Genomic DNA, 70,222 nt, shown 5'->3' with positions numbered 1-70,222 from the left:
TGCGTGAGCCGATCAATAAATAACAAGATTATTATTTGAAAGAGATCACTCTTAATCATTCAGCAAGGCATAATATTTGTACTTTGTAGAGATAAAAAAGAAGGAAACGACCGTGTATTACTGCACTAGCCGCCCCTCATGTTCGAGAAGATATATACATAGAATCTCCAATATAGTCCACGCTGCATCGACTCTTTTTTTTTTTTTTTTAATGGGTGGGGGGTGGCTCAGGTCAGGAGGTCAGAAATCCGCTATTAGTAATAAAAACAAAAATATCTCGGTGGCAGTACAATTAGGAGGATATAATGATATAACAAATTTGGGTATGGGAGATTCACCGAAAGAAAGAAAGAGTGGGCATGGGATAACAAATGGAGGCTGACGAGTAGAGGATTATGAATATAAGAGGTAAGTATTACCTCTGATTTTAATTATAAAATCTCGTTTATAATTTATGAATAGAATTTTATGATTAGGGCCAGAGATAATATATGAATATGAGGACGTATGAGGGGTGGTTTGGTGATGAAACCATTAAAAACATAGATAGTGATCGATGAAACAAAAAAGGTTGGCTAGAATCATTAGAAACCGTTAAACTACCGCATGTACTATGGTTTTGTGATTAGTTACATCATTGGAAACAGCCCTGCCCACTCCAGCATGTTTGTTCAACCACACAATGTGCCATTCTGACGTTTTTGGTCACGGTTGCCCACTTAGCTTCAATCCCTCTCGCCTACATATAGCTCGGCTTCGTCTCAGTCAATGGGACTATTTAATTCATATCTAAAGAGAAGAATTATAATGAGATTTAAAAAAAAACTAATTATTAAAAAGTCACAGTAACAATGCAAACAGTCTACAATGATAAGTTGTACAAATAATAATTTTTAGAATTTATTTTGAAATAATTTTTCTTTTTTAGACCTGATTGTAATTCTCTCTGTCTAAGGTCACGTTAATATGCATCGAAATGTCCATTATATCCTTTCCTTCCATCTCATTCACATCCCCTCGGCCTTCAACGCCTCCATTAAGTAATCTCTTGTTTTTAACTAATGAAAAAGCTAAAGAAAAAACAAAAAGGTCGTCGCTTGTTGAAGGTCCCACACATTATAAAGACATCGAGCCCGGGTCGCTAAACAACCGGTCTCCTCTTATTAAACAGTCGTAATAGGGGTAACGAGAAAAAACCAACCAGTCCCAGGTCAATGATATGAATATCCGCAACGCCAATCCATTTCCCCATTACCGTGCTCTCAGTTTGCGTGTTCGGTACTAATCATTTATTGAATTGAATTGAATTGAGTAGAAAGGGTCGTGTATTTCCAAAAGATTCACGCCTATACTTTTCCCTCCAATGAAATGGATCGCCTCCCCCTCAACTTTTTATTCACGACCCCCATAAGTTATCTCCACAATCATTCTTCACCTCCACGCCCAAATGTTCTGCCAACTTAGCCTCGGCACATGGTCAGGCAACTCGTTCAGCTCTCTAGTCTCCGCCTTAATTTTCTTTTAGAGAGAGAGAGAGAGAGAGATAGGGCTTGACTGGGTATAATTATATAATAATAACGCATTTAAAATTCTTTAATGGAAACAAGCAGCCTTGATTGTTTTGTTCCTAATTTAATGTTGGAAGCGTCTTCATGGAAGTATGTCAGAAAGCGAACAATTATTTACCAAAGAAAACGGTAGATTCAACCAACATCAACAAGACTATTTTATATAATTAAGCGCATTAATCCATTTGACTTACTCCGCTTTTGTTCAAACTTACAAATACTTTTCTAATGCTGAAAGGACGTAAAAGAATTTTCAATTCACTATTTCCAGCGGTCAAAATGACGGAACTGACCTTTCTCCGAACCTAAACCGCCACCTGGAAATTGTCAGACCGTTTCAAAAACCATCCCCATAAAACCAGACGGGGAGTTGCTTGCGTCCAAAAATAAAGAGAAGCGTCCGCGCCAAGAAATCCCTCCTCTTCTTTCTGATTTTTCTTTAAACAATTTTAAAAAGTAAAGAAAGAATCATCCTCTGTTTCTGTCCTAGTATAATTGCACCTCTCTTTATATATATATATATATATATATCGAACTTTTCGTTGCTTCGGATCACATGCTTCTTGCTTAAATATTGTTTCATCTTGCTTCGAAGATTGATCTTCTCAGCGAATCATCCTCATCCATTTTTATATTTCTTTTCTTTCAATCTTTTGTTCCGTAGGCTCTGACTATTTCTACCTTGGAATCCCATACCCAGTCATTTGATTGCTGAATTGCCATAGTCGAACTGTTATTGTTGAGGAAGCCCCTCTCTCCCTCTTGCTCTTCTGCAGAAAGTTGCCATTAGCGATCTTGCAGTTTCGGAAATTTTTAACGCTTGGCCCTTCACAATTTTGACGCGTTGCTTTACTTTCAGAGTTCAAACGGTTGGCTTTGAAAATGTTGGGAGAATTCATTACTAAAAGTCTTATGTACGTATGCTCTCCCCGAGCACGATTCCTTACAGTTATTTTGATATTTGATCTTGCATTCTTAGATTCGTCGATTATCTGGATTTCAGATTGCTTCTTGGATATGCTTACCCCGGCTTTAAATGCTACCAGACCATAGAGAGAAACAGGGTCCAGAATGAGGAGCTTCGGTTCTGGTGTCAATACTGGTAAGAGATAGGGGTCCTTCTTCTTCAGCCCGTCCTCGATTGATTGCTGTCAAATATATGACTTTCAGTTTTGCATTCAAATGTCTTATGTTGTGGGATCACAATTGGACTAGTTAGAATAAAGAAGGAATTCCCAGCCCTTTCTGTTTAGCTGGGAATAAATTGCGCAAAGAAAGATGAATAATGAATTAGAGATTTCATTTATTAATCGTTTCACCAGAAGGGTTATCTATTTCGCGATGACCAATCCGGAATCAATACCCTGCGATGCAGAGCAAATATTTATTTAACATTGGATTCTTTGGTCCAAAAGGGGCAGGGGGAATAACATTAAACCCCGTAAAAAATAACCTCACATCGGATTCACAGAATCACAAAGAAAGACGAGAAAGATGCAATAGTGCTGTTAATTTTGATCAGCGAATTCGATATGAATGAAGTTCTAACGCATGAATGGCTTCGCAGGGTTCTTGTGGCATTTCTCACAGTTGTGGAAGCCGTTGCCGACATATTTATTTCCTGGTATGTGTACGATGCAATTTTTCCCCTTTTTGTTAACTGTCGGATGCAATTACTGGCATAATATTGGAAGCCAGTAATCTAGTTTGGGTAGTAAATTAACGCTGAACTCTTTTCTTAAAGGGTGCCCATGTACGGAGAGTTGAAGTTGGCTCTTTTCATTTACTTGTGGTATCCAAAAACCAAGGTAAGAAAATAGCGGAAACAGGGTGAGAGATTTGTCGCTTTCTCTTTCACGCGCTTTTGACATCCACATTGATTTTCATAAACAAGGAAAGCTGAGATGAGAAGTCACACACTTAACAACAGTACGATTGTTACTTTATTACAGGGAACGGGAGTTATTTATGATGCAGTGTTGCGACCTTATGTAACAAGCCATGAGAGTGATATTGAGAATAAGTTGCTTGAGTGGAGAGCTAGGATTTGGGATTTGGCGGTATTTTACTTACAAAACTGCTCAGAATTCGGCCAGTCAGCATTTTTGCAAGTTCTCGAGTACTTTGTTGATCAGTCTAAAAAATTTAGGGGCAACAGCACAACTAAGGTGAAATCCTTTCTTCAGTTCTCAATCGTGCCTCAAATTGATTAGTCTGTCATCCTTAAAAAAAGTTCGAATTAGGTTTCTCAGGAGCTATTTTGTAATTGCAGAAAAATGATAAGCATGGTGAAAGCGCGGCGCAGTACCCTCGTCCAAAAGGATCGCCCTTTTTTGCCAACAGGAAGCACAAGTAGCCACCATCTTGGTCGGAGTGACTCAAAAAACCGAGCACTAGGGAGTTCGGAGACACCTAATTGTGAAACTGTTCAAGGTTCGTTTGGATTCTGTAACTCGAAGTCTCGAACCTCTACGTGAGGATGACCCTCAGCCAAATTCGCGCTCGAATCCGGCGCTCGAATCCACAAATCCAAAAATTACACATATTTGAGAACTGTTTAGGAAAAAAATTGTATTTTGTACATAGTCACATTAATTCCCCCACCATCTTATTCGTTCTTTGGTCGAAGTTATTAACTTCCATTGCCATGCTTTGCCCCTTCTTTTTCCTTCATTTTGAAACAACGATAGCAAAGTGACCAGTCTGAGTTTCGATTAATGGGATCATTCGTTCGTTCAGCACAGAAAATAGGAGACAACTAATGAATTTCGAAATTACAGCAGCAATGAAAGTTCTATTTGTTTAGACCAGACAAAACGAAATTAAACGAATACCCCCCATGATTCTGTGACTTTATTGCGATTGGGGCCAGATTGCCCGAGATATCCGAAGAAAAATCCAGGAAATACCAGAAATTAGGCGGCGATAAAAGAAGTTGAGATAAGGCAGGAAGTGACGGAGGAAGCATGAGGAGGACGAGCCGGTAGGGGAAGAAGACATTGGCTGGAGGTAAGCCCAAGCGGCTTGCTTGACAAGGCGATTGCGAATGGAGATGTCGTAGCCGAACACAGAGACGGAAGGAGGTGGAGTGGCGGATGGGAGTAAATCTCTGAGAGAAGTGTAGGACACGAAAGAAGATGATCCGCGCGAGAGCTGGTCCAAGTCTGACGAGGATGGCGGCGCCCGCACGATGTCGTTTGGGAGAGCGTCGAAGCTCGAACGCTGAAGTCGCGTGGCGGCAGGGACGGTGAGTTTCTTAGGCAGGACGACGGATGTGGCTATGGAGTTCCGGCGGCGGAGGGTCGTTGTCGATGATTCCAGAGTGAGAGTGGTGGTGATAGCGTCCTCCATGATTGGATCTCTCCCGAGCCAGAATTTGGAACTACCAAGCCTCCAGTATTAAAATATGGATGAAAACTGGGGAGCTACGCACGCTCCCTGTATATATATTTTTTCCAACGGAAATTCTCATCTTTTTTTGGACATGTTTTGTCTTTATCTTTAATAATATGAGGTGGCTCTGTGTCATGTGGCCTCGACCAATGGCTTTTCGATGGAAATAAAATGATTTTAAGCTGACAAGTTAAATTTTTGAACAATTTTATAATTAAAATTTTTTGTATATATAGTTTTAATTTTCTTGATCAGAAAATAGTTTTACTTTTGACTTTTCAGGTGGAATTGTTTCTTAATTCTCGTCCTTTTTAACCTTACTCTTGCTGCCATGGACAATGACTACAGTTATTTTCATGCTCTGTTATTTATAGTTTATATGGTTATGATTACTCGCGGCAAAAAAAAAAAAAAGGTTATGATTACTCGGTGGCCAGTCGTATTCAATAATTCAGGCAAAAAAAAGGTCGTGTTCAGTAATATTGGCGGTGAATGAATTACAGAATAATATCAATATCAAATTAATATTAGTAAAATACTCTCTAGTTATAAATATAAAACTTATTTTATAATATAAATCACACTGTAGAATAAATTTTATCTTTAGAATTAGAAGGGGTATCAATTTAATATTGGCAAATCCCAGGGTCTTTATTATCTAAGTCTGTATGGTAGACAAAGCAAAACAAAATATTCTTAAAAATCATGTACCTTTAGAAGAATTGCAATGTATGTTCTTGGAACATCCTGAATTAAGGTCTGCCAATAGATATAAAACTCATAAAAGGCATACCATTTTATCTTTTGCAATAAATCCATCTTCCCATCTCACCGTATCTAACATTACACAGAGTATGTTAAAAGGTGACTCAATTTTTATAGATTCATTTTATTGTTGTTATTTTGGAGATTATTGCATAACAAGAATATTTGAAACGATTGATTGTTAGTGTCAACAAAATTCAACATTCATTGTATGTAAAAATATCTGCTTAATGAAAAACAAAAAATGTTGGATGAATCTCTTACACCAACACGGCAATACACTGCATATCTACATATGCATGACTTTTTTTATTATTGTGTCTGTACTCTTTTCATCAATTTATTAAAAGTTTATGAATTATCTTTTAAATTATGGCTTGGATAGATATGCATGTATGATTAATATACACACACGTCAACCAATTTTATTGTTAAAGTTTTAAATTATATGGCATTTAAATTCAGTATTAGTCTGTTTTAAGCTAAAATTTTACTAGCTACATTTAGTTGAAAGTTCTTTTCTTTAAATATGTTTTGTTTTTTTCCCCAAATGAACACACATGGTTTTCTTAATAACTGTGACTTCAATAAAATTTAAGTATCATTTAACAATAAAAAAGAAGAGATATTATTATATCTCTTACATATACTACTTCCGATTCTAATTATAAGACTTTGTTTGTAATTTACAAACGAGGTTTTATAATTAAAATCAGAGGTATTATTATTTGATTAATGTCGTATAAGTAAAACATTGAAATCTTGCTAATCTAATGTTAATAACAACTTTTCTTTTAATTTAAATGACTAGAATTGTTTTCATATGCTAAGCCTTATAAGAGGTTTCTTTATATACTTAAATCTGATAAGCTTGTTGTGCTTATTTCCAATGAAACGAGAACAAGTAGATTTTAAATTTGGGAATAAAATAAAAATTAAAAATTATTGAAATTAAAAAGCCTATTAACGAGTAAATAATAGATAAGAGTACACTTGTTGATTTTTTCTTTCATGCGTAACTCGTTCTTGTTTTTTTTTTTTCTATACCAAAAAGCAGATGCTTTTCAAACGATGCCATTGTTTTGTTTTATTTTGAAAATTCTATGGCTGACAGTTAATTTTTTTTAATCGATCTTTCTATACCAGTTTAACACTGTAATTCAGAAGGAATCTAAACTCATAACCTCTTAGTTAGTTCGCAGACAAAAAACTTAATTGAAAAAAAATGCTATTCGTCACTAAGCTATGCATTAAATTATACAATACAGAATTTTATAGTGGGAACACCGGCGGTGATCCAGCTGCCATAGGCAGTGTCCTGCTCGTCGTTGATGGGGTTCCAGCTAAAAATTTTTCCCAAGTATGTTTTTTTTTTGCCAACAAATTTTCCCTACCAGATAGAGGTATACAGCTATTATTTCAGATGAATTAAGTCGAGTAAATTTTCGTTATAAAGAAAGCCACAATTATTTTGAAATGAAGTTATTAAAAGAATATGTAATGTATAAATTCACTTCATAAAAAAAAAAGAAATTAAATTAAACAATTTATGAAATGCGATAGGATAGTCCATACCCCGACTCACCAACCAACCCTTGAACCGTCCTTTCTATCTTCTTACCCAACATTTCAGCCTCAGGCTTTGGGTAGCCATAGCGAGGGTGAGGCAGAGAAGGATCGAGAGAGAATTGTGAACTCAGCTCTACCAAATGGCCTCCTCAGCTGCCTCCGCTGCTATCCTCTCTTCGAACCCTACTCTATTCTCTCCCAAATTATCCTCTCCCTCCCTCTCTTTCTCCCCTTCCGTCCCCAAGTCCTTTGTTGGCCTTCGCAAACCCTCAATCTCTGCTCGCCCTCATTCCTTTTCCTCGAATCGCGCCTCCCATTCTAGGCGCAGCTTCGTTGTCAAGGCTTCTTCTGTAAGTGCTCTCTCTTTCCCCGTACTTAGCCGTTTCTCTTATTCTTGTCTGATTAATTGTGAAATTTGCACTGTTGACTTGGAACACCGCACACTTGATTATTGCGTTTCTCGTCTTACACATCGTTCGTCTTAAATAGTACTACATTGCGTGATAAATAACTCTTCAACGTGAAATTTCCCTACCTCTATGGATTTGTTTCTTAGGGTATATTCTGCTCTGTGCTTTCTGCTCTTGTATATTTCCCGTGTTTTCATTAAACTATTGTCTAATGCCCCGCTGCGGGAGAACTGCAAAGCTAAGCATTCGTTTTTCTGTTGGCAGCATCTTAAAACTCATGGATAAATTTTCGGTCTTGTTCCGTTGAAATACTAATTAGTCATAAGTCATAACAATAAGGAATTAAGGAATTTCGATGGTCTGGATTTCCAACGTCTTTGTAGTGAGAAACATAAGGGGACTAGAGTAAAAGTGTAAATAGTGTCATTTTCCTTTCTTTCTACCCACTTGGTCGTATTCTGTTTTCTCTCAATCTCTCTTGTATTTAAAAACATTTAAAAAGTTTTTAACTAAAAATATCTGAATCCTAATCCGGGTGAGAGTGCTGTAAAGGAATCAAGTATTTCAAGCACTTGGCGAAACACTACGATGTGTCAGATGCTTGGGATATTTGAGCATCTAATATCGCAAAATCTAGGATGTTTCTTTGATGCGCTGGGAGAATCAACTTTAACCATTGACTGCAATAACTTCCGCGATAAAACTGAATCTCAAGTTTCCTGCATACTTTTTTCCTTGGCTTAACTCTTAAAGTGTGTGTTTTTTTCTTTTCATTTTACAGAGTGAAGTTCCACTTGTTGGAAACAAAGCACCAGATTTTGAAGCGGAGGCTGTTTTTGACCAAGAGTTTATCAATGTAGATGACACAGTTCTTCTTATGTCCTTTAATTATCAGTAGATTCTCTGCTTGTGAAGTCCTTTTTTTAATTCAATTGTTTATTGTACAATACCTTTTGAAAAGCGTCATGCTTAAATGTTTTTTATTCCAGGTCAAACTTTCTGATTACATTGGAAAGAAATATGTCATTCTCTTCTTCTACCCCTTGGACTTCACATTCGTTTGTCCAACAGGTTGTCACTATGCTAGAATGAGATTATTGAGATTGTAGTCAATGCTACAGCTTCTTTAATTCCCCTCTAATCTCTACTTCTCATTCACAGAAATCACTGCTTTCAGTGATCGGCATGCAGAGTTTGAGGCACTAAATACTGAGATATTGGGTGTTTCAGTTGACAGTGTGGTAGGTTAAATTGTCTTGTATAGTTCTTTATTATCTTCTTCAGCTAGTGGCTGTTATATTAGCTATTACAGAAAGTGAAAATGTTATTGTCCATATTAAATTAGCTGTCAAAGGAAGTGAGGGAAGTGGGAAAGACTATGCCCACTTACTGCCTCCAGAAACAAAGGAAAAGAAAAATAGCTACCAATAAGTTTCATAAAATATGTTGCACCCTTGACCTTATGTCCATAAATAGTAGGGTACATGCTTTAAGTTCATATTTATAATTTTATAGCGCATTTAGTTCTAGTTCCTGAATTTCTTTCTGCTTGATTAGTGGTTTTACTTTTATTATTGCAGTTCTCGCATCTTGCATGGGTTCAAACAGATAGAAAGTCGGGTGGTCTTGGGGATTTGAAGTATCCCCTGATATCTGATGTCACCAAATCAATTTCAAAATCATATGGCGTGCTGATTCCTGATCAGGTTTGTTTAGTCATTTTAAAATTGTTAGTACTGAGACTTGCTGAAATTTCAGAGCGCTCTCTCTCTCTCTGATTGCATGTCTTCTCTCCTAACAAACGTAGGAAGGGCCAATTATCTTTATAGCTTCTTGCAAGTGTTTAAAGAGGCATGAGTTTAGTTTCGTATAATTGCTATTTAAAGACCTCTTTATTCAAATCAAGTTCCTCTGTTTTTCTTGGGGGGAAAAAAATTGTACCGCGGGAAATCCTTTCCTCAAGGTGACTTTCGGAGCTTTACCTTTGATGCCCTATGGAATAACATATAAGATACTGCTTAGGTAAATCCATAGATGTATATATAGAAAGCATCTAGTTCTTATATGCTGTGAAATAGCTTTCATGCCACTTCTCTTGGCCTTGTGTTTCCAATGATCAGGGGATTGCGTTGAGAGGATTGTTCATTATTGACAAGGAAGGAATTATCCAGCATTCTACCATTAACAACCTGGCAATTGGTAGAAGTGTTGATGAGACTAAGAGAACACTGCAGGTAACTGCGCACTCAATTAAGACATCACCAAGATCGAACGATATTTATTTTATATAACCTACTTTCGGTTCATTTCTTATTCCCATCTCTCCATTCTCTAATTTCCTCTCTTCCCGTGCTGTGTATTTTTCTTGCAGGCCCTGCAGTATGTGCAGGAGAACCCAGATGAAGTTTGCCCTGCTGGGTGGAAGCCCGGTGAGAAGTCCATGAAACCAGACCCTAAACTTAGCAAGGAGTACTTCGCAGCTGTTTAGGCTGGGTGATAGTCAAGAGAAGACTTGAGAGTAGCAGTTATGAATCTGTAATGCGATGTAGAAGGGTTTTGTTTTTTCTGTAACACTTTGTCAAGTCCCGAAATTTGAGCTGCGGGTTGTGAATTAAGATAATAAATGCATGTTGGTGTGTCTGGATTTTTGAGCGAATTATGTGGCAACTTCACATTTTATTTCGAACGGAATCCGTGTACTATTATTTGCGTTTGAATGATTCAGTTTCCCACGTTGGAGCTCCAAGTAAGTTTTGGTTCCGTTATCGAGTTTAATTACTATCAATTCTTAACGTGAAAACCAATTGTTTAATTTGAGTAGATTAAGAAAGTTTATAAAGTTAATTATCTATAATAAAATAAATAAATATTAGAGATAAAGTGTATTGAGATTTTATATTCTTCCTATTCTAAATTGAGTTAGTATAAGGGTCTTATATTTAGAATCAGAAAAGTATTTAAAATTAAATTAAATATTAAATTAATTTTTATATTAAAGACTGGGTGCTACAGCCACGTCTTGACATTTTTTTTTTTGGTAATTGTGCTCGTTGCAAACATAAAACGCGGATGCTTGCCAATGGAGAAGCTAGACTGTTCCAGAAACGAGTAAAAAGCGAATCCATTTATTTATCTCCCCATTTCGGGCTGAGGTAAAGTGTTTACTTCGGGTGGGATCAACTTCTGGGCGGGGGCGCGTGGCAAGAAACATGTGGGTTACTAGTTGGCGAGGGAGAGGTTATCTCTATCCGTTCGTCATAGTTTTCTGTTGGTGCCCTGTGAGCAGCAAAAGGGGAGCATGTCACTGCACCAGTGGAGCGCGTGTCTTGGGGCAATTGATATCCTTAATGCAAGATGGACGAGAGAGTCATCAGTTCCGATAGCTCAACCCAGCAAATGCAATCATTATAATGTACTCAAATCCGGTCGGCGAAAGCGGGCAATAGGGAATGCCCAAATCCGCCTTTCTTCACTTCAATCAGCGGGCCTGAATATGACGAACCCTCCGCGACGGCCGAAACTGAAACCTTTATCCGCCTCACTTCCTGTTCCGCCACCGCTTGACCTCACCGAAGACAACGTGCGACAGGCCTTGATCGACGCCCGGGCGGAGCTTGGTCAGATCTTTGATGCTTCTGTCGGCATCACTGGTAATTTATTAGAGTGGGTGTGTGCTTACGTAATTCCATGGGCGTGTGTATTTATGGATTGAACGCAGAATTAAGAGTCGGGTGAATGAATTCATTCAGGTAAGGTTGAGCTGGCTGAACTGGACGGACCTTTCGTGAAGATTAGCCTCAAGGGTCGGTTTTGGCACAAGCGCTCCACTGTCCTCGCCAGAGTTGGTAATTATCTCAAGCAGAGGATTCCGGTGAGTCCCTTGTTCATCTTATGGTGTCTATATTAACCCTACCTCACAAAGCCAATTCATCTATTTCATCGGCACAGCACAATTAACTAGAGTGAGAGGCTTCACAATTTCATAATTTGTTTCCTTTGTGCTTTCTTTCAGGAGATATTGGAGGTTGATATTGAAGATGAGAAACAACTGGATGATAGTCCTGAGAATTTTTGAGTTAGTGCCCCACTCTCTTGTGTTTCTGCTTATCCTGCTCTTTCGCGCCCATTTGCTAACTAAAAGTGATTGGTGCATTTTGTGCGTTGCAAGAAAATTCCAACCGGGACATTTCCTGTGCTCAGGTTAGCTCGTCCTCGTCCATTCGTGGACTGAAGGCTGTTAGCTGGCGTTTGTTGGGAAATATTGAAAATTAGGGATATAGATTAGGATTGAGATTTAAAAGAATGTTTAGCATAAAAAATTATTTTTTATATAAGATTAGTCAAACCCATATAGACGGAATTGTGAAATATCATGAGCTGAAGTGGTATTCCTCAATACCACCTCTGTGGGTTTACCTAATTCAATATAATAAGCAATTACTTATTCTAAATATTATTTTAATGATTTTTTTAGTTACAATTCCAACACCTATTATTTATTTTCAATATTTCACACCAAACGGATATTAGAGTTTTCTGTTTTTTTGAAGTGGTGTCTCGTGAGAAATGATCGGATGTACTTCATTCATAAAATAACTCCTCATCCCTCCAAAGACAAATTCCACCGTAGCCTTACTTTTTCTTTACTTCGTAATTATTGGGATGAGGGGTTGAATCAGTCGTATTTCAATTTGATTGATTTCCTACAGAACCAAACATGCATCTGCTGGCTGCCAGTTGTTGGATGAGGGCGGAAGACTTCAAAGCAATAAAACTAATGAACCTTGAGAGTTAAATTGTGTGTTTCATTGCTGAGATTAGAGACCAAATTTTTGGTCGAGGAGTAAAGCTTTACTACACTAGCAGGAACAATATCACATGCGCCGACTGCCTAGCCAAGAATGGACATGAAGTTGGAGTCAAATAAAACTCTTTCAAGACGTACCAGAGGGTTGCACTGACTTTTTCCTCCGAGATAAGCCAAATGGCTATGCGTACTTGTTTTAAATGATTCGGGTTGTCCTTGTTTAACCCGCTTGATATTTTCCTGTCCTTTTTATTTTATCTTTGACTCAAGCTTAGGCTTGTCCTTATTTGTTCAAAAAATTGTGTGTTTCATGGCTTTCTGGTTGATGCCTCCTACAGGCCCTGGATTAACTTTTAAGAGACTAGAAATGGGCGTATTTTAAGAATCCCCGCCTCCAACACCTCCCCCCCAAAAAAAAAAATCATCGGCATGAAATATGAACTCGGAGAGCTGTATCATGGGCTTCGCGCGTCTCACAAGGAATTTGCAGAGGCAATGGAAACTATATGAAGATGTCACATTTTTCTGTATGCTCTTCAAAATGACATGAAAAAAGGATTGGTCAAAAGAGAGGCCCAATTAAAGGTCCAGGGGTGAAGGATCTTCTCATGGGCCTTGGGACCAACCCAAACACCACCTTATTCCTGAATCCTGATCATGTGATGTGAGGGGGTGGGATCACATTCACATGGGCGGTTGTGATAGCTGAAGGTGACGTTGGCACAGGAAGCGCGGTGCTGGATTGTCCCCTTCCGTACTTACGGCGTCCCTATCTTCCACCTCCGCCATCACCGGACACCCCCCCCCCCCATTTAAGTTGTCCTTCCATCTGTTTTGTCCCGCTCTTCCTAATTTGCTGCCTCAAAGCTACCTCTTCTCCCATTATTTACTATACCTACATTTTCATAATATTATTCTTCTTTAGCATAAAAACTAACAGTAATTATTTTCCCTAAACTAGTAATTTCTATATATTCCTGATAGACATTTTAAGGAAAAAGACAAAAAAATACCACTTGAATTTCATAATCCCCAAATAATCTGCTAAATTTGAGAAATCACAATTTGGTCTCAAGAGACCAAATTGAGATTATCATATTAAAAGAAAAGATCAAATTTCCCTTCATTTTAAATATTGTTTTTAAAATATCACAGCCCTTATTGGTCCGTCGGTCGGAAAAAAATTTTTAAAAATTTTTACAACTTCAGTATAACAGTTAACAACTTTTGTAATGCTATTAACAACTTCAATATAGCAGATAACAACAGGTTTTCTGGGAAATTCAATAAGCTCCAGCGATCGGAAATAATTTTTTCGAAAATTTTTACAACTTCAATATAACTATTAACAACTTTTATAACACTATTAACAACTTCAGTGTAGCGGCTAACAACAGGTTTTTGAGTTTGTCAACGATATTACTGAAATTATAAAAATGCCACTTTTTAAATTTTTCAAAAAACCTGTTGTTAACTGCTATATCGAAGTTGTTAATAACATCACAAAAGTTGTTAACCGTTATACTGAAATTGTAAAAATTTTAAAAAAAAAGTAATTGTTAACGTTATACTGAAGTTGAAAATTTTTACAACTTCAGTATAACAGTTAACAACTTTTATGATGCTATTAACAACTTCGATATAGCAGTTAACAACAGGCTTTTTGGAAAATTCAACAATTGATCGCTGGAGCTCCGATGGCCGAAAACATTTTTTTGAAAATTTTTACAATGTCAATATAACGGTTAACAACTTTTATAATGCTATTAACAACAGGTTTTTCGAGAAATTCAAAAAGTAGCAATTTTACAACTTCAATAATGCCGTTAACAAGTTCTGTAACTCTATTAACAATTTCGGTATAGCATTTAACAATATGTTTTCTTAAAAATTCAAAAAAATGGCATTGTCACCACTTTAGCAACTATTTTTTTTTTAATAGAATTTTTACAACTTCAGTATAACAGTTAACAACTTTTGTAATGTTATTAACAACTTTAGCATAGCAGTCAACAACAAATTTTCTGAAAAATTTAAAAAGTAGCATTTTTACAATTTCAGTAATGTCGTTAACAAGTTTTCTAACTCTATTAACAGCTTCGGTATAGCATTTAATAACAGGTTTTCTTAAAAATTAAAAAAATGGCATTTTTATAACTTTAACAATTATGTTTTTTTTGAAAATTTTTTACAACTTCAGTATAACGGTTGACAACTTTTGTAAGTCTATTAACAACTTTAATATAGTAGTTAACAATAGGTTTTCAGAAAATTCAAAAAATGGCATTTTTATAACTTCAGTAATACTGTTAACAAACTTAAAAACCTATTGTTAACCGTTATACTAAAATTGTTAATAGGGTTACAAAAGTTATTAACTGTTATACTGAAGTTGTAAAAATTTTCAAAAAAATTGTTTTTCTCCGCTGGAACTCCGGCGACCAATTGTTGAGTTTTCCAAAAAATCCGTTGTTAATTGATATACTGAAATTGTTAATAGCGTTACAAAAGTTGCTAATGGTTATATTGAAGTTGTAAAAATTTTCAAAATAATTGTTTTCGGTCGCTGGAGCTTGTTGAATTTCCCAGAAAATTTATTGTTAACTGCTATACTGAAGTTGTTAATAGTATTACAAAAGTTGTTAACCATTATACTGAATTGTAAAAATTTTCAAAAAAATTTTTTTTTCCGACCAACGGAGTTCCCGTAACCAATTGTCAGCCTATCACTGGAGCTCCGGTGACTGCCGCCGCCGGAACTCAGGCGACCGGTTGACTAGTGGGGGCTGTGATGTTTTAAAAACAATATTTAAAATGAAGGGTAATTTAGTCTTTTCTTTTAACATAATAATCCCAATTTGGTCTCTTAAGACCAAATTAAAACCAAATTGGGATTTTTTAAATTCAACAAACCATTTGGGGATTATGAAGTTCAAGTGATATTTTTCTGTCTTTTTGCTGACATTTTAAGGTCACAATATCGCTTTGCATATAAAATTTTTTAAAATAGTTTGCATAACATAACTTTATATGCATATGCATGAAGAGAGAGAAATTTTTGATCCTATGAATATACTATTTTGTCTTTTACTTATTATAGTGTAAATAGTTATTTTTTAAAAAAAACAAATAAATTAAATAGGAGTAAACTTAAAAAATTGTCATACTTTAATGAGAAGTTAATATAATTTAAGATTTTTCTTGGTTTATACTACCTCCGGTTTTTAATATAAGACCCTGTTTGACTTTTATTTTAGTCCTCAATATAAGACCTCAATTCACTTTGTCTCTCATATTTATACATATTTTTTTCAAAGTAGCCCTTCTAACAATAATAGTTCTAGTCAATACACTTGATCAGCAAAGATATTTTAGGAAAGACAACACCTATTTAAAAAAAATAACTAATTCAATTTACTTCTTTAATCTCCTCAAATTAGTTAACTGTTTCTATAATTAGGACCGAAAATAGTATAAAATATGTTAAAAATGCCTCGTAAATAAAACTGGGAAGACATACATGAAACAGATTAACAGAGAGTAGAAATAGATTATGCGGATCATGCGCTCTTTTCCCATAGCGGACTTTCAACCATTTGGAAATCTATAAACCTCCCGCCCGGGCACAACCGTTTCTTTTTGTCTCCCACTGGCCACTGGATAAAATAAAACACGTTCACATTTTATTCTCTTGGCCTTAGCAGAAAATGAAGAGTTTTGATATTAACCTGACTCCTACAGTCCTACGAAGGATAATGAAACAGCAGATTGGATTGTTGTGAGTTGTAGGACAGAGATGCGGCCTGTTGGGTGGATTTTTGAGACCTGTATGGAACTGTGGTATTTCTGATTGTCAGGGTTTTGAGAAGAAGTGGCATTGGCTAAGTTTGCTGTCGGACTAGTTTGTTTAGGTTGTTGTTGTTGTTTTTTTTTTTTTTGGTGTTGTTTAGCTTGTTATGTTCGGTGTCTTGTTTTGTAGTTCGTTTTTGGTGAATTGTTGTGTGCAGGTTTGTATCTTTAGTTTTTTTGAGAGCTTCTATTTAGTTTTTGTTAGTGGTGCTTGTGCTCTTTTTTTTTAAAAAAAGAGAGAATAAAATTGACTTTTTTTTTGGCGAACTTATGTTTTATTTAATCCCAAAATAAAGAAGAAGATTTAAACTAAATAAAATAACGAAGGATCCGTTAGTTGGATGCCACAAGAGTCAACAAAGTGTGGCTGGTGAATTCTCTCTCTCAGATCCGTTGGGTGCTTGAGTCGATGCGTCACAAATTAATTTAGCAAGTCAAAATCTTAAAACCTGATTACCCAACTCCACTAATGTAAAAGGAAGTTGGAAATACCAGCAACATCCCAATTCCCATATCCGGTTACAATTAGGGCCTCTTATTTCAACTCACTGAAAACGTTTATTTTTTCAAAAGCACTTTTGGAAACAAAAGAATAGTTTGTGTGTTTGCGTTTTAAAATACAATTTTAAAAAAAGCAATTATTATTTTGGAAGTTACTTAATAAGTTATTCTTTATGGTTACCCCGAAAACCAAGATAACTTTTGCCTTTTCACGACATCTTTTTGTTTTTTGTTTTTTGAGCAAACATGAAATCTTTAAAAACTAAATTGCTTCTTACAAACTTGCTTGTTTTCCAAAATTTGAGGAAACAAGCCTTCAAACACAAACTACTATTTTAAGTTTCACCATCATTATCCAAACTTAATACTAGCAGATCAAAATGCCAATTAAAAGGAGTATAATTACTATTGATTATGCGGAATAGATAAAATTGCAACTCCTTGTACTGAAACACGGGCCGAGTAAAATTGCCTCATTTTCTTCACCGATAAAATTGGCACAATGGACAGATAACTAGATTCCTTAAAAATGATGTCTAGTGTTGGGTTATGTGTATGGAAAATATTTTGTTAAGAAAAGCAAAGCTCACTCTGATGACTTCTAGTCTTCAAGAGGATTGATTAGTTTCTAATGGTGACTGATTTCTAACACAAAAATTCGTCTCATTTTTTTCAAAAGTTGCCATTATAAAATTTGTGTTCGAAGAAGAATAAATAATCTTTTTTCCGTACACCACTCACTTTTTCATTTTTTTTAAAAATACAAAAGCATGGGGAATTAGAAAGGGGGTATCCCACTCCCTCCGTGTCTCAGCTTTCTTCCCGGGTCAAGGTCCCGGTGGCTTTTTTATATCCAAATCCCAACGCATTATGGTTCACTCCCCCGTCCTTCAATCTCTCTGCTTTTCACTTCCCGTTCTCATTTCTCGCTAAACTTCTTCAATGGCTTCTCCACCCATTCTTCATCTACTGTGTCTCTTCTCTCTCATTTCCTTCACTTCATCATTCGCATCCATTACTCTTCCTATCTCGCCCTTGCACGCCAAACACCCGTCTTCTGATCCCTTTCAGACCCTCAAAGTAGTTGCCTCTGCTTCCCTGACCAGAGCTCACCACCTCAAGCACTACAAATCCAATTCCAGCTCTTCCATCATCAAGACCCCCGATTACCCCAAAACCTACGGTGGATACTCCGTCGATCTTAGATTCGGCACACCCCCTCAAACCTTCCCTTTCGTCCTGGACACCGGAAGTAGCCTCGTCTGGTTCCCTTGCTCCTCTCGTTATCTCTGTTCCAGATGTTCCTTCCCCAACATCGATGCCTCTAAACTCCCCAAGTTTATCCCCAAGAATTCTTCTTCCGCCAAGTTTGTCGGTTGCAGAAATCCAAAATGTGGTTGGATTTTCGGCCCCGATCTTCAGTCCCGATGCCAACAATGCGAACCCGGTGCCCGAAACTGCTCGCAGATTTGCCCCACTTATATAATTCAGTATGGTTCGGGTTCAACCGCTGGCTTGTTACTTTTAGAGAGCCTCGACCTTCCAGGGAAAATCGTACCCGATTTTGTCGTTGGGTGCTCCATCATGTCGATCCGTCAACCGGCCGGCATCGCCGGGTTTGGTCGAGGCCCTGAATCGCTGCCTTCGCAGTTGGGTCTAAAGAGATTCTCTTACTGCTTGATCTCTCACCGGTTCGACGACTCCACAGAAAGCAGTGACCTCATTTTGCAGAGTGAGTCCTCCGGCGGCACTAAAACCGATGGCCTTAGCTACACTCCATTTCAAAAAAACGCAGCCGCAAGCAACCCAGCATTCCACGAGTATTATTACTTAACTATTCGAAAAATCATCATCGGTGGCAAGGTGGTCAAGATTCCGTCCAAGCGTTATGAGCCAGATTCAGACGGTAATGGGGGCACCATAGTGGACTCAGGCTCCACCTTCACATTCATGGAAAGGCCCATTTTCGATATGGTGTCACAAGAATTCGAGAAACAGATGGCTAATTATACAAGAGCCAAGGAAGTAGAAACCCGATCCGGTTTGAGCCCCTGTTTCGATTTTTCAGGCCTGAACTCGATTTCTTTCCCGCAATTCACCATCAAATTCAGAGGGGGTGCCAACATGACATTGCCCGTAGAGAACTATTTCTCGTTGGTGGGCGAATCGCAGGTTGCCTGCTTGACGATTCTCTCGGACAACGGGACCATCCCGGCGGTGGCCGGGGGGCCGGGGGTGATTTTAGGGAACTATCAGCAGCAGAATTTCTACGTGGAATATGACTTGGAAAATGAGAGGTTTGGATTTGGACCTCGAAGTTGCAAGAAGTAAACCTAGGCACATTCGTCGCAAGAACGCCTTGACTGGGACGGGGCGATTAGGTAACCGAGTGGACGACTCATTGACTCGCCGCGGCGGTGGGTGCGGCAGAGATGATGACCGTTGGATACCGCCGTTAGTATGACGGTATACGAAGGGCCTGGGGTGTGGGGTGTTGCGGTGGCCGCCTGATCTGATTTGTTTTATTTTTGTTGATTAATAATGATTGAAATAACACGGAACAGTGGGCGGAAGTACAGCTTATTGATATTAGTTTATTATTATCTTTCAATAATTGTATCATCAAATGTCGAGGTTGGAATAATGATTCGGTAATTAAAGAATTCAGACATTTCTGTATCGTGGTATTATTAATTGAATTTACGAAATTACAGTGGTGCGGTTCAAATGCAGAAGAATTGACTCCAGAAAAATACATATTAATAATGATAGAAAGATATCGTATTTGTGTAACGTGCATAATGGGTGGCGGCCGATATGAGCAATATGCTTGAAGCGGGTGAAAAGGCACAGTTTGCTTTTGGGCATGGGTCTTGGGTAAGGATTCATGGAGTGTTTAATTTATTTTCCTTCCATACAAGGGAGGATGTATTCCTAAATCTTTACGGCGTCCTTCTTTTTTCTGATCCGAGCGAAAAGGGGCTTCTTTCCAAATAGGATGGATTCCTTTTTCATGTTCTTTCGGAAAGTTCTCTTTCAGTGGTGCGTAAGGCAAGGCAAGAGGTGTTCCGATAAAGCTTTTTATCCTTGTCTGTTATCTTCTGGCTTCTCCGGGGCGTTATCTGCCTTGTCGGTTTATCTTGTTTAGTCAGGGACCCTTCTTTAAATTTCTTTACTGTTGTTTTGTCATATGCCAACAGTCGGACGAGACAAAAAGCACCAACCTGGTAAAAAAGAAGTATAAGGTTAATTTAACCATCTATAATGTTGTTGACTTTTGCATACATTATTTGGAATGGAATTTGGCCCAGGCAGTGAAATGAAAAATCAAACAGATATACATGGAGACGGTAACAAGAGTTAAAAGAAGATGCAGGGCCACCTGATTTTAGTGATCTCCCCGATCGTCCTCACGCGGGGGCGGGTCGTAGTGGTTTTTAGTTGTAGTGATAAGATGCAATAATTGGGAGAGAGTGAGAGGGTACAAAAGAAAGCAACTCCACAGACGTCAATTGTCGCTGGGGTTATTTTATTACAGCGAGGTCGGATGGGAACGGCACCACTAAATTTATGGCAAAAACAAGAAACCATATCCTATAATTAACTTATGGCCCACATCACAGTGACATGCTTTCTTATCTTAATTGCATTTGCACTAAGAATTCCGAAATCTGCGAGAAGGCGCTGCGAAGAAAGGGAAGAGATGACTTGAGAGAATGGGTTTGAATTTGTGGGGGAGAGCAGGAAGAGTGATGATGAAGGCTGGAAGCTCGTAATACATAAAAATTAAAGCGAGGCAAATGGACACGTGGAAGGGTTGTTAATTGGAATCTCCACTCATCAGTTGCCACTTTAAAAAAGTGAGGGGGTGGCACACCGCACCCTACCCTCATCACACTTTCAAAAACAGGACGTTTCTTAACGCCAACCTTGCTCAGCAGCGCTTTCTTCGTCCCCTGTTGTTGCCTATAGATCAATCAGCATTGGAGTATTCGAAGGATTTGATTCACTGGATCGGATGTACGCGTTTCTCCTACATAAATTACTCACTTCTATGGGGAGAGGAAAAAGCTTTCCCAGTTTCTTTTCTTTGCATTTCCATTCACTTTCTATCTCGATTATTAAAATTGTAATTAAGCTGAATAGACGACGAGCAGTAAAAGCAAAATTATATTTTTAATTCAAAACCTCAAAATTCATCTTTATTGACAACTTACATTATATACATAATTAAATTCAACTTTATATTGTATAACACAGAACTCTGTGTGCTAACTCAGATTCATAATAATGGCATCTAACACGCATGTGTGAATGAGATTAAGAGAGTGTTTGGACAGAAATTAAATCATAATTTTAAAAATAATTTTACGGTATACAAAATAAATATGTGAGAAGAGTTTTATTTCTACTTGTATGAAAGATACTTTTAAAAAGCACTTTTGAAAATATCCAAACACGTTCTAAAGATAGAGGAAAAGATTTTTAAGGGGAAAAAAATGAGAAGAGAAGAATTTGATGTGTTTCGCTTGAAAGTACTGCTAATACACAACAAAACCAGTACATATTCCATTCCTAATTGGAGATTAATTAGGGCTCGTTTACAATAGATTATAAGTAACTTCTTAATAGATTTACAAAATATGAGGTAAGTATGTGAAAGAGTTTTGTTTTTATTTATTTAAAACATATTTATAAATACTCATATAAATAATTTCAAATGAGCACTTAGTCACGAGGGTATAAGATTCAGCTTAATTAGAATTGACAAGTAGATAAAAGAAGCCATGTGGAGCACATGCCATGCATGGACTGTCTCTCAATCAAGGTGAATGACTAATGATCAAGAAAACTGATGAAGGGCCCCCCGGTAACCGCTCGGTGATCTCAATCAAAGTGAATTACAAAAATTGCACAAACACGTGATAATTGAATAATTAGTTGACCGTTGAAACATGCTTGCTTAACTATTACGTCTCCTGCGGTGCTTTTGCCTTTAATTTTGCGTATGTTCCTGGCCTTTTTTTTTTTTTCATTCTTTCGTTGGCACTTTTTGGTGCTGTTCCACAGATCTGTCTAATTGCCTAGCAGTAACTTGTAAAAGGAAACATGCATCTTGAACGTTGTTAGTGCAGCACTTTCATTTCTTTCCTATTTCACTGATCTTTCATTTATTCTAGAAATTAAGATATAAGAACTTCTTTTAAAGATAAATGCCTGAACTCAAAACTTTACAAGCTAATTAGCAGTTGACTCATCAAATTTATCTTTTTAATTAAAAAAAAAATCCTTTGGACGTAAACATTCCTGATTAATAATCTTTTCTTTGGTGCTAACCCCCCCCCCGAATTTACGTACCTTTATTTTCCGAAATCCACAAGTGAGTATATTTTGTTGTGTGTGTGATGATCTCTCTAATTATATGAAGATTGCAGAGTGGGGCAATGGACTTGTACGCTTGATGGAAGGAGGAGGGCATGGGCAGACATAGAAGTTTCAGCCTGATCAGTATAATGGGACCTGGGGCGCACAATGGAAAATCGGGGAGCAGTCTGCGCTGGGGAAACAATGAGTAAACGCAACCTTTCTTTGTTATGAAAAGAAAAGTGAGAGATCCATCGAGGCCTTGATTTTATGAAGCTTCACATTATTAATGTCCTTTTCACACGTCGCATAATCCCCACCCAATTGACCCTTCACCCACCTAATCATAGTAAATTTATTTTTTTAAAATTTAATAATTAGACAACAGTATTTCGAAATCTGTGACTGATCTGTGAATCTAAACCATCCCGGTGCCCTTTGCGCATCAGTTTGTCTTGAGAAGAATACAGAGCATGGGTGGCTGGCTTATGATGATTTGGGATTCACGATAAGGAGAAGAAGCAGGTAGAAGAGGGAACACATATAGCAACAGCACTTTGTATATGTGATAAGGTTTGGTCTCATTTATTATTTTGCCTTTGTTTTTTACCCCAGAGATGTGGAAGAGTCCACAAGAGCAGTGGGTTGCTTGCGCGACCTGTGTCTCTCTTTCCAAGGGGCCATCCGCTGTCTAACATGGAAGACTGAATTCAATCATGTTAAGCTAGAAATTAAACCCAATGGGGACCAACCAATTCGTTTGTCATCATCCCCTTGAACCTGACCGCTTAACCGCCTCTAGCATGTTTAACCACCCACACTTGTCGGATTCATTCAGTCCAATCCATGGATCCACTTGTGCTCATTTTTCTCATCCTCACAAATGCCTCTGCCAATTCCCAAATGCTCAAAATAAACCATTTTCCTTCCTTTACTCCCTATTGGGCCAGCCCATTTAGCTTTGCACTTTTACCGCTCCATTTTTTAGCATTTGATTCATTTCAGCGAGGACGTGGTATCAGTTACCGAATAAGATAATAATGGGTTTGATCTAACCCTGAGGTATCGGTGCTACCTTTTAATTTTGCCTGCAAGGGTTGGGCTGACTGGTGTAAGCGACCGAGTCAATCTGGCGAGGCAAGATTAGTCTGGCCGATATATGAATTAGCGATAATATCCTACTCAAAAAAAAGAAGAGGAAAATTAAAAATAATGTTTAACATAAAATATTAATATTAATTTCATAACACATTATTCAAGTTATCAGCCATGAATAGATAGATAGTAGAATTCACTCCTCACCCTCCACGCTGTTTGCCACTGTCATTGTCTCTTGTTTAACAATTACGCACATGATCATTTTGTTGAGTAATTTAATTTTAATATGGAAATTAAAATTACTGGAATGCTTCGGCGCGGTATAGAACCCCGCGTCGGTTGCATTTGGGAAAACCTCAGTTGCTGCCGAGACCACGAAAAAAGAAAGAGATCGCTTCACTCTCCTTCGCCCCCATTCACCAGTGAATCAGCACTTCAAGTAATGCTTTCTTACCTCATACATTGCCCGTTTTATTTTTCCTACAAATTCGGTTCATTAGGGTGTAGTGGCTTGCACAATTTTTATATTCGCAGTCACCATCCTCCGAAAACTCATTATTTGGTACTTTTATCCACATGGTATATTGTCAGTTCAACATTTAGTTCCAGTTTGATTTCTTGTGATAATTTAAATCTGTAAATTTGTTGTCTCTGTTGCTCTGACTTGTTTTCTTGAACAAAACAAATAATCTGCTGTGATCGTGATCTTTATGATCTTGAATTCATGCCGAGGCTACAGATATGTGAGTTCTGTACGAGCATAACGGGGCAATTAGTCCACTGATACATAACGGGGTGTCTGAAAAATATGTCAATTACTGCGCCCCATATAACCAGGGGGAGATGTGCTTATACCTTCCACCTTTGTGAGGAGACAGTGACAAGTGGACATAGTCAATAGTCGCGATAGACAATATCCATCTATTTTTTTTCGTTTGATATTGGCTCGACAAATTTCATGCGTAATTGTAATTATTCGGATATTTCATAGAACACTGAGTACCAGAAAGGTTCGGTCGTCTCTAAAAATCAATATAATCTATGAAATTGAGGCGCCACTACTTCAGGATGATTCTTAGGAATTGATATCTCAGGCAAATGCCTGGTTTCTAATTTTCATCTGTTTACTGTATTTCCTTCTTTTGATTCTTAAACCGTTTCTGCATGAAGTGTTCCAACCACCAACAACATAAGGTTACTTATAGGGTTTTAATGCAAAATTGGTGTTATTTCTTGGGCTTTGGCCCTGATGATTATTGTCTCGGCAGTGGTAATATGAACTGCATCATTTATTTAAATCATGCTTCAGTATCTTTTTTAAGGTTGTAATCTGTTCATTGTTTAAGCATTTGTCTCTCCATCTGTGTCCCTAGAATTTTGTTTTGTGTTTCCCCGTCGTTATTGGTTTTGCCCATATTTTGCCTTTGCTGAAGGATTCAACCAAAGCGCTAAGGGATTTCTTCATATCTTTAACTGCAGGATTCTGCGGTAGTCTCCTTTCCCTTACACTCTACTGAGGCTGTTAGGTTTGTTCATCATGAGGAAAGGATGATTTGGCCAGCAATATGTGCATTAATTCTTGATGCCTACAGTGATGTAGTTGTGTTACGTTTACTTGCTGATGAGTATGCTTCCGTTTAGTATAGTATTAAATATTGTACTAAATCATCTTTGGTTCTACAATTAGCAATGGCAAAGTCCATGAATTTATTATGAGTCCTCTGGTTTTCTGGTACTTGTCTGACATGGTTCAAATATTAAGAGATCTATGCTATCGATTAGATTCCTCTCTCTGTGCCAGAGGGTACGTTTACTTGAATCCAGTAGCTAATCTTGTCAGAATATCAGTAGACAAGGAAAGGAAATTGAAAAATAAATTTTGTTGGGAACTTATGCATGCCGGTTGCAACTGCAGAACTGCTATTCATGGTTTTATTGTTAAAAGAATTCTTTTCCCTAGAAGTAGTTGTCACTTAAATGAAATACTTTTTGTCCCGGCGTGGGATCTATATATCCAAAATCACTTGACTGTTGGTTTTATCCACTATCTTGAATCTTAGACAAATATCTCAGTGAAGGGAATGTATCTGATGGTTATTGAAGATGTTAGAACTCTTTCTTGACGCTCAGTTGATGTGTAAATCAAGATGGCCATATGTTGTGCTCAAGTCCAAAGGGGCTTAAGTTTTTATAGGATCTGCTTTTGTTTGTGTTTGGCTGATTACAGGTGCAGTTCTAGTATTAGTTGCTTTACTGCCGCTGTGAAATTTGTTTTGAAAGGATGGTATTACCCATATTTTCTCATTGTTTTTAGTCTACTTGGTTTCAATATGAGAACAAGGCATTTCGTCTATGGTGGGAAAGCTTTTATGTGCAGGTGCTGTCCGTCAAAGTGTTTAAGCAATCTGTCAAAAATTCAAAATTGGAGCATCCCTTTGCAAATTCTACGAGTTGTATAATGGGATATTGAAGAAAAAAGAATATACTGATGTGTTTTCCTTATTCTTACATGATCTAATATTTAAATCTGTTTTTCATTTATCTATGATGTTCTGAATATACCATTGAATGGTCTTTTTATTCTTGTTTGTTCTTGATTCCTGTGACTTCCCTTAGGCCTTCTCTTTCTTTCTTTCTTTCTTTCTTTTTTTTTAATGGTAAAGAAGGAGCAAGCCACTGCAATCTGTTGGATGAAGTGGGCATATGGACCTTTGGTTTCTGTAATTCAAAATCTTGTGAGGCTTGTTAATAAACAATTTTGTTTCTCTAACGGGGATCAGTTGTAGGATTTATTCTTAACCCGCTGCTTCAGAATAATAATTCTGGACGAGGAGACAGCTGAGGTGTCTAAAACTGTGATTGTGAGTGATTTTTGGTTTGTAAAATCTTGGCACATTTCTTTTTGTGTGTTTCCCCCTTCTATTTTGGCTGACTTTGCATGTCATTAAGTTTTGATCACATGTAAAAATTTTATTTTATTTTTTTTGGGTCTGGCATATTTGATATGTTGGTTTCTTGTAGGACCAATTTCTACTCCTAATTTTCATTCCCCATGAATTCTAAACCCAGCAATTTTTGCGGTCGCACTTACTTTGCGCGTATCAATGTGGTTTTCTATTTTCATCCTTCTCTGTAGATCGTCTCGTTTTCATGCTGTATCTTCAAGTAGAAACGCAATGTGGAAATAATTTCGCCGGAGTTGTGTGGGCAGAAAAGAAAAGGCGGCTTTCTTTGAAAAGGAAAGGGAGCAAAAGGAAAAAAAAATATTTAAATTTTCTGAAATCATTTCCAAAAGGAATACCGAAGCTAAATTTTCTCATCGGCCTTTTCACTCTCTCTTTCCCTTTTTCTTTTTCAGAGCGCAAAAAATAATTATTTCATAATTTTAAAATTCCACGAGGGAGGAGATGGTGGGCGGTTTAGTGGGCCTTGAACCCGTTTAATCATAAAACATAAGACTGGGACTGCGGCACTGTATTGGTCACTTTGACAAATATGCTGGGCCATTTATTCAGACAGTTTTTAGTTGTCCATGCTTTTCGTTATAACCGTCTATCTTTACATACATAGAAAAGATCGAATGTCATGCTGAGTAAATATGGCTTGGATAGCCTGTTTGAAGTGAAGCTACCGTGTCAGATTTCATGTATTCGTTTATTTATAAAAGTTTTCGAAATTCATGCTTATATAACTCGGATGAATTGTGTCAGATGGATTATTGTAAGCTTACATACCTTCTCCTAGGATCTGCGTTTTAAATATGTCGGACGCTTATGCTGTCATTATTGTCTGAGGTTTTAATAATTAATAATATTTTAGATTTAGTGCGGATTTATCGATGTTTCATGCTTTGTCATATTCATCAATAATTTCGAAAGCAAAATACTTCTAATCCTATTCACATAAAATAGAAATAAGGCATCTAATACCATCGCTTTCAAAGAATATTGCTTGACGCTTTTATTGGTATTTGGGTTTTGATTAGCACAGATTAGGCGGCCTCGAGACAACACTAGGCATATGGCTTACGGAAATGACCTGGAAATTAAAACCCCATAACTCACACTTAATTACGCAGCCATGAAATGCTAAAATTTCTACATTTGTGCAGTTTTCAACAGAGGGCGTGAGGCAGTGTAATCATTTTTTATTCTAATGATGTTCGCTTTTCAAGTTATAAGTGAAGCACAATTTTGCTCAGTGCACCGAAGATATGAAGTATTATATAATCAGGAACTTTTGGGAAAAGAGGACGTAATTCCATCGCTTTTACACGAACAAGGCTGCCATATCAAAATTAGGGTAACTTTTACATGCCATTTTAGCCTTTAAAGTTTAAAGCTGCCCATCCTTCCCAATACTATTAACTAATCCTTTTGCTTTCTCACTCTTTGCCCTCAGTTTCATTTGCCTCTGCTGGATATTGCTTTCAGCCACATGGCCACGTAGAGGCTGAAGATGCTTATTTGAAGGCTCAAAAGCATAAAAATGAGCGTCCCTTTTGAGTAGATAATGCCATTTTTTACTTTTAATATTGCTTTATGATACAGCGCTTTACTTTAGCCAGAAGATGATGATATGTTTTAAAATATTTGAGCTCTAATGGAATGCGTTTCCCGGAAAATCAAGAGACCTTGATAGCGAAAGGAGATAAAAGACTGTCCTCGCTTTCACTTTGCTATATATAAATCTCATGGGTGTCTAAGCAAAGATATAGTTCTTAACAGTTAGGATGGCTTTTCCATTTCATTTCTTTGGTTTTAAAACACTTATCCTTTAATTTTCTTTTACGGAAAGAAAATAAAAGAAAAGTTAACCGTTATTGGTGGGGGAGAGAGAGAAGTATTGAGTTAGGGTGTGTTGTAAGTAAGTGTACATATTCCTCTCTTTCATTCAAACACTGCTTTTCTCGCATAGCAGAGTGCTTTGTGTGTTCAAATAATTTGGTGCTCTTTGTAAGTCTTTTTATGCCAAACAAAGATGCAAAAGACTTTTTGACTGGAAGCTCTTTGGCTACCTCCACTATACCATCCTCGCCCACCCACAAGGAATAAACGGTCGCTAGATTTGTATTACCTGTGGTTTTTTTCTAAGGACGTCAGGATCCTACGAGAAAAAAGACTCATTGTATAGTCTCGGGCCTGTCACGTGTACACAAATTACTTGCACAGTGACGACGTTGGATTTATGTGAGCTTTGCGTAAACCGAAGTACCAAAATGGAGTTAAAGATTCCAAACATGAGGTATTATATTGGTGGACATATGAAGTAAAATATTTTTCATGGAGGGCTCATCCACTGGTTTACCTATATATGATTGTTCGATCATACACTCTTTTTCTTTCTGGTTATGCTGCTCAGCATATACTGGATGTTATTACGCAGCTTTTTCTTCCAAAATGACACGAAGGTGCAGTGAGTGAGAGTAGAATTGACTGAAGCACGCATTCATGATAGGTCATGGATCACAGTATAAAACAAGCAAAAGTGGAACATCATTGGGGAATAAAAAGAGTGATATGCCCTGTGTAGGAAAATATGGTCTCATTTCTTTATAGAATTTGTAAGCTTTCTTTTTGGTGAACACCTTGATGTAAGGGCTGCACTGATGAGTGATTCTATCCCTGCTCTGCTTTCTATGCAAAGCCTTTCCTCAATGCTTTGAAGTGTTCCACCCAAAACCCTAAATCGGACACAACTCTCTAAGATACCTACACAGCTCAGGTGGACCATAAAGAATCAAACGCATAATTAATGCACTTTCCCTTATACATTCAACCATATTTCATAGCCCGTTGCACTTGCTGACACTGCCACTTTGTTTTTCTTTGTAAATTTAAAATGCATTATGCTCTTAAGTTTCATATATATGTCTCATATATTGAATGATGGATTTTTTTCTTGGCTCTTCTTGGATGATGCTTAACAAATAGTCTTGTGATATGGATATGTGTAAACTAGGAATTCAGTTAGTGGGTTAGACCTTCTGTTCATAGGACCAAACTACTGTGCAGAACAATAATATGTAGCTCAGGAAACTAAAGTCAATCATGTTAATTAGAATCAATAATCAAGCTTGATATGATCGAGTAAGTGTGAACTGGACCGCACGTGCAGAAAATTTCTGCTATGCTTTCTTTCTTCTTATTGTTTTTGTAAAATTGGGGTCTAGTGGCGACCACCTAGAATATTGGGTGGCTAGCAATGCCATGCAAAGTGATCGTTGGATAGTAAAATTCTCACAAAGGAAAACTCTTCAACGAAAATTGAGAAATGCACGCTGATCGTTGCAGCTACAAATGGCGAGAGCAACCAAACTAGCAAAAGTAAAATTGATTAGCGATGGATCCAGAGCTAATCACATGGGGTCAAAAGTGAAAGTCAGGTAAAAGTCAGGGTTACAGTTAGTTAATTTTAAAATTTTCCCTAGTAAAATCAAATAAAATTTCAAGACAAGTATGCCTACTTGCCCTCTTGCAGGTACGAGGTTGAGTACAGAGTCATTAAATCTCAATTACTGGAAACCTATTCCTTTGACTACATTTTACATTGAAATGACCATTTTCGATAATTTTAATGAAGTAAGGAACGTCAGTTAGCTTAGAAGTTTGAGAATAAGAAATTGAAGTCAATAGATTAATTGCTCAAATTCTTCAATATTCGCCATTCTGTCCTCCTGGTGGTATCGCTGATAGCGATGATTTTCGACTCTAATTGTTCATGAGGCCAATATTGAGATACAAATGAATGAGGAACTACTAGATGTAGATTTTCACAGTTATGGAGGTCGTTGTATTGCGGTAATCTTTTCTCTCTCTCTCTTTTTTTTTTATTTCTTTCTTTTAGAATGAATTATTAGGGACAAAAAAGGAGCAACTTTATGCAATAAATTGAGGAAAGAGAGGGAGAGAATGTGAGATTCCGATGAGAGGAGAATGTTGGTCGTAATCCCTATGCATATGAGGCTCATAAAGGTGCGCGTCTAAGTTGGCTTTCATGTTGGAAATTTCCATAAAATAAAATTGAGGAAGGCAAAGTGTGTCGCTTTATTCCCTTGTCTTTGGGTCCGGAAGAAAATCGTACACACTTCCCCATTCCTTCTTAACCTCCCTTCCTCTTTTCAGGTCCTCGTTTTTTTGGCAGACGGTGAAAAAGATGTTTCCCCTCTCTCCATTCTTCTACTATAAGGAGCGTCATCGTCCATTTTCTCTCCAGCTTGCTCGCTGAGCCACTTCTTAATTACTTAAACTTAGCGCTGTGACTCTACCTCAATAATTAAAAGTTACTTTAAGCCTACCGTTATTTATTTATTTATTTATTCATCTTTAGGAACGAGAAGGTGACCCTTGTCACTCGAACAACTATTTTAATATTGGAGTTCCTTAATAGAGTTTGATTGCAATAGTGTACTATTGGAAGACGACCTCACTAAGGATATGGACACTGCAGTAAGGGGACTGTTCGAGTGTTGAATTCAAGATAATTAAGCGCCTAATTGGGCGACTTAATTCTTCTCCTTCATGCAGCGAGAAAATAATAATAGTATTTGGATATGCGTATAGAAAAAGAAAGCGCCCCACTTTGCCAATTCCTCAACTTTATATATATATATATTTTTACGAAATTTGGTGAATGAGTGAGAGAGAGTACTATGGATAGGGCAAAGCTGAGTTGCCTTTGATACTGGTGCATTAGTCCTGCTCGTCAGCACATGCAATCCACTTTCTATAACAAAATCAACTTTACTTTGGACCCCCAAATTTACCTCCTCCTCAAGAAAAGCACACTATCCTCCTTCCATAAGTTTCACGACCCCCCTCCCCCCCCCTTCTCCCTCTCTCTAGCCCCATAGATCAGATACAAAGATAGACAAAGTTTCATGGGTTTAGTAAGTCTCTTCATTATAGAGTAACTAGGGGTAGGCTTCGAAAGCTATACCTGCAAATAGATATGTTATGAATCCTCTTTCTTCTATATCATCCTTTATCCCGAACCTCGCAACTTCTTCCCACATCCGAGTCGATATATAAAGCTGATCGATGCAGACTCCACTTCGCTGATCTCTTACTCGGAGTACTGTAGCTGTTGTTTGAGCTGAAGTCATGAGAACAGGAAGCTGTGCTGTTCAGCAGGGGCTAACCGCAGAGGCGGCCACCGTAGTGAAGCAAGCAGTGACTCTAGCGAAGCGTCGGGGCCATGCCCAGGTCACTCCGCTCCACGTGGCAAACACCATGCTCGCTGCTTCCAACGGCCTCCTCCGCACGGCTTGCCTGCAGTCTCACTCTCATCCTTTGCAGTGCAAGGCCTTAGAGCTTTGCTTCAACGTCGCCCTCAACCGGTTACCGGCTTCCAATTCGTCGAGTCCCATGTTAGGCCCACCGGCTCACTCTCCTTCTATCTCCAACGCTCTCGTCGCCGCTTTTAAGCGAGCCCAGGCCCACCAGCGCCGAGGATCCATTGAGAGTCAGCAGCAACCTCTCTTGGCGGTGAAGATAGAGTTGGAGCAACTCATAATTTCAATTCTGGACGATCCTAGTGTAAGCCGAGTCATGAGGGAGGCCGGGTTCTCTAGCACCCAAGTGAAAAGCAATGTAGAACAAGCAGTGTCTTTGGATGTATGCTCCCAGAATGCCCCTTCGCCTTCTGTGAGTGGCAAGTCGAAGGAAAATAATAATAGTAATAATAACATAACCTCGAACGTAGGGAAAACGATTTCAACGGTTAGGGAGGAGGATGTTACTAGTGTTTTGGATTATTTGAGGAATCAAAGAATGAGGAGTAGTGTGCTTGTGGGGGAATGTGTGGCCAGTCTAGAAGGAGTGGTAAGAAGAGTGATGGAGAAAGTTGAGAAAGGGGATGTTGACGAGGAGGGTGTGAGAGATGTTAAGTTCATTTCTCTCTCTCTTTCTGCTTTTGGGCATGTCTCTCGAGTACAAGTTGAGAACAAGATTGAGGAGCTTAGGAACTCGGCTAGAAGCAGCAGCTGCCATAGCAAAGGATTTATTTTGTACGTAGGAGATATTAATTGGGTATTTGAATACAGGGCTGGTTCGAGCCAGCAAGGGGGAGTCTACTACTGTCCCGTGGAGCACATGATCTCGGAGATTGGCAAACTTATTAACGGGATTGGGGAGAATGGAAGATTTTCTGTTATGGGTGTAGCCACTTTTCAGACTTACATGAGATGCAGAAATGGATCTCCCTCGTTGCAGACTGTTTGGGGTCTGCATCCTCTCACAATACCTGTGGGAAGCCTGAGCCTGAGTCTCATCTCCGACAGGTAAAGTATGATGTGATACTAGTGCTGCTTTAATTTTACTTATACTTTACGTTCCATTTCCAAGATGATTCTTTCCAAATCAATGAATATCAATGAAGAAAAATAGGATAAAAGAAAAAAGATCTGTCTTTTGCTTTCGAAGTTAGGTTAATTACGGGAGATGATTTCTTAACTGGTTTACGTTAAATATATTTGTATGTACTGATGAGACGAGTAACTTGTCTGCCATTATTATAGTCTTGTTTCTCACTGATTAAAAATAACAAAGAAAGAAGTTTCGCCTTTTGTTCTCTTCCAACGATTTGGAAATCGTTCAATATATTATTTCATACAGGTGTTCTTTCTCTTAATTCTTTTCCTCTCCATTATGTTGTTACTGTTCGGCTTCTAATCAGTAGGAAAGCGGAGTGTGTGTGTGCGCAATGTAGGGAAAAAATTAAAGAGTTATCGAATGATAGTAGTCTCATGATCATCAATTGAATTTCACTTTCGTTTTTCAGCGGTCTACAAAATGAGTCGACCAAGAAAGCCGACACAGGAACCAGAAGGCTATTACCAGAAGGGGATAAGGAGAAGAGCCCGGATTCTTTGGCTGAGCCATCCGCCATGTTCGACATCCAAGTTCGAAGCTTGCCGAGTAGCACTTGCAATAGTGACTCCAGCACTTCAAGCCTTCCCGCATGGCTCCAACAGTGCAAGGATGAGAGTAACGGAGTTGCTTCCAATGATCAGGTCTTCAATTAATCCGACAACCCAAACTTAATTACTCGTCAAAATTAATGGAAAATATCATTTTACTTGTAAGTATAAATTGAGTTTTTTTTCCCTTAACAGGACTGTGTCCTAGTTCGCCACAAGTGGAGCTCCGCGTCCAATTCAATCCAAATTCCACCCTTTTCTACTGAGAAAACACTCACATTCTCCTCCGTATCACCGTCTTCATCTACTTCCTATGACCAGCTGCACCCTAATTTCTGGATCTCATCAAGTGCTAACTCTAACACACCCAATGAGCCCACTTTGAAAATTTACATCCCAGAGCACAAGGACACGAAACAACCATTTCCATTATCGAATCCAAACTCCACCTCTTCCAGTGACGTGATGGAAACGGAGTACATGAGCAGGTTCGGAGAGATCAACTCGGAGAACCTCAAAACCCTATGCGATGGTTTGGAGAGAAAAGTGCCGTGGCAGAAAGATATAATACCAGAAATTGTGAGTACAATTCTACAATGCCGTTCCGGCATGATAAGACGAAAGGGGAAGGTAAAAAACAGTAGTGAAGTAAAGGAAGAAACGTGGTTGTTATTCCAGGGAGTTGATGTGGGGGCTAAAGAGAAAATAGCCAGAGAACTTGCTAGGCTTGTGTTTGGGTCCCAGAGGAACATCGCCTCACTAGCCTTAAGCAGTTTTTCTTCGACAAGAGCGGATTCAACCGAGGATTGCAGAAACAAGAGATCAAGAGACGAACGGAGTTGCAGTTATATCGACAGATTCGCGGACGCAGTCTCTAGTAACCCTCATAGAGTTTTTCTAGTTGAAGATATTGAGCAACTAGATTGTCGTTCTCAATTGGGATTTAAAAGGGTCATTGAAAGAGGAAGAATAACGGACTCGAATGGTGAAGAAGTCCGGCTTAGTGATGCTATCATAATTCTGAGCTGCGAAAGTTTCAGTTCGAGGTCAAGAGCGTGCTCTCCACCAGCGAAGCAGAAGTCATGTGAAGAAGAGAAGAACGAGGTAGCTAGTTTGGAGGATACAAGCCCTCGTCTGGCTTTGGATTTGAATATTTCCATTGATGATGATGAGGACTGCGAAAAGGATCAGTCCGTGGATGAAATTGGCCTTCTTGAATCCGTCGATAGACGTATAATCTTCAAAATTCCGGAATTATGAGGCCAAACAAATTTTCAAAATAATTCTTCCTCCACCTCTTTCTGTGTTTCAGGCTTCTTTCTATTCACTTTATTTTCATCATATCCTTGAATTTCCTTGGTCTGGAGGTGAAATGTGATGGCATACCTCAGTACGCACTTCAAATTAATTATGTAGAATTACATGTATATTACTGAGTTTAAATTGTTATATCCCTCTCTACTACTATGGAACTTGCATGGTCTCGACTCCGTGTAAAAAAACTTTTACCTTTTTTTTGGGTACTATACATTTTGGGTTCTTTACCAAACAAGTTATCTGCTGATCTGTGCGCGCGCGCGCTTCTTCACATATAAACAAGGAGTGTGATATTTTAACATTATAGTACTTGTCTGAAATCTGCAGACGATCTGATTAGACTGTTCATTATATGGCGATGAGCTGTTCATATTTTATTATCATAACTTAGCCCTAAAATTCCATAAACATGCGTGTTCGGTAATTCACAGTCTAGCTATTAAATGATTTGGTTCGTTCATTTCCTTGCTCACCGTGATGTTTTGCAACAATAACAGTCGATATTTTTTAACGTTGATTAAATGATTTCTTGATTGAGCGCGTGCACACACAAACACAAAAGAACTATTTTGATTAACTTTTTAATGAACTCTCACAATAATTTAGGCCTCTGGACGTGATTTGTTTGACCCTACGTTTCCCAGTGATCGAACCCTTCGATCGATTCTTCATTTTCATTGGAACAGCATTTAGTTGTGATACTGCGCGAGTTTGAAGCTTACTAAAAACTCTACCGTGATCGGCAATTATTACTTCATGATTAATTCTTCAATAAATACACCATAACTACAATTTATTTATTTATTTTGTCGTCAGATGCGAAGTTGGGGGTCGCCCCATCATGATACGCGTTGTTAGCTTCCTTACACGGAAAACAATAACTTTACTTTATAATGTCTCTAATCTTTTCAACGCGGAGCTTGGGGCCTACCACTCATGGTTTTTCTGGGTGCAAATCAAATAATTAAGTTATATATATAGTAAGGAAAGAAAAACACTAGCTAGGAGAGAATGCTTCCAAGTAGGGATAACTAGAGACATTTCTTGCCTCAGAAAGTTAAAGAGAGCCAGAGCTCATGAAAAGAAAGTTTCTGCCTTAGTAAGCAGCACTGAACGAAAATCTTAAATTGTATAGACGATTCAAACTTCGTATATATGAAGCTTGTAAAAGTTCAACTGCTAGTACTTTTTCCTGAAATTTTGTTTCTTTCATTCAAATGTTTTCTTTTCCAAAAAAATAAAAATGGGACTTGAAAGGTTTTTTGTATCCATCATTTTGTTAAAAAAAGGAAATGTTTTTTTAACTTTTTAAGGATCAATTTCTTTTGAATAATTCTTCAAAACTGGCACATTTTCCTGTATGTACTGCATGAAATTTGAGTTAAACCACATATATCATTGCTCATGAATAATATAACTTATTTTATATAATATAGTACTAGAAAAATATAATCGTGGCATGCATTCACATGATATATACTTGTAATTGCCAACAAATTAGTTAAAATTATTCTTAATTATGAATTGTTAATTTCCAATTTTCGCTTCAGCCTTCATTTTCTTTTTTTTACTTAGCACTTACAGACACACACAACTACTGATTGTGATCCATTTTCTTTACTTGTGTACGTAGTACAATAATGCCAACCAATGCCTATTGTTTGTCATTATTTTTCATAAAATATTTTATGACTTAACGACCAATATAAAGTTATCTTAATTATATATTTTTTCAGGAAAAAAATTATTTTATTGCACTCGCACATCCCTCTGATAATTCCCTTGGGAATGACTAGGATTTATATTTGTTTTATTTTTGGGTTTTTGCTTACTTAGGAAGAAAATCAAATAAAAAGCAAAGTGAATCCGAGCGCATTCACACACATGTACAGATGCATTGTACGAGGAATTCCATATCATCAATTATGCTTGAACCCATCCTGAAAACAAAATATTTTGAGCCCTCCATATATCTAATTAAGATAGCTTAACTTTAAGACCGCGCTTCCATTACACCTATTATCAAATGGCTCATGTCTCTAAAGTTTTTCTGGCTACTGCTGGTTGATTTCAAATAAAAAGGATTAGTCAAATGGAGCACTAAATATACATGAATAGCTATGATTATCAGTTTTCTGTATTCCTAATGAAATAATTAACGTCGGCTGTTACGGAAATGGCTTGAACATGTACGCAGTTATTCTCTTCTTAAACCTGCCATCCAAATTGCTGTAAAGTCGTCTATAATCAGGAATCTACCAGCAGCTCTCTGTCCGGATTAAGTAATAATTAAGAGTTCAAATAGTGAAGGGCTAATCATGCCGAACACCTTTTCACTTTATTCCCAATTGTTGCTTTTAAATCTCTCACATTAGGCAAACTTTATTATCATTAGTATAGTATTATTTACTAACGGATTCATTAATTGAATAGCATCAAATACATACTTCATAGCAGAAGTAAACTTTTATTTGTTTTCCTTAATCTCTGATGAACTCTGAGTTTTGCCAAACATCTTGTTTCGAATCGATTGGATTTAATAGAATTCAATCAATAAAATATCCTGGTGATGATGCAGATAAAAAGAATTAATGTGAAACGAGAGAAGGGACAGCTGAAAAAATAGCAAATTAAATTAAACCACCAAGCTACTTCTATATTATGTCGATTAATATTTGACGAATAGTTTTTTGATTATTTGGAAAATTTATCAAGTGAATAGAGGCTACATGATTGTTTTTTAAAGAAAAATTGAAAGTGCTATATATACACTCTATTTACATTACAAAATAAGTCTTTTATTTATGATCGGAAGAGTATATATATAATGGCAAGCTTAAATTGCACATTGCATCCTTAATCTATGCTTATACAGTTGATATTGGACTGCACAAAAATTATTAGTTAAAACAATGATCCATAACGTGAGGTTTGTGCAAATTGGAGAAGCAACTTTTCTACTTCTGAAGGGAAAAAGTAAAATGTTCGCCAGGAGATACATCAAAAGAGCACTACTTTTTATGCTTAGCTTTGTGTATTGCATTTTGCAAAAGAATCGTTGATTTTCATAACCCAACATTCTCCTCTTTGGAAAGCTAGAAAAGGTTGCGGTACATAGGTTCAAAATAAATATAAAATCCTAAAGCATAACATATAAAACGAAAAGTATTAAGATAAAAGAAAGGAAGATAGATAAGCATCTCTTCTTTAAACCTTAAAGATTGATTTTACTACTTTAGAGTTGCTAAAAGATGATTATCTTCTCAGCTTTATTTAAAACCCTTAGCATAAGTCGAGAATTTGTCGCTTATAAGGCTTTTTCAAAAAAGAAAAGGTCTTCAAGAAATCAATCAAATGTATCAGTGGTGGACAATCCATGAATGCTTTCTTTCCCTCTCTAAAACCGCATTATATGCTTATGCTCTCCTACCTTTCGCTTGTCTCTCCTATCCTTTTCTTTTTGGCTATCTGTGAAAGCAGCAAACCCCCATCTTAGGCTGTCTCTTTAATTGTCCCTCATTTATTTTTATTTTCTTCCGTTGTTCAGCTTTTTTTTCCCCTCCGCATGAATTTAATTTCGCTTCATTAGTTGGCATCATTTCATAATTTGTTCTCTGTCACAGCAGTGTTGTGTCGTATCTAATTCTTCCTCCATCTACAGGTGTGTATTGATTGTATGTCATAATATTCGTGTCCTATGATAAAGCTAAAACAAACTGAAACATTGAGAGAATATATAAATACGATAAAGGCAAGTATAAAATGAGAGAATTGTTGAAAGGTTTTTTTGACAGAATTTAATAAAATGTACACTTTATCGTTTAATTTTTCAATGAAAAATCCTCAATCAAACGGATTAGTAGTCCACTATATTATATTGAAGGTAACTCTTCCCCACCCCCCAACGTGATTTTCCTGGACAAATTCTTCATGTAATTATCCTTATACTGATTTACTGTTATTATTAGACATATTTGGGTTTGATGAATCATGTGCGCAATGTTGCAAACCCATAAGTTACTTGCCGAATACACGGTATTATATAATCAGTTTCAGTATTAATTATTTTGACGAGTATCCTAAACTCATCAGGTTTGGAATGTTTATATCCCATTTCAATGGTTCAGATTTAATTTTTTAATTATTTTTATTTATTCAAAATAATTATTTTAATATACATATAATCTAAAATAGAGATAGTCTCTTAACTATTATTTTTTCGAAAAGTAGTTTTTTCTGTTTAAAAATAATTAATTAAATATTTTAAATCTAGACTATTCAAATAAGATATGAACATTTCAGATATGATGAATTTAAAATACTAATCAAAATGATGAATACTAACACTAGTTCCGGTATTATATATTGTTACATTAATAAAAGCGGTACGAACCGTGGCTGAGTGGAATCTATTTTGCCTTAAAAGCAGGAAGATAAAGTTGGCACCCAATAATAGATATATTCTTAACAATTTATTAAAAAAAATTTAATATTAAGAAAAACGTAATAATTGCGGAAAGTGGTTGTCCCTTTTACAACAAATATTAAAGCTCCTCTCTTTTCGTGGTGGATATTTACCCCTTGCAGAGGTTACTTCTAAATAATGCGTATCTTTTTTGACAACTTGGATGGCTCATCAGCCATCTTCGTTTTTTTCCTAGTAAAGTTAGTCGTAACTTATTAATAAGAAAGAAAAAAAGAAAAGGTATTTTGGTTAGGTTAAAGTGATAAGGATATAATGGAGGAAAGGTTGACATGGATTTGCAAATATACGCCCAATTTGTTTTGTTGTACGTTGCCACTCACCGAGAAACATACATATATGGGGCGCATCTTATGGGGATCATTTTGTTCTTTTATTTTATTCAGTGGTTGTCCAATTTTTTCTCCTTTGTGATCTAAATATTCGAGGCACTTCATAAGCATATTTAAAAGCAGTTTACAGGGAATAGTTCTTATGGCCAGTTTGCAAATAAAGGAAAAAAATGCAGTTCCTTCGGAATCTGTAAAAGTTTCATGAACCAAAGCCGTGGTCATTTTGATCAGGACGAATATTTAAAATTGAGCAAGTTGTTAAATATTAATTGTGTTAACAGTGAAAAACAGTAGAGATTCTGAAGTTTAAATTTCGGTTTTGTTATACGTTGGCGGAAAAAAGAAGTTATGTTTACAAAGCGTTGATACATATGTACAATGCACAACACAAGAATAATATGGATTAGTAAAGTAGATTATAGTGCTTTTTTGCCAGAAGTAAATGTTTGTAATTGAGCTTGGTAGTTTGTTCCACTCTTATAATTTAATAGATCAAACGAGAGAGTTCTATTTTTATATAAAGAGGTGACTCTGAAGTCTCCCAACTAAAAATTCTGGTGGGAAATCAGAGAACGAACTGTTCCACAGCTCTGAAAGAAAATAAAATTGTCATCACGTTGCCACTCATAATTGACAATTAATAGCTGTGGGGGTAGTTTGGATAACATCGATCTATCACTGATCAAAAACAAAATTCAAGTTATATAAACAAAGGCAATTGTTTAAACATTGTGAAATAAAGTTCGTAAACTTTTCTTTTTCATCGTTGAAGATAGATTTGTCTCTGTATAGGCGTAGGTGTACAGACTTTGTGCCGATTCTCTCTTTCTGTCATTGTCACCACAATATTTATTTCTCATGCGTCACCAAGGTTTTTTTTTTTTTTTTCATCTTCAACTAGTATCTTTGAAAAAAATTAAAAATAGGTAGGCCACGAGGGTGAAAGTTGAAAATATATCTACTGAAGATTTAGGTGCCGGCATCTTACTTTTCCAACTAATGTAATAAAAGCTAGGGCAATAGAGGGATCCACGCCACAAAGTACTAAAATGCCATGTTATGGATAAAATGGAAGGAATTAGAATAAAAGCCTATTTACAGGTCACTGACGCCCCACCCTAAATTATACATTAACGGAATCTTCAAATATTTGTGAATCTTAAGCATGGGTTTCTCAATTTTTCATCCAAATTTTGCTCTGGTCCATTAATTAATATCCCTTAATTTTTTCCCCCATAAAGTACAAAGAACATATTGTTTTTAATTACCAATTTTCTCCGCGTCGTAGCGAATTCGGCCTTGTTATGAGTTTGAGTAACGACCCAGATGGCGGGGGACCAAATTCCCCAATATATTTGGGCCCATACCCGCCCGGCCCACTTCTAAGTTTGCCCGCCTGCCCTGCTCCTTTCCCCTTCTCCCCACCTTCGTGCGTGCTCCGCATTTCTTTCATTGGATATATATTTAGCAAGTAAAAGCAGACTGCATTCCCAATTCTCGCAATCTCTGTATACTGAGACAAGTAATGAACAGGTGTTGGTGGGACATGTTGGTGATAATATGTTCATACTTCATAGTGAGGTGAGATGAGACAGTCAAAAGGGGGAATGGATCCCAATACATATAAATGGGTCCATGGAAATGGTGGTTTGCTCTTTTTGATGGAGCCCTAGCGGCAACAACCACTGCTGCTACTTAACCCGCTGTGGTAATGGTGGGTGATCATAAAGGAGAAGGCTGCGTCACCCTATGGACCTACCAGCTGCATCGGCTAACTTCAGTCGTAAGCCTTTGTGGCATATCACGCATACTCATTGCAATAGAATCGGATCGGACCCCTTACTTTGCTGTGGCCAATCACTTGCTTCTTTCTTTCTTTTGCTGCCTTTAAGAGCCATCTTATTCATTGTGCTTCGCTTTGCTCGGTGACGACCCTTTTTCTAACCACCATAAATTGAAAAGTAACTTCCTAATCACCTTTTGAGAAGCTCTTGTTAATTGTATCCATCTTTCTCTTCAAGATATGCACATCCTACTTTTCTTGTTAATTTATGTCCCACATTCATCCCCACACTTCTCTTGTTCCTTTTTTCAACTTTACCCAGTTGCAGTAGGTTGCTTTATCACTGCTTTGAATTAATTTGACTATTGTCATACATTCTTTTCCAATCAAACACCTCCGACATTTACATTGAAAATAAAAAAATACCCTTATAAAATTCCTACCTAACTCGTACACGCACTATCTCCCCCCTCATTTAAATAATACTCTTTTGATCCTTAGTGTAAGACCCAATTATTAAGTTAGTTTTGGTCCTAAATATAAGATCCATTTCTCATATTTATCAGTTTTCTTTAAATTACCCCTATGGATACTCCCTTAATCATAATCAAGTAGAAAAGAAATAGAGGTATTAGGAAAGATGATTATGGTATTTTAGGAAAAACGTGTCATATTTTTTATAATTAACTAATTTACCTAGCTTCCTTAATCTAATCAAATTAGTTAAACAAGTCTTATATTAAAGATCGGAGGAGTAATAATATATGTCACACCCCCACTTGGATACGGGTATATGCGTAGAAGGAAAAATTACAGGACTTTGGGAAAAGTTAGCACTTATGATTATAATTTTTTAAAAAATGTAATTAAGTACTAACATTTTAAACAGTTAAAACTACGAAAATTAAGTTACAGGAAATCAAAGTTCAAGAACTAAGTATCAATTCAAAATTATTGAAAATGATATACCCGGGTCAGAGTTCAAGAGCCGAGTTTTAATTGAATCAAAATTATAGAATCAAATAATTAACTAATTATATATACATGTATACAAATTAGAATCATTTCCTGCCATTTCTGCATAATGTGTACATAACATTTCAGTAGACAGACGCACGCAGAGTGTTTATACATGTCTCACTTGTTCTTTTCTTGTTCCTGATTATGACCTGAGCCTAATAATCAAGAATCCGAAGCGGAACTTAACTTTATTTAAACACGTGAATCCAATTGTTAGAAGCTGGCAAAGAAAACTAAAAAGAAAAAATCGTGATGCATATAAGAGAGGAAGGAATATTATATTGATCTTAAAACCCATGTATACATGTGACAGGTCTCGTTTTTTATTCAAAGTTCAGCATACTGTCAGGTGCCAATTTCTTTCTTACCCTGCCGCTTTTCGGAACCAATTCTAAGCCCTCCCCCGAACCCCCTCTTTGAATTAACAAAATAAAAATAAAAGGCATGACGGTAGAGAATAAAACTACTTTCAAGAACGCCAGATTGAGCCAAGAAATATTCCTCCAAAGACAAATGAAGGCCTTTCAAAAGAAAGGGTAATTACCGGACTCCATACACAACAAAAGGATTTAGGATGGAGACAAAGTTTCAATGAAGGCATCTGAGCCTTTCGCAGACTTTGAGGAAGGGAGAGAAGGGAGATAAATACAAGGTTGTTTTTGGTTAAGGTCACTGTCCTGGTGTGCATGCATTACCCTTGTTCTCTTCTTTTTCTTTTTCTTTTTAGGGGGGCATGGGTTCTGCATGAAAGTAAGGGAAGTGTTGGATCCAAAAGTGGCTGGCAAGTTGCAATTGTTGGAAGACGTTGAAAGGAGATTGAGGTGAGATGTTAATTAGGAAGGCGTCAAGTTGTCATTAATGTGGGGAAGACAGAGCAGGCACGTATATATTCTGATTCCTTGTCTTCATTAGGATGTCTATCATTCGAAAGTGATGAGATTGATGGAGGGGTCCAAGCTAAGGTACTTTCATGTGCTGCTGTTTCAGCCGCAGTCACGGAGTGAAGAGATGTGGCGGTTTGCATGCATTGCTTGTGGTCTCTCTTCCTATATAATGCAGAAAGAACCACCTCACTCCAGCACCAATTAGTCACATATATGCTTAAAAACAAGCCTATACTATTAGACGTCGAACGCCAATATCTGTTCTTGTTTATTAATGTTGAATCATTTTTCCACAACAAAATATTGTATGGGATAATATCTTTGCAAATGACGCGTGTTTTGCGTTCTCCTTGTAGTACCAAATAAGGAGAATTGCTATAAAATCTAAAAAAATACTCCTCTGGTTCTATTTATAGGGCAAAGAGAGAAAATATTTTTTTGGTTTTATTTATAGGGCATTGAGACAAATTTTTTGTATGGTATACAATTTTACCCTCTATTTATTATTGTGTTATTAAATAAGGCTAAAGTTGGAACTTGGAAGGTTATTGAATTTAGAACAAGAGTTAATAAAATTTAATATTTTTCTTTGTCTATGTGAAATATATTAAAAATGACTTATAAATAGAATCAGGAGTGGTTATTCAAAAATCTTAGTGATAATAAAATAGCATGTAATTATAAATTTTAGTGTAAAAAATAATAACTTTTTACATATCATTTGGATCAAGATAACAACCCAATTACGAGGAATTACTGTGGTTCCGGCGTTCCTTTTATGCTCAACGTTCCGTCAATTTTAGGTGGCAAAAAAATTCCATTAATTCCCCACAAACTCCCCCCCCCCCTTTTTTTCCTGGGAGCCTCGGTTTAATTTGTTTTCGGGTGGCCCTATGGTTCTTCAGCTAAAGCCAACTTGGATTTTAGGATTTTATACATGCGATGGCACTGGGCTCAGACTAATTTTTATGTCAGTAATATATTAGAAGTTCAGGTGTGAGTGTAGTGACAGCATTATGGGTGAAGGCCCAATACATTTTATTGTGAGTCCTGTTTCATGGGAGGATCAGGTCGGCCCGCCTTCTATGTTGTCAGATATAGATTGAATCACACAATTAAAAAGAAAATGTAAAATCATTTCAGAAGGAAAAACGAAAGAAGAGAGATTAAAGGGGGTCCGTATACAGTGCTCATCACCTGATGAGCCATCTGGACCGTCCAGATCTAATCTGGACGGTCCATATTTAATATTTTAAAATAATATTTTAAAATAGAAAAAAATATATTTTTAAAGAACGATAGTTAGAAGATTATCTTTATTTTTTATCCTATACCTATTAAAATAATTATTTTTTAAAAAATAAAAATAAAATAAAATCTGGACCGTCCAGATCTGATGAGCATTGGGTGCTCATCAAAACTGATGAGCACCCAATGCTCTCCGAATTAAAGGGGTGTTTAGATATCTCCAGAAATACTTTTTAAAAATATTTTTCACAAATTGAGACAAATTTATCTATATATTTACTTCGTATACTGTAAAATTACTTTTAAAATCATAGTTTATTTTCTATCCAAACACCCTCTAAAAGCAGCAAAACGAGTAGCACTGCTGTTAAGGTGTTCATGTTACACTAAATTCTGATAGAAAGCCCGGTTTAGTTTTTCGGTCCATCTTCATATTAATACCTTGAGATTGATATTGGAGACACCTAAAAAAATAATTTAGGATACTGAATGTACCATAAAATATTTTAGGGTATTGAATACACTTAAAAAAATATTTCAGAGTGCTGGATCCATCTTAACCCTTTTCATATTCCTCAATGTCTCCCATTCATTTTGTCAAACAATATTTCATTTTTTTTTTCTGATTAATGAACCAGTGCTGATGAAGAAGAAGCATTCTTGATTGAATTGACTATCCTGAGTGCTAACTCCCTGTTGTTGCTTTCCCAGTCAATATTTGAGATCTCGTAACTCCCATGTGATAAAGATGCAAAAGGGTATAGCTATAATAGTAATCCCAGGACGGCTTCACTGCCAATTGAGAGACATGAGGAAAAACAACGCTCACAGCCTATGGTATATTTAAAATTGAAAAAAAAAAAAAAAAGAAACTTGCCAGTTAAGTTAATTAAGACAGTTTTTGGGCGATTAGGTTAAGTCGCACTTATAAAAGAATCCCGTCAAAGTGGGTGGGTGTTTCCACTGGGATGGGCCCTTGAGTTGGTCAGCGGAAACGTTTCATTAGGCATATTTTACTTATATTAATCAATCAAACCCAAATAGACAACGTCGTAGTAACAATCCATCACGACATCTAACTTAATTTACCATTCGTTTCAAAGTTTAATTATGCTTAATTACCTTTTGTACTCAAATACACAAGTTTAATTAAGAACGGAAGTTAAACAAGATTTTAGCGCGAGTATTTTCATAGACCACAAGGACAAATCACCTAGCGATATCGCAAATTACACATATTATACTGTCAGAATAATTTAATATCCCCCTGTCTTTGTTCATGTCTCCTGATGCATTACACTCGCACACGCGCGCTCAAACATACTCTGCCTCACTTTTTTATAATTTCCCAAAGCTAATAACAAACTAAAATTGTCATTGTCTGCTTCTCTAATATTACCATTAATTTATGTCTATAAAGTTAGTACATCTGACATTACTACACAATTTTAAACTACTACCACCTCCGGTTAATATAAGAGTTAGATTGTCATTTAATTTGATCATAAATATAAGACTTCAATCTATTCTGTCTCTTTCATATTTATCTATTTTTTTTAATGTTATCCTTGTTACAGTTGTACAAGTTAAAAGTTTAATCAAACAGTAATCCTGATTAATATACATGATTAGTAATAGTATTTTAAGGAATAAAACACTTATTTCTTACAAATAACTAGGTTAGTTAATTTTTTTAATCTAATCAAATTAGTTAATTAACTCTTATATTAAATACATGAGGTAATAATTACAAACTTGCTATTACATTGAACGATGCATGGCTCTTTAATTTGTTTGCATTATCCTTGAGTGCTATCTTCTAGATTTGCCGCGGTGGAGACGTAACACGTTTATTTTTTCGGCTAGTATGCTAATAATTTCAACATTCCATAAAATAAAATCATACATCAATATAATGAGCAAGTTGCCGCAAACAGACTCTGCTAACGGAGACAACAAAAATAAGCCAATATATAACTGAAGGGCTACCCATACATACCACAACCATTAACAAAAATTTACTAACGACGGCTGCAAACCAACGAAGTAAACAAAGGATCATTTATACATACGTACATACATATACCTATATATATGTGTGTGTGTGTGTGTAAGCTACCGTCCCTACTCCTGTATGCATCTCAACACTGGAGATCGCGTGTATTCCCAACCCTTTTTCAAAGCCGTGTCTATTTAGGCGTACGTGCAAAATCAAGGGAATTATACTGTTGCTCAGAACACACGCACACACTCTTACTAATATATAAGATCGTCTGTTTGTTGTTACTATTATTTGTTATAAATTTCACATCTCATATCAACTAAAACAACTAATTTAAATTTATCTCACAGTAAAAAGTCAGCGACGCTGACGCCCGGTGATTGGAAAATTCTCTTCCTTCTACGAGAGTTCTTCTCTTTTATGCGACAGTCGCTTCGACGCACTCAAAAGAAGATACTGCGCCTCAGATGTTAACCCAACCAACGACTAATATAAGTATTAACTACACCAGCTACATCATTCACATGCCTGCCGTATTAGTTTTCATTCTTATTTCCTGATATCAAAACCCAAAAAGTCGTTGTGGGCCAGGGTAAAAAGAACAAGCTTATTCAATCTACTATAAGATCGAGCAAATAGAAACGCAATAAACTAATGACAATTCCACGCTCAACCAAACTCAAAAATGCAATCAGCTAGGAAACAAATGAAAGAAATAGCACTTTATTTACAGAGAAATAAGACAAACATAATAAAAGCAAAAACTCCGATACAACTATATATATATGTATAATAATAATTATGATAATATGATAAATTATATTAAAAATATACAGCAATAGTGTATATGGTGAATGTCGAGTCCATCACATGTCAAAATCCAATGAAAAAACAAACAGAAAATAGCAGAAAAAAGAGACTATGCAACAAGGTAGCTGAATGGGTCCGCCGGCATGGGATGGGAAGGGGCGGGACCGCTTATGATATTACGCGAAACAGGAAGTTTCATATTTATCAGTAATCGAGGTCGCACCGCGTGGTGTGAAACTCACCGACGGATGAATTTCCATCAGGTGTCCTGGCGAGAGCGAGAGGAACTGACAAGTCGCATTTAACCCTGGGCTTCAACTTGAAGGTCTTCAGGGCTCCTAACTTGAACCTTATTCGGAGATGCAGAGTCACGTCGATATTATAAATCCCAGAGCTCTTGTCCCTGTTCAGCTCCGAAGTCTGGGTGGAATCAAGGAGCAAGGAGCGTTGACCCTCAAAGACAGGGTTCAAGAAATCCGTAGTCTTGTGGCCCTGATAGAATGGCGTCAGCGTCTGAGAATCGAACCACGCATCCTGGTACGACGCGGAGGCTTCGATTTTGTCGTAGTACACCCCCAGCCTGCGGTTGGGGTTTCGGACGGTGATGTTGAGGGCCAGATCGTAGAAGAGGGTGCCGTTGGAGGTGTAGTTGAATTGAGTGAGGGAGGCACCGGTGACGTGGAATTTGATGGCGTTTGGACGGACGATGAGCCAGAACAAGAAAACAGCGATGCCGACGACAACGATAATGGTGAGGAGAAGATTGAAGATACAGGAGAAGAGTCCGCAGCAGAAAAAGTCACAGCAGCCGGCTCCGCTGCCTGGTCGATGGTAGGAGGTGGGCGGTGGGATGGATGGGCCATAGTAGGCCCCATTCAGTTGGGTCTGTTTTGCAGGCATGTTCAGAGACGCACAAGTGGAAAAGGGCAATAATGGTAGCAAAAGGGAAAAGTCGTGCGAGAACCAAAGAATACAAAAAGGGGTCGAGAGAAGAGACCACCAGTGGATGGTGCTATATATATTGAGAAACCAGAGAAGTGGAATGGGCGAACGGCAATCGGTTTATGGACAAGTCTTGAGGAAGAATTATAATAAGGTCCCAAACAAGAAAAATAATTAAAAAATAAATTCCAAAATTTATTCTTACTATAAAACTTGTCATTATAAGCTATTGAAGTTATTATTAGGATTTTTTTATAATTTTTTTTTCTGTGAAACTTGATTGTAATTCTCATAAATTAAAAGATGAATATAATATAATAAATAAATCAACCTGAGCAAGCCAAGGCATGAAGATTAATGAATGAGTGAAGGATTTTGCGGGTTGAGGCTGGAAGGCGCGTGGTGCTTGGTGGCTTAATTACATCTGAAAAGTTAGGATTTTTTTATTGCTAATAATATTAAATAGAATTGAGTTTTAGTTGGGAGTGAATAGTCGATGAACACCAAAGAAAACGAAGCGAAACTAAGGGCATGTTTGTTTTTGTTTTTTGTTTTTTTTGTCGAAACAATTTTATAAAATTATTTTTTAGAGTAAGTTTTCAAAATAAAAAACAAAAGAATTTGTTTGGATAGTAATTTTAAAAAATCATGTTTGAAAAAAAACCACAAAAAATCACATTTGGTAGGTAATAGTTGTCGCTAATAATAATAAACGGTATATAGTAGATAAGAAGAAAAGAAGATTTCTCAAAATTTTTAAAATAAAAAATAAGAAACACAAAAACAAAAACAAAAAAACATGTAAAAGTTATTTTGATTTTTTAGTTTTTAAAAACATATTGCTGTTTTTTGTTTTTTAAAACAATCAGCTAAAAACAAATTATCAAACAAGTTTTTTTTCCTATTTTTAAAAACAAAAAATTGTTTTCAAAATAAGAAACCAAACAAGTCCTAAGATTCTTATTTCTTTTCTGAAATGTTCCTGGATTATTGTCCGTTCTCACAAGTTAAAAAGGTACAAACGTATCAGTATCCATGGGCATATGGCAGCCAATTTGTAGCGAATCCAGGCTTCACTGAACGGCCATATTGCTGGATACCGCAAGCCAAGGGGAAGCTAAGTCTAATGGGGATAATTGCGCGCTGATTATAGGTTGACATAGAGCAGAGTAAGGTCATTCCAGTTCGCATTTAGATGACACGAGTTATTGGAGGCGGCATACCACATATGCTTCTGATAGGAAGGAACTTAACTTTTTAATAATGCATCACCGCGCGTAAATGCGTGAAGGACGTCCATAAACTTCCGGGGTAACGTGAATAGAAAACTGGGGGAGAGGTAGATCCTGATAACTTTGGTGTTCAGCGATCTCACTCTGGACTCGGGCGCAGCATGTTAATATATAGATCAACAGTAGCAAAGCAATAGAAACGTATATATTGAAGAATATAGCCAAATAAAATTAATTATATATATAAAGCATAAGAATCATTTATCAGCATACTGATGAATTAACAGGTACATATATATATATGGCGCGCACTCCATGCACGTTGAAAGAATGAAACAATTATACAAGGATGATGTGAAAGAACGAATAAATTGAAACCACAGAAACGATGCAAAGCAGAGAAAGGGGATGGAAACCGCGATCCGAGGCATCAAAAGTCGACTCTGCATTTAGTGGGCTGAAACCGAAACCCACTGGCTGCCGCTGTTCCGTTACCGCTCAAGGGAATCTTAAGTCCACACTTGACCTTTGGACGGTAGCTGCCGGTAATGAAATCCCCAAGCCTGAATCTAATCTCGAACTTGAGCTTCACATCAATGTCGTACGCCCCGGCCAACTTGTCTTCGTTATACCGAGACACTTGAAGTTCATCCAGCGGCAGCAGCTGCTGGCCGGAGAAGATCGCCGCTCATGGGATCCGTCCTCTTCTTGTCCTGGCGGAAAGAGTTCCTGAAGGTGATGACGTCGGTGTTGGAAAACCTTTCATCCTGGTACAACGCTGTGCCTTCAACGTCGTCGTAGTAGATGCCGAGCTTTTTGTTAGGGTTACGGGCGGTGAAGTTGAGCACAAGGTTGTACCGGAGAGTGTTGTTGGCGTAGTCGAATTGGGTGAGCTGGGCTTCGGAGGCGTAGAACTTGAAGGAGCGAGGCTGGACGATGAGCCAGAAGATGAGAACGGCCAGGCCAACGATGACAATGATGCCGACGAGCAACTTCCAGAGGAAGCTGAAAAGGCAGCAACAGCAGCCTCTGGCGCGAAAAGACTTGTCAGCCATGGTTGATAATCAAATCAGGAAACAGAGACAGGAGAGTTATATGAAGTAGATGGGAAGGATATTTGTGGCGGTGTCGGAAGGGGAGGGAGAATTGAAGGGTGTATATATATGTACGCTTGAGGGGATAACGCGGCGGAGGAGGTCAGAAATGAGGAGCGCTCAAAGATTTGACTAGCCTTTCCTCGTCCCAACTCGGTTGCCCTGAAACATCCGTACGCAGGAAAATTCCCATGGTACCCTATTGACCTTGTCCGTCCCATAATGGGCTCTCCCCGACTTTATCCAATACATCAGTTCATCCTCATCCCAGTGCGCATGTCTGCGGCTATATATTATATACATAGAATCAAGCTTAGTGATTATCCGTAATTTGCCTATGAGCTGTACGCTCCGGTTTTCTAACTCCACTAGCTCGCCGCTTAATTGTTTTCGCAATTAAAATAAAATTTTCTTTTTTTGTGTGTTAAAATTATAAAAATTAAAATGCCGAAACAACTGCTTGTTTGGAATAGTTTTCTTGACATGAAACAAGGCCTGGCATAGAAACAAAAGTTAATCGCAACGTAGATCAATTTAAAACTAATTTAGCCAGCCCATGACTAGTGTGGAAAAATTATTTTTTATACGGCTGATTTTGCAGAGATCATCCGCGTCCTCTGTTTAATGCTCGTCTTTGTTGACCGCGATCGAACTAAATTCCCGGAGGCAAGGTTTAAATAATACTGGTCCACGGATTTGGGGGAAGAGAACATGTCCAGAGTAATGGGCCGAAAGGCCCAAAATAAGAGGGTGGAAAATGCAACGTAGACAGGCCCTGGAGTGGAAATAAGGCCAGAATGATGAGAGAAGGAGTCAAGAAAGGCATGGAAGAAAGAGAAAGAGGGGGAGGGAGCACATGGGATGGGAAGGTGATTTGCATGATAAAGGAAGCTTCCTAATTTCGGAACCTGCCTGCTCCTCCTCGTTTCGTTTTCATTCTCATTACATAAAAACATGATGCCCCTATGTGTAGCAACCACCCCCTCATTATATTCCCGCACACCATGTGTCTCCCCCATTATTCATTCACTCACTCACTCATTTAATTATTTGCATTAGTTGTTGCCTGCATTCCCATTTTGACAAGGACCACCCTTTCCCATTATCCCCCCCCCACCCTCATGTGCACCCTCTACCAACACAACCAAGGGGGAAAAAAAACCCTCTCCCAGCTTCCACACGCAACAATAATTCATCTCTTCCTTTAATTATGTTGCCCTATATTTGGTATCCCGTTTAATCACTTTTAATTTTTTTTGGTTTGCTTTTTGCAGTTTACTTAAGTCCTTCGCTGATTTTTCATATATATATATATATACACACACACAATCACCACAATACGACCTTTTTCTCCCGTTAAAAAGCCTCCCCAAAAAAGTATATATCCAGTTGGAATATGATACTGTGGCAGGCATCTTGAACGAAATGGGAAAATGAGAACCTAAAATTGAGCGGTCCGATATATACCTTAAAATTTTAATATTATTTTCTTGTTAAAAGTACCACTAAAGCAGGCTGCACACATATATAATATGGATTTTGGTGGATTTACCTATACGTAATTATCTAATTAAAAAGAAAATGAATAAATAAAAAGACAAACGGAGGGATTGAACAAGAAGCCAAAACATGTGTCACGCGTAAGTATTCAGGGAAGGAAGACAGTGACGCCGGATGCTCCCTTCAACACCCATTTGTTATCCCATTTTATTCTGGAAAATAATAAAACTATCAGCTCCGTCGTTACAGATTGTAATTTTGCCATCACCGTGATTTTCACTATATATGCATAATTTCCTCTTTATTAATAGCCAAATGTACAATTCCGGAGACCTTACGTCGTGCGTTTATCTAATGTGAACACAGTAGTAATAAAATACAGATTCACTTGGACCAATAGAGGGTTCAGACGGGAAAAATTATACAAAAAATTGAAAACAGATGATTGTAAAAATACTCAGATAAGGAGCCAGGAGCTAAGAGATGGACACTGTGTAATTGGGTTCTCACAGATGGACGTTGACTTCCCTCCGCCGAACGTGTGGGGCCGCACCCATCTTCACACGCTCACGGTGCACCGCTGGACCAACTGATACTTCACGGCGTTCTCCCCCACATTAATTCCGTTACTCCGTGGCCCGAATGTTATAAACGCCGGGCACCGTACATAAAGATGGTAACGCCCGGAAATGAAGGCCCCGACTTTCCATCTCGCGCGCCCATCAATTTTGATTATGACCAGGATGTTGCCGTTGGATTGATCCTGACTGAGGGAGGCGAAGTTGAAGGGAGCTACCGGCACGTTGGTGCCGTAGACAAACGGCGACCACACATCGACTTCGTCGTGGCCCTGATACGACGGCGGGATTGATGTCCGGTAGGTGATCTGTTGGTTCTGGTAGGTGACGTAGGTGTCCAGACGGTCGTAGTAGACTCCGATCTTGTCGTTGGGATTTCGGGAAGAGAGCGTGACCTGGAAGTTGGAGGTGAGGAAGTTGGGGACGGTAGCGTTGAAGGCGTAAACAGTGACGTCCTGAAGGATGAAGACGGGCTTGGTAGGACGGAGAATTGCCCAGATTATGAGTATGGTGACGAGGACTATGAACAGGAAGATGAGGATCCCCGCGAATATTCGGCGGAAGATCTTCCTTCGCTTATCCCTGTGGTGCTCACACACTTTCTCCGACATGGTGGTGGTTGCGGCCGACGGTGGTGAACGGAGGAGAGAAAGGGCGAGAAAGAGTTGAGGAGAAACAAGTGATAAAGTGGTGCGTGGGAGGGCAACTAATAAAAGTATATAATGAAGGGGGAGGGTAGGAGTGAGGGAGGGAATCACTGGAGTGGTAGTATAGTGATGAGGAAAGGGAGGCGTCGTGTAATGGACGCCTTCGAGGGTGTTTTGGTGTTTATATATAATTAAATAAAGTGGTCTTGTAATTGAAAACGATATAAGAACGATAAAGATATGGTATATTGATCATGCTATTTACTTGTGGACTTGTGGTCTGCAATTATATACACACACACTATAAATAACTAGTGGAGGGCTATATATATATATATATATATCAGCATCCAGCTCTAATTATTAATTAATGTTAACTAAGTGATGTTACCAACTCACTCCGCATTTTATTTATTTCTTTTTTTTTTTTTACCAGCACGCATTTTATTTATTTCACCACTCTCTACTTCCAAACTATATGATGTACTGTTAATAGAAGCACACATATCTGCTCATTAACTATTCGTAATTATATATGTGCTGTACATTATATTCTACGCCAACTTGTGAAACGTTGAAATATATACTTAATTAAGATACCGCTGCCAATCGAAGAAAAGCTGGCGAAGCACGCTTGATTCGGCACCTATTATACATGGTTTAACTTGCCAAGTCAGCAAAGAGGCGCCTTCAATTGCTGGGTAAACGAAAAGGGACGAAAAGTGGGAAAAAATAATGTGAACTCCCTGAATAATATTGCGCCAGCTTTCATGCATGTGTAGGCTGATAATTGAGTCAAATATTATTAACAGAAGATTAATTATCAGTTCCTCTCAGCTACATATGCCCGTGATTTTCCTCTCTCTCTCTCTCTCTCTCTCTATAGTGATTTGAGATTTGTCTTTCCAAGGAAAAAGGTCGAATTAATATTAAGTTGGATATATATGCGTGCAGTGATATGGATGTGGATGGCTTCTCTCATATATATGGGCATTGGATGTTTAGTGAGGAAAATAAGGCGGTTGCAACACGTTAGCTGGGCCCCTCTTATAATGGCAGAGAACCTTCCGGCTCCGCCACGCCGACCTAATGCTTTGTTCCTGCCTCCCTCTGTTCTTTATCTTAAAAGGCATGGTAGAATAAAATTGCTATCACCAGCTAAAGCTTACTGTGATGAGGGAGATAGAAGAGAATCAATGAACCGCCCTCTTTCCCTATCCGTCCCTATCCTTTGGGCTTTGGATACATACATACATGTGCATGTGTGTGTCTCAGCTGAAGCTCAGAAAGTTGACCCCTTTCTCTTCTTTGCTTTTATAATGGAAAAGTTGATTGCATTTTCTGTTAATTAGTTGAAGTGTTTTGTTTCAGCTGTGACTGGAAATAATAATGCTTATGATTTATGGACAGCCTTTTCCACTGAGAGACATTATTATGGCTAGTTATTATAACAACTAACAGACAGATATATTGAAAGTTTTAATGATCTGGGGTTTGTTTCCGGAAGTTCTTGAACAGGATCTATATAAATATATATATGTCATTGATTAGCGGATAATAACGTTTGTTTGAGGCATGTACATAAAACAAAAATCCCCAAGCATGTCACGGTACAAATCAATATTGTCCATCTCCTTCGACCTTCCAAAATTTGACAGCAGCTTGTTGGGACCATATTATCTAAGAACCCTCGCACACACACATAATAAATCATCACCACATGAGCTCCCCTCTTTCATTGTTGGGATAACACATGACCTGAAGGACATCCCATGAGCTCATATACTCCTCCGGTTCTTAATATAAGACCCATTTAACTAATTTGATTAGATCAACGAAGTTAGGTAAGTTAGTTAATTATAATAAATGTGACACATTTTTCTTAATACCCCCTCTTCCTCTTCTACTTGATTATGGTTGAAGGAGTATCTATAGGGGTAATTTAGAAAAAATTAAAAAATATGATAAATAGGTCTTATATTTAGGACCAAAACCAACTCAATAACGGGGTCCTATATTAAGGACCGGAAGAGTATTATATTATACATCATTAAGAACAATTCTTTTCTAGGCCATCATTAGGGCAGAAAGTGGGTTAGATGGCTCTGGATTTTCAAGAACAATGACACCTACTTGGAAGATCAGAGGGAACAGAAAGTGAGAGATTCACAGCAGAAAGTAATAGAAGACAGGAAAAAAGGAATTAGGATTTGGATATATTTTAAAAGGTGATCGAGAATATATATATATATATATTTATAGTCCAGCAATAATGTATATTTGAAGAGAACGGAAGTATGATTGCGCCTTTTTATGCGGAATTTCGCAACATTCGGATGGGGATCTGGTGTGAAAAGGAAGCTTTTTTTTGGGGGGGTTCGTCGGTGTGAAAAGCAAGTTAAGTGAAGTGCTATGCAAGTCTTAATTGCACAGAAGAAATTTGATACAAAAGTGAACTGACTACTCTACGCAATGACGCATTAAGGGTCGTGAAGCATCTCATCTTTATCACTTCCTTTCCATATTGCTTTCTTTTCTCATTTTTTGACACTTGACACCCCACCTAACCCCTCTCTCTCCCCACATCTCAACGGCTCTTTTTCTTGCTTATTCTCTAGCAGAAAATTCAGGGTCTACATTAAAACGTAAGCAACGTCCGGGCTGTCAGGGGCATATGAGATCCGGAGAGGAATAATTAAATTAAAAAAAGCGAAACCGTATTGTAATAAATCGTGGCACATATGGTGTAATATTAGGGGGAAAGAGGCCTGGTGGTATTTCTTAAAGATGGGGGGCCTAGCTAGCTGGCAAAGTCTGAATTCTCAAAACCTAAGCCTGAAAATTTGGTTTGCTCTACTGTCAATAGTAGGAGCCGGCCGACAAATAGCAAGTCCAACGAAACACACCGGATTATTGAACTGCGGGTGGAAAAATCCTGTGGCTATAGAATATTGATCGAAGATGATGCTTTAATGACCGCACACTTCAATTCCTCTAAACGATAGCAAACAAACGAAAAACTGATTTGACATTTTGGTCCACAAGGCATTAATTTAGGTGATGGGACGGAGAGGGTGTAATATTTAAATGGGCACAGTACTATTAAAGCCTCCATGCCTATTCACTTAAAGCCAATAAAAATATTATAGCCAATACCTAATTGATCTTTTTATTAATTCACCTTTAAGCCACCAATAATTCAGGCGTGGCTTCATGCTCTTGCACTTGCACTTGCACTTGCGCTTGCACTGACATTGAGGATGATTCTTATCCCGAGGGGTTTTCCTCTTTTTTAGGTGATTGGTTTCATCATATTCGACTCATAAGGGTCCCTACAAGATCCACCTCGAACCACCCAAAATTCCTCAATTTAACCTTAACTTCCCACATTTTTCACCTACCCTTATGATTTTAGTTTGCAGCTTTGCATCCCGTAAAAAACGACGGCTTTTAAGCAGTTTTTTTTTTTTACCCTCTTCTTTGAAAGGGAGGAAATTTTTGTGTACTATATAACGACCAATCAATCGTTTGATGGAAATAAGCATTTTTAAAATTATCTTGTTTAGCTTATGTGGTTTCTTAACCTCTTGGAAGTTACGGCAAACAAACCAAAGTTTGGAGCATCAAATACCATATGGTGACGACGACCACGGGGACAGCCACGCAGGTGGTGGTTTACCCTTTTTCCCTTTGGGTATATTTCCTTTTCTTATATATATGTGTGTGTGTGTGTGTGTTGAGCGTAAAAAGACTGGATTTCTTTATGCTGGTTAGTTTTCTTTGCACAGGATGCCAAAGTAAAAGGAGACACAGATGGAAAAGTAGAAGCCAATAAGGCTCCGAGGCCCAAGAGATAAGTCTGTTTAGCTGCATGGAGATGATAAATAGATTCTTTATATATATATATAGGAATAAAATATAAAGTATTTATCATGTTATTCTTATTCATACTGAAGGGAAAGGGGAGAAAAATCCAGGATTCAGAAGGTGCAAAGAAACTTGGCTAAAAGCCAAAAGGTGAGAAGAATCAAGCAGCCGACCAGAAAAGAAAGGGGGAGGGCGATTTCTTTTCAATTTTATTGTCTTCATTATTCGATACAGCAATGATTTTTAGTATACAAAATTTGATGAGCTGCATAAGCAATCTTCGAGAGCATCTTGACCTACTAGCACCAGACAAAAACATGATGAATTTTGATTCGAACAAAAGAATACAATTCATCATTATATGACCCTGTTTCAGATAAAAAGCGTCCTCTTATAATAAAGGAAATATCAGCTTTATTTATTCATGTTTCTGTCGTTTTAAAATCTTGAGTTTTCAAGATTTAATTAAATTAGACTCCATACTCCTCTTGTTTTAATATTTGTCTACTTTGATATTTCAAATATATCATAATTTTTTCTCGTTTCATTTTTGTCAATAAAATTAACATAACTCTAACGTAACCATTAATACAGAATAAAGACTATAAGCTAATTTTATTTTTTCAAAAGATACATATAGTTAAAATTAAAAGTTAACTCCATATATAGACTAAATAAAATAAAAAGTTTTAGTGTAAGTGAAATTGTAATTTATTCTTATTTTTTAAAACCTAAATTTGTCGGCTCTTGGATAGTCAAAACAAATTTCTTTAGCTTACATTGTAATTCAATAATTTTTAACCTATAAATTAATTACAAATTTGCAAGCAATTTACACATAAATAAAAATGAACGAGTTATAGAAGAGACACTTTATCCAAATGTATTATGAAATCATCGAAATATGAAACTTGTTCTAATTTAGAATAACCGTAAAAATATTCGAATATTTCGGAGTTCCAGGAAAGATACCGGGTATTATCTAAAAAGAAGCATAGCAAACAAATGCACTGATAAGCAATAAATTAACTCTCTGGGTCCCCCCACTTCTGGTTTATCATTGCTTCTTCCATAAAGGTTATTAATTAGAAATAAATGTCAAACGCATGTATATACGTGATGCAGACAGGGCTTTTACGGGTTTAAAATGTATATTAATCAGATTGAGCTAAACACATAACTAAAAAGAACCTTTAAGGGAAAAAAAACACAGAGGTCAGGTAGAACAGCTCTGCCTACTAAACCTAACATTATTAGCAGGATAGAGGCCTTCCTAATATTTACTTAGCCATGTTCACTTGCTAATCACAATACTAACATGTAGAAATTAACAGCCAACAATCTAATCACAAGCTTCAACTACTATTAGAATTAAAATCATGATAAACTCAGGTTAGATTCACAACCAAGGGGGAACTCAATCTCATAATTAGCTGCGTCGATTACTTTTCTGTGAAACAAAGGAATCAGCAAGGTGCATTTACTTACAAGCAATTCATGTGCCTACAAAGTAATGAGTTTGAACATCGAGGTGCTCAACACTGTGACCCCATTACGCCCATCTTCACGTCCAGAGAAAAGTTATAGCACGTGTTATCATGTGCCACGAGTATTAGCAGGAACTTCAAATCATCTTCATGTGCAAGAGTTATTGGGAACGTCGATGTCTGCTCAACCTCAGATTCGATTAACCGAATCTCACCCGATAAACATCGAGTTTGTAAGCTTTTTCAACGCTGATTACCAAGATCTTCAAGTACAGTGAATTAATTCAGACGTGAGAAGAGGAGAGAATATGCAGGAATAGGACATTCCACAGCCCAGAGGGCTGATACATTAGCTGTTTTATTAACTCCTCAATACATGGCTACATGCCTCGCTATCAGGAACGAAATATGCACGCTATGGGATACTGTCATGTGTTCTGTATGAATCATATAAATTATAATGATCCGGTGAGAATGCCAATTACCGTACTTCACCTGTAACATCATCTTCCTAGACTGGTATGCCTTGAAGCAGTTATAAAATGAAAAATACACATACTCCTCGGGTCCTGCATTATAAATAAGTCTTATATTTAGGACCAGAAGAGTATCATGCATGTTAACGAGGGTGGCTCCTTGAAGCAGTTCTGAGGAAGAGTGTTGAGAAAACCTTAATACATGGAGTAAATACAAAGAGGGTATGAAGAAGTTCTTTAAGTTACAGTAATAAAAAATGACAGACAAAGATTTGCATTTTCATATAGCCCTAGATAACATACCAAGGAGTACACGAGCTTCATAACCTTGAGATTAAAACACACAGAGCATAATGATTATCAAAATCACACACTCATCTATCAATGTCCAAGCTACAGGGGAAAACAAAAGGAAATGGGTAAATGATTCAGTCAGATACAAGTTTCAAGATTCCCACAACCCCAAATTTTCAATTCATTTATCCATTTACAGATTTAAGGATAATGGGACCAAACTACCTTGCATTATCATTCTGGCCAACTACACCATTTCTCCCCTTCTTTCGCTCAAAAGACATCAAGACGTTGCTAAACAGGTTAGCCAGGATTTTTCAAGTCTACAGACAAAGAATGTGCAGTTTCATAGTAAAGGACCATTATCTCCTCAATCAATGCAGCTAAACCTTTAGGATAGACCACTATCAATTACTTCATCTTCAAACCTATAAAATGTGCTTTCATGTGACAGTCAGACTAATCCATATAGTCACATGGATTTTAAGTACCAAGCAATTAAAAAGTCTTGATCGCCCGATGTTGACCTTGTCTCCAACTAACAACACAAAGTAGTTTATCTCTTATGCACAGAAAAAATTGCCAAATCGTCAAAACTCGAGACTAAAGATGCTAACCCAACATGAACTTATATGCGTACCAAAACTGTGATTTATTTCATTTTCGGAAAAAAATACATTTGGAATTCATCAACCATGGTTCTCCTTTGCTTTTTTTTTTTCCTTTAGTTTCTTGTTTACTAAATATATACTATCAATATTGGGCAACAAAACCGGATTGAACAGTTATCTGTTTTTTGGAGAAAAAGTCTTTGTTTAAACAGAAATCCATTAATAGTTTAACGTACTAACAACTAGAGCATTTAATCATGAACCTGTTTTACAATCCTAATCTTCCCATCTCACCTGAGCATCATGACATTTATTAGTATGTTAAACCCTGAAAAAGCCCTCTCTCAACCAGGCTATTGATATGCTCTGTTTTTTCCCCCGGGAAGTCTGAGATATGCTCTGTCTTGATCAACCTAAATCATCATAACTCAGCCAAGGAGCGACAGATTGCAGTGAGCCAGTGCCTTCAGTCAATTGTCTAGGCAGTACATGCAAAGCTGGCGCTGATAGCATCAACACCATTTTGAGTTTCTATAGGCCATAGTTCAATTCGTTAAATCATGCAGAGCTAGCAAGGAAAGAAATTTCGCTTTCAGAGATATTTATATTGTAAGAAGATGACCCGGGCAACTGAAGATTAAGACATAGCAGTTCTTAACAAGGAATGCTAACAGCTAAACTATTGGTGATTTAGAGATTTTAAAACATGCTAGCGCTAGATCCAAATTAGAAAAGCAGGAAACGTTAATGACATTAACAAATGTAGAAATTACTATGTAGTATAATGGATTTTATCTAATTAACATATCATCAATTCTAAGAATCTAACAGCATCTTAAGATCTAAAAGAAAAAATCTACAAAACATGGCATGAACTTGGAGCATGGCACATGTGGCGTATGTCAACTACCTATTGAAAATAAGTAAACAACACTAATAGAACAATTAGATTGGCGCTTCACCAATGCTTAGTAAGTTGACAAAATAAGTGCCAGAAGTCTAATCAATAGACTGGAAGAGAAATAATCATTACCGTCTAGCTTAAATGATAACAAACCCACATTTTCCATCAGTTTAGTTCATCTAACTTATCTATTGAAGCAAAAAAAATCATGATCAAATAACTAGAGGACAGAATGGATCTCATGTCAACATGAGACATCAACTTTTCCTGTCGCAACACAGATCCAATACTAATACAACCAGAAGTATGAAGATTGCTTATCTAAAAATTTAAAAACAGAGAAGAAAGAAAATTGTAACTCAGAATCCAATTGATCACAAAGCAGATGCAATCGCGTTTTTCTTACCATGATCGTGACATCTAGATAGACGGGATATTGATACCTGCAATTCAAGTATCAAGTCCCTCATTTTCATTTTCATTTTAAAACGTAACAGATAAAATGTTGCATGCATCCTCCTGTTTAGTAAAAGGGGTGGATGTTAGAATGCACCTTTCTATCCTTCTCAATAAGAGCAAACACTTGATGTCAGGTCCTCAATAATAACAAAAGCAAACACCAGAAGAGAGGGACCACACATCCTCTAGCAGTATTTAGTATAGTGGTGAGAAGGAAATATGAAGGCATGAGGGCAAACTAAACTAGTTCAACACATAAGGGCGTATTCGGTAATATTCAGAAGATGCTGCTTACAACGGTTGCCAAAGTAGTGGCAAGACAAGTGAGTACGTATGATTCAGAAAAAGTCCCTGGTTCACTCGATTCGCCAAGAGTCCACAGAAACAGCAAACTTGAGTTGATAATGCAAGTTAGGTAAGTGGTATATGCAACCCAAGGGGCAGAAGATTTAGCGTAAACTGCGCATGCCACAAAATGCAGAGACACAAAATCAGCATTGCAAAGGAAAATTTCATTCCTTCGATCAGAATAATTAAAACGATGGACAATGTAGTTTAACAACGCGCTTGTGCGCAATACTCAAAGACTAAAGCAAGGCCTGGAAGGACCCAATGACGTGGCGGTCCCGTTACGGAAGAAAACCTAACGCTTACTCGGGCGAAGTCAATCCAGGACCGATGCTCCTCCCTCTGCTCAATATACCATGCTAAATCTAATCGAGCCAACACTGTGATCTCCAATCTAACCAACCCACAGTGCCCTTGGCTAAATCATTAGCTACATGCCCCTGATTTTCTCCCCAAAAAGGTGCGAGGCGAGTCCGTTATTCAGAGCGTTCCAAACCTCCGAAAAGAAGGCATCGTAAGAGACGGGCAGTGGTCGGAGTTTCTGATGATTCCGATTAGCGTTTAGTGAGGTGACAGAGGCCGAGGCGACTCGGAAGGCAGGGAAACAAGGTTGACCGTTGACGAACGGTCGGACAAAAGGAAATTTGGAATTCTTCACCCTAATCCTCTTTCTTTTTGTTTTTTTTTTGGCCGTTTGGGCGGGCGCGGGAGGTTATACTATTTAATGCTTTTCCCCACATCTTTGCTACCTAGATTTATTACTCAAATTGGCGCGCATGATTTTTTATGATGACGGTTGATCCTAATGTGTATAATGTTATTCTTTCCTCTTTTTTTTTTCCCAATTGAAACGGAATGTAAATTAAATGATAATATACGTTCTCAAAACGTTTTTAATTTATATGAATGGAATGCGAGTGAATAGGGTAAGAAATACACAATCGTATATATCTACAAGCATGTACGCTTCGGAAGGAAAAAGGGTAACATTGATTAAATAATTAATGAATTAGACTAAGACAAAAGCAGGAGATATGAACATATGCACAGGAAATTACACGTAGTGATCAATAATGCAGAACCGTGAGGCATCGAACATGATTTCCTTCGTCATTGAAGGTGGCGTTACCAGTATTATTCACAAACTGAACTTTCAAATCTCTGCATTCGGCTGCAATCGTTTGCTTGAGCGACCATGCGAACAAAGCGGACTCGTAAGTGTGGGTGGCTTTCGCGGTTAATACCAACGAAAACTTAAGCCAGCCGGTGCCTCGATCCTTGGCCATCGCATCCACCGTCGAATTCGGTAGCTGCGGCTGAACCCCAGGATTATAAGCGGCGCTCATTTCCAATTGTTGGATTTGGTCTTCTCCCACTTCCAATGACTTCCCCTGGCTCTGAATTAGCTCCTCATCATTGTAAAGAACGTGCACCATAAAATCGGTGTAACTGACGTTGGTATCGGAACTCGGGTTGGTTACGTTGATCTTGGTGTCCCAAATGCATGTCAATGCCGAATTTGAGGTACTGAAATTGGAGACCGAAAAGGAGTCTACTGTGTAAAAGGGATCATTGTCGTAACTAGAGGAGGCTAGAATGACCAGAACAAAATACCACAAAATGAGCATTAAGATGAACAAGATAAAGGTACGAAAGCAGGTAGCGCCGGAGCGGTGATGAGGTCCTGCATAGGGCGGGGTGTTGTACATAGGAGGCGGTGCTTGAGCGGCGTAAGGAGGGTACCTACCGTCGGGTGGGGGGTAACCATAGGGGACTTGCCCGGCTGGGTAACCCATCGGAGGCGGGTAGTACGTCACCTGCGGTGGCGGGTAAGGGGACTGGGGGCCATACGGCGATGGAAACTGCGCCGACGGCTGAGACTCTTTCTTTGGGTCTGGGGGATCTCCTTCATGGCTTGTTGAAGCCATGACGCACGGTTTAATTTCTTGATTCTCTCTCTTTCCGCACAGAGAGAGAGAGAGAGGCAGGGTCTCGAGGGTGGAATCAAGAACGCCAAAAAAAAAAAAATCTCACGAAATGCTGAAAGAGGATGGAGAGAGAGGATCGGAAAAAAATATATAGACGGCCGGGCACACGCGTCGAGAGCGTGGATTTTAATTGCCGTTGCATTCGTTTGCGGAGCATATTTATCTATCTGTATGGGTAGATTCTTGATGCGTTTCCTAAACTACTCCATGAAACATGACCAGGAATGACTATTAGTTCATGAAAGCCTTTCCTATTTTCAGGCTTAGATTATTAACAAGTTCGCATTTTTAATTCCTAAAATTACAAGATTTAATAAAGAAAAAACTTCTTAAATGTTACTATTAATACTTTTTTAACAAGTTATTTATATCTAAAGCCATTTTTCCAGATGAATGGCGTCTAGCTCACAAGATAATTCCGATCGAGCACATATCATGTGTGATTAGTTTGTTGCAGGCTTGTTTGATGATATGTATTTTGCCAGGCTAGTTCATTTTCAAAATAAATTTTAATGAAGCCCCTTCGCAAATGCCAACGGCTTTCTTAAGAAATTGTCACCATAAGTCACTTGCTGGAATAATTCCTGTTTTATTTTGGTTGATAATTTGATAATAGGATGGGAGTAATGATGCCAAATATACACGAGAACTAAAAGAGTGGAAGATGAAGATCCTGCCAGAGTGTCCCAATGGCTATGATCGACGACGAAGATTAATTAGCCAAACCGTTTGAAATTGAAAGAGTTGTCATAGTGGTTCCTGAAACTGCTTAGCTTGGCGACGCAAACGGCAGTGGTGTTTTTCTCTGTACGTAATTTGGCAATCCTTGTATGTCCATGCAAGAACTGATGGACACTCCTGAGGAGTCTATGCATTTAAAAAAAATCAGCTTTTAAGGGGTCTATTTCTTACTCAATCACAGCAGTGCGTGTGTGTGTGTGTGTGAAGATTATTAGAAATTCTCACAGCTGTGATAGCAGTTATAGCCTGCAAAACTCATTATTTACTATCACAACTGCTGAAAACAGCTGGTTTTTCGTCAAATTAATAACACTAGCGTAGTTCCATCGGATAAATGTACTCTGCTGTGCACGGAAAATTGGAGTCAGGCCTGCATCAGCTCACTCAAGTTTAATTTGCAACATAACACAACTCAACCGTGTTACATTCGGAAATCCTCTTTGTTGTTTTCAATAATAATGTCGTTTCTTGATGGATAACTAGTATTAAGATTCACACAAAAAACTGGAAGAAATTAATCTCAACACTTATGTCCATATACCTAATCCAGTACGTGAAAGCTAAAAATGACAGACATTTACACAACAGTACGTTCGTGATATGTTATCCTCCTCACCATGAATTCTGTCAAACAGATATTTACATATATAGCTCTTCAAACCTTGACAGATGGAGAGCCTACATTTTCAGCTCCTTGCAGTTAATTGATTGATTGATTAAAACAAAGAGAAAGGCTTCCATCCTATAGGAACCGAGAAGTTCCTATCAGGCAGGGTCATCCTTCCTGAACCCTGGTTGGGCAAAAACTGAACCCTCAATCCCTCACAATGAGGACTCATGTCCACGTCAGAAACCCAGGTCTCCCCGTAGTAAATTGCCTCCACGTTCATCTGCATTCCGAAGTTCAGAGACCCATCTCTCGCCCTATCTTTCCCTATCTGCTCCGCCAGCGAACTCTCCACGAACGGCTCATTCTCGTCCCACGCGCCCCCGCTCGTCGTGAACTTCAAGTGCAGTTTCACCGCCTCTCCCTCGTCCAAGTAGAATGGGTTCAACGACACGCCCGAGAGAGCGTCTTCTGGGTTGTCGTTGTAGAATATGATGAAGTCCGTATATTTGAAATAGATGGACGACACATTGGCATTCATCACCGTCAACTTGGCATCCCAGGTGGCGCTCAGGGTCCCGTTTGCGGCCGTGAAGTTCGAAACATACATGGAATTGAGGGTAAAAAGAGGAGGAATAGGATCCCCCGAAGGCGATTCCATGCGCTTGTACAGAGGCGAGAAGATTAGCATTAGCAGTACAGTCAGGCCGAGAAGGTCTTGAGCCGTTTCTGTGTTGCCATTAATGTTCACCTCATTCTGCGTTTCGTCGGAATAATAATCAGTGTGGGGCCTCGAGTATTCGACAGAAATCGACAGGGGAAGATCTCGATCTTCACTAGAGTGACCGTGGTCTGGTTCAGAACATTCAGGCAATGGTGAAAACTTAACATCATGATCTCTCTCGTTTTGGGGTTCTACGTTGCCGTTCGCGCAATTCCTTGTTTCATTATCTGAGGAATCGCTGTCGGTGGTGGACGTCGACAAAGGCTGATCTTGATCATCGTCGTCGTCACGGGTCCGAGCTCGATCTGATTCAGATTGAGGCAGAGGTGAATAATCGTGACCTCTCTGATCATTTTGCGTTGGAGGCATGTTGCTGAAAAGAGGAATGGGAGGCAGCGGGGGAAAACAAGTTTCCGGAATGTACAGATATTTGTGGTTGGGAGAAAAGGAAGAAGGCTTGTAATATATCCCAGCGTTTCACATCTTCTGAGGTGTCCACTTATTATAATTAGTTTGATTATTTATTTAGTAGTCTTTATATGTTTATTGTATTTAATAATTTCTGGTAAATGCATGAATCGTTGAGCACTCATGCAGCCAAGAGCTAGACCCAATTCGTTGGCAAGTGAAAAATAGCGTTTAGGATAATGATTCCAACAGCAGCTGTGATGCGGATTTTGCCCTTGCCATTTGCCGAATATAGATTGGAAAGAACAACTTTAAGAATGTAACGGTACTCTTCTTTATACGTTGATTTGATGATGACGATGACTTATAAACAATTATATTATCCTGTTTTCTGTAAATGTATTAGATATATAAATATTTATGTTGTTGGGCGAAATTCAGGTTGACCCCATAGCGTGGGCACATATTTGTGCGCATGTCTTCCTTCAATAGTGCGGTCTTGGGGCAAAATAGATGTGAAGCTGTAATTAAGAATATAAGTAATTAGCTTTATCCATTAGAAAAATTGCAACAAGGTCCCAGAGAATTAAATACAAAAGTTCTCTTAAAATCATCAAATTGATCTAAAATCTCAAGGGACCTCATTACAAAATATTGCACTTGTTTAATTACTGAATTGCCTTTATCATTGACAATTGAAAGAGCAGTCATCAACAACTTAAGAAGTGCAACTCATGCATTATATTTTTGTGATGCATTAAGAAAATATATTGTCAATACCTACCACGATAGTTATTAATTGTCATATCTTAAGTCGTTAATAATTACTCTTTCAATTGTCAATACATATTAAAAAAAAAGATAAAAGTAATTTAGTAATTAAATAAATAGAATCCTTATAATGAAGTCTCTTAAGACTTCAGATTAATTTAATGATTTCAAGAAAAAAATTTATTTGATTCCCTTAGATGAAACTTTACTACAATTTTTCCTATTCATTTTGCCCCGCCCCTGGAGTGATGAAGAACAACTTGTTGGATGGCTGATGAAGAATTAACGCCTCTTCAAGTTGGTAGATACCAACAAATTATCAAATGTATATATGAAAACATTAAATAAAAACTAACAAAAAGATAGATAAAAATATAAAATAACGTAATAACTTGGGTCACTATTTAAAAAAAAAAAAAGACTTGACCAACAATAAATATTCGGACTGAATAGTCTAAATTATGGAGACAATTAGTAATCTTTTAAATTCTTTTCCAAACATATAAATTGATAATTTTGTGGTGAGTAAAATTATGATGTATTTACTTATGATGAAATAGAGGCTTGAAATTAAAGAGATAGGTGAAAATCAAATCATAATTTTAGAAGTGGTTAAAAAAAATTGTCTTAACCTACTTGAAATCACTTTTTATAATGTAAACCAAACACTCCCCCAGAGTAACTTCAATTATTAATTATATATAAATATGTAGAGTTTAAACGTAAATGTTATTATTGGGGGAAAAAAGAAGAAAGAAAGAGGTGGGAGGAGGATAAAAGGGCAAAGGAGAGTTTGCGTTCCCAAAAAAACAGTTCAGAGAAAAAAATAAGTTAATGTTGAACACAAATCTTAGAATATGTTCTTCAAAATGAAAATTAAAGGAAGTTACATATTCATATACGTCATCCAGTATAGGTACAAACAGAATATAAGTAATTAGCTTTATCAATTTTGCCTTGCCCTTGAAACGATGGAAAACAACTAGTCGGATGGTTGATGGAGAATGAACGCCTCTTCAAATTAGTAGATACCAACAAATTATCAAATATATATAAACATTAAATAAAAACTATCAAAAAGATAAATAAAAATATAAAATAGCAAAAAAAAAAAAAAGACCTGACCAGTAATAGATATCCGGACTGAACCATAAGCTCATGATTTCTGATTGAATTGACCGATCCGATCCAACTCTCACAATTGAATTTAATGTTTATAATTAAACCAGTCATGAAAATTATAATTTAATAGATAATATATGCAGTCTAAACATATAAATTGATAATTTTGTGGTGAGTAAAATTACTGTGTGTATTTACTTATGATGAAATAGAGGCTTGAAATTAAAACTAACTTTAATTATTAATTATATATCAATATGTAGCGGTTTTAAATCAAATATCGGCCATTCAAACGTTAATCTTATTATCCCAAAAAAAAAAAGGTGGGAGGAGGATGAAAGGGGCAAAAGAGAGTTTGCGTTTCTCATAAAAACAGAGAAGGCATGAGGCCCTTCGATGGCGCACGTGAGGTGAGATTCAGGTGGGGCCCGTACATCCCCCGTTTCTTTTGTAGGCCGAGAAAATGCAGGCGCCTCCGAGGCTCCGACCAATACTTAATTTATCTTTAAAAAGTTAGTCGAAATTTAATTTTATTATAAATATAAGACATTAATTTATTTTATCTTTCATATTTATTTTTTTTAAAGTAATCTTTATAATAGTTGCACATGTTAAAATATTCATCAAAGGATAGTTTTCACTAATACTTATAATTAATAAAGATATTTTACGAAATATAACACCTATTTATTACAAATAAATAACTTAACAAACTTCTTTAATCTAATCAAATTAATCAACTAACTTTTATATTAAAAATAAAAGATAGTATAAAAAATGCATCTACAATTTTTTCTCTTAAATAGTCGGAAAAACAATCCTTGTGACACTAATTATCACCAGATTACATGGCAAGAAAGGATTGAAGCGGCAAAAGAAAAGGCTTTATCATCAGATTTCATGGCAAGAAAGGATCCTAAGGCAGTTCCCAGGGTTTGTTCCTGAGTTTCACATCCACTTTTTGCTCATGTCCAGAATTGAAGCTGTTGGTTTCAATCAGCCATATAAACGATGAACTTCCACAGTATTTCCTCAAATTCAAAGTGATAAATATATCCCAGAAATCTCCCCGGTATTGGAATATGAGACTTCTTTTACAAGAAGTGAATATATATGCAGAGGCTATTCCCGTCGAAGCCCAATTTCGACATGATGGTAATTAAACTACAAAGACTGCACAACCCACCACAGTGGAACCGAGAAGTCTGGCCGAGTTACTCGTTTCATCATTTCATATTTTTCAGAGAAAAAATAGTTAATGTTGAAGATAAATCTTAGAATATATTCTTCAAAATGGAAATTAAAAGAAGTTATATATACATGTATGTCATAGAGTACAGATACGAACAGAAGGCGCAGAAACGAGAAGTAAAAGAACAGGGGAAGAAAAGTTAAGCAGCTAAATTTCCCAAATGCACTAAATATACACATATTCAGATACATATACTCCAGGACCTCAAATTCTCAAACTACAGCGACAACTATTACTAGAACACGCAATTTATAATTAGTGCAGTAAAGACGCAAGCTTGCATTAACTGAGCATGAAACAAAGACGAATCCAAGTTCCTGTTCAATGTCTAGACACTTTGAAGGGAAGACGATATATAGGACATGGACATGGGACTTGATGAGATGATGCCAGATCCAATATCCTTACAGAAGCCAAATCATTCTCAACGTCTTTCCTGGGAGGATGTCGTCCCTGTTACTTATCTGACTGGGGACTCTTGCGTCTCTTGAAGCCTCTTCTTCTCTTCGCTGTCTGTTCCCTCTCCATCTTCCTGCCTCTTGCCCTTCACACCATGCAGATTTTGTGAGAGATCAATAAATTATCCGAAGGAGTCACTCTATAAGAGTACATAGCACAGAAATACTAACCCCTTCTCCTTCCACCTCTGTAAGCATTGTTGTTGTTTCTCATGACAGGAGGATGAAACACACCAGTCCCTGCGGCAACCGTCTGACTGACATTTAGCTCAAGCGGTTGAAGGTAGTGTGGTGGCTGCACCCCCGGCGCCACCGGCAAACCAGGAAGTAATGGGATTCCCAGATGGACTGCATCATACGGCTGCTACCAATATCGATCAAACCACAAGGGGGTTTTCATCACTATTGGAGCTAAATGGTCCAAAAAATTGATGCTACACGTACGTATAAACCATTCTTCTTAATTATCATAGTAACCGTTGTATCCACTATTTGACAGCATTGAGAACTATGTATTATTTGCAGCTTTTCCTTCTCGCCGCTTCTTGAAATAAATAAGCTCAGACAAGAAATTAAAGAAACCATGTCTG

The 70,222-nt window shown here is 37.5% G+C and overlaps 9 protein-coding genes, 2 long non-coding RNA genes and 1 pseudogene across 12 annotated transcripts; 6 read left to right on the top strand and 6 right to left on the bottom strand.

The window, feature by feature from the left end:
* The first annotated feature begins 1,979 nt into the window (after positions 1–1,979).
* LOC114751024 (HVA22-like protein i) lies at positions 1,980–4,241 on the top strand. Its single transcript, XM_028939687.1, has 6 exons — positions 1,980–2,482; positions 2,572–2,670; positions 3,136–3,192; positions 3,313–3,376; positions 3,521–3,736; positions 3,841–4,241. The coding sequence occupies exons 1-6, from the start codon at positions 2,451–2,453 to the stop codon at positions 3,922–3,924; spliced, it is 552 nt and encodes a 183-aa protein (XP_028795520.1). The 5' UTR covers positions 1,980–2,450; the 3' UTR covers positions 3,925–4,241.
* A 180-nt stretch (positions 4,242–4,421) lies between these two features.
* On the bottom strand, positions 4,422–4,919 carry LOC114751068 (uncharacterized). Its single transcript, XM_028939733.1, has one exon. The coding sequence runs from the start codon at positions 4,917–4,919 to the stop codon at positions 4,422–4,424; it is 498 nt and encodes a 165-aa protein (XP_028795566.1).
* Positions 4,920–7,321: 2,402 nt separating this feature from the next.
* On the top strand, positions 7,322–10,429 carry LOC114751022 (2-Cys peroxiredoxin BAS1, chloroplastic). 2 transcript variants are annotated; one of them, XM_028939685.1, is made up of 7 exons: positions 7,322–7,642; positions 8,487–8,561; positions 8,695–8,776; positions 8,867–8,946; positions 9,286–9,411; positions 9,826–9,939; positions 10,077–10,429. In XM_028939685.1, the coding sequence occupies exons 1-7, from the start codon at positions 7,436–7,438 to the stop codon at positions 10,191–10,193; spliced, it is 801 nt and encodes a 266-aa protein (XP_028795518.1). In that variant the 5' UTR covers positions 7,322–7,435; the 3' UTR covers positions 10,194–10,429. The 2 variants fall into 2 exon arrangements, with proteins under 2 accessions (XP_028795518.1, XP_028795517.1); XM_028939684.1 differs by having other exon boundaries at positions 7,323–7,645.
* A 537-nt stretch (positions 10,430–10,966) lies between these two features.
* LOC114751025 (uncharacterized) lies at positions 10,967–12,118 on the top strand. Its single transcript, XM_028939688.1, has 3 exons — positions 10,967–11,355; positions 11,455–11,576; positions 11,718–12,118. Exons 1-3 carry the CDS (start codon positions 11,004–11,006, stop codon positions 11,778–11,780), a joined length of 537 nt encoding a protein of 178 aa, XP_028795521.1. The 5' UTR covers positions 10,967–11,003; the 3' UTR covers positions 11,781–12,118.
* A 5,597-nt stretch (positions 12,119–17,715) lies between these two features.
* LOC114751021 (probable aspartyl protease At4g16563) lies at positions 17,716–19,578 on the top strand. Its single transcript, XM_028939683.1, has one exon. It carries the CDS (start codon positions 17,805–17,807, stop codon positions 19,191–19,193), a length of 1,389 nt encoding a protein of 462 aa, XP_028795516.1. The 5' UTR covers positions 17,716–17,804; the 3' UTR covers positions 19,194–19,578.
* A 4,119-nt stretch (positions 19,579–23,697) lies between these two features.
* LOC114751066 (uncharacterized) lies at positions 23,698–25,883 on the top strand. Its single transcript, XR_003740707.1, has 2 exons — positions 23,698–23,763; positions 24,804–25,883. It is a non-coding gene; the product is annotated as an uncharacterized LOC114751066 (long non-coding RNA).
* Positions 25,884–31,160: 5,277 nt separating this feature from the next.
* Positions 31,161–34,692, top strand: LOC114751065 (protein SMAX1-LIKE 3). Its single transcript, XM_028939731.1, has 3 exons — positions 31,161–32,604; positions 33,105–33,336; positions 33,439–34,692. Exons 1-3 carry the CDS (start codon positions 31,427–31,429, stop codon positions 34,501–34,503), a joined length of 2,475 nt encoding a protein of 824 aa, XP_028795564.1. The 5' UTR covers positions 31,161–31,426; the 3' UTR covers positions 34,504–34,692.
* A 12,327-nt stretch (positions 34,693–47,019) lies between these two features.
* LOC114751073 (NDR1/HIN1-like protein 10) lies at positions 47,020–48,096 on the bottom strand. Its single transcript, XM_028939737.1, has one exon. The coding sequence runs from the start codon at positions 48,020–48,022 to the stop codon at positions 47,327–47,329; it is 696 nt and encodes a 231-aa protein (XP_028795570.1). The 5' UTR covers positions 48,023–48,096; the 3' UTR covers positions 47,020–47,326.
* A 1,521-nt stretch (positions 48,097–49,617) lies between these two features.
* Positions 49,618–50,440, bottom strand: LOC114751074 (NDR1/HIN1-like protein 3; annotated as a pseudogene).
* A 1,723-nt stretch (positions 50,441–52,163) lies between these two features.
* On the bottom strand, positions 52,164–53,264 carry LOC114751019 (NDR1/HIN1-like protein 1). The gene has a single exon (XM_028939676.1). It carries the CDS (start codon positions 53,077–53,079, stop codon positions 52,450–52,452), a length of 630 nt encoding a protein of 209 aa, XP_028795509.1. The 5' UTR covers positions 53,080–53,264; the 3' UTR covers positions 52,164–52,449.
* A 5,776-nt stretch (positions 53,265–59,040) lies between these two features.
* Positions 59,041–62,148, bottom strand: LOC114751027 (uncharacterized). Its single transcript, XR_003740704.1, has 3 exons — positions 61,868–62,148; positions 61,509–61,672; positions 59,041–61,273 (listed from the first exon to the last, which is right to left on the bottom strand). It is a non-coding gene; the product is annotated as an uncharacterized LOC114751027 (long non-coding RNA).
* Positions 62,149–62,628: 480 nt separating this feature from the next.
* LOC114751067 (uncharacterized) lies at positions 62,629–63,489 on the bottom strand. Its single transcript, XM_028939732.1, has one exon. It carries the CDS (start codon positions 63,487–63,489, stop codon positions 62,629–62,631), a length of 861 nt encoding a protein of 286 aa, XP_028795565.1.
* Positions 63,490–70,222: the final 6,733 nt, after the last annotated feature.

The sequence above is a fragment of the Neltuma alba genome, unplaced genomic scaffold (assembly GCF_004799145.2).
Source record: "Neltuma alba isolate B1F8T4 unplaced genomic scaffold, ASM479914v2 tig00006741_pilon, whole genome shotgun sequence".
NCBI lineage: Eukaryota > Viridiplantae > Streptophyta > Magnoliopsida > Fabales > Fabaceae > Neltuma > Neltuma alba.
The sequence above is the reverse complement of the archived record's forward strand: the minus strand, read 5'-3'. Positions and strand labels throughout refer to the sequence as shown.

Bases quoted from the DNA above. Each gene is read 5' to 3' on its own strand.
- LOC114751024 (XM_028939687.1), top strand. From the start codon at position 2,451: ATGTTGGGAGAATTCATTACTAAAAGTCTTAT. The intron at 2,671-3,135 runs GTAAGAGATAGG...ATGGCTTCGCAG, and splicing joins CGGTTCTGGTGTCAATACTG to GGTTCTTGTGGCATTTCTCA. The intron at 3,193-3,312 runs GTATGTGTACGA...CTTTTCTTAAAG, and splicing joins GCCGACATATTTATTTCCTG to GGTGCCCATGTACGGAGAGT.
- LOC114751022 (XM_028939684.1), top strand. From the start codon at position 7,436: ATGGCCTCCTCAGCTGCCTCCGCTGCTATCCTCTCTTCGAACCCTACT. The intron at 8,562-8,694 runs GTAGATGACACA...TTTTTATTCCAG, and splicing joins TTGACCAAGAGTTTATCAAT to GTCAAACTTTCTGATTACAT. The intron at 9,940-10,076 runs GTAACTGCGCAC...TTTTTCTTGCAG, and splicing joins AGACTAAGAGAACACTGCAG to GCCCTGCAGTATGTGCAGGA.
- LOC114751067 (XM_028939732.1), bottom strand. From the start codon at position 63,489: ATGGCTTCAACAAGCCATGAAGGAGATCCCCCAGACCCAAAGAAAGAG.
- LOC114751065 (XM_028939731.1), top strand. From the start codon at position 31,427: ATGAGAACAGGAAGCTGTGCTGTTCAGCAGGGGCTAACCGCAGAGGCG. The intron at 32,605-33,104 runs GTAAAGTATGAT...TTCGTTTTTCAG, and splicing joins CTGAGTCTCATCTCCGACAG to CGGTCTACAAAATGAGTCGA. The intron at 33,337-33,438 runs GTCTTCAATTAA...TTCCCTTAACAG, and splicing joins GAGTTGCTTCCAATGATCAG to GACTGTGTCCTAGTTCGCCA.
- LOC114751073 (XM_028939737.1), bottom strand. From the start codon at position 48,022: ATGCCTGCAAAACAGACCCAACTGAATGGGGCCTACTATGGCCCATCC.
- LOC114751021 (XM_028939683.1), top strand. From the start codon at position 17,805: ATGGCTTCTCCACCCATTCTTCATCTACTGTGTCTCTTCTCTCTCATT.
- LOC114751019 (XM_028939676.1), bottom strand. From the start codon at position 53,079: ATGTCGGAGAAAGTGTGTGAGCACCACAGGGATAAGCGAAGGAAGATC.
- LOC114751025 (XM_028939688.1), top strand. From the start codon at position 11,004: ATGTCACTGCACCAGTGGAGCGCGTGTCTTGGGGCAATTGATATCCTT. The intron at 11,356-11,454 runs GTAATTTATTAG...GAATTCATTCAG, and splicing joins TGCTTCTGTCGGCATCACTG to GTAAGGTTGAGCTGGCTGAA. The intron at 11,577-11,717 runs GTGAGTCCCTTG...GCTTTCTTTCAG, and splicing joins ATCTCAAGCAGAGGATTCCG to GAGATATTGGAGGTTGATAT.
- LOC114751068 (XM_028939733.1), bottom strand. From the start codon at position 4,919: ATGGAGGACGCTATCACCACCACTCTCACTCTGGAATCATCGACAACG.